Raw genomic sequence first — 72,089 nt, 5'->3', positions numbered from 1 at the left:
TCCAAGGGAAATACTTCCCCGGGACCTGCTTGGTGAAATGGATGCTGTGTTTTGGAACACAAGTTTGTGGAACTTAGTGGGTTTCAAAACAAATCCTTCAGCCTTAGGAAAAGCAGCATTTCAGACCCACCTGGCTTTGGGCGTCTTGCTGCAAGTTCTCTGTGAGAGCAAGGGGTGCTGTGCTGCGTCCTCTGAGAAGTCTTCACCTCTCTGCTGAGACTTGCTTTCACTTGCCACCAACTGGCTTTCATCATGGAGAGGTAATTGCAGGTAATTTATAAGGAATTCTGTATAGATGAATGATAATGAACCTGGTTACTCTATCCAAATGACAATAATGGACATTTTTGTTGCAGCATATTGTAGAAAACAATGGACAAAGCTGGAACTGCAGTGAACTGTCACTGACAGAACTGGTTTATAATGGTAGCTGGGTATAACTGAAAACTGGAACTTTCTTTAACTGCTCCCTTTCAAAGAACATTATATTTTTTCTTTATCAGAAGTGTGCTAGTGTGCCGTAAAGTTGAATGCAAGAATTACTGGAACAGTTATGGCAAATGTAGTTTACCTGATAATAACCCTGATGGTTAAGAGACACAAAAGGCATCATTGGCTTAGAAAACTGGCATTATAAGATTATTAATCCTTCACTTGCAGACAGTGCAGTCCAACAGAAAACACACTTGAGAAACCTGGCCTTCTTTTCAGCCCTGCCCATTACCTGCTGGTTATCTGTCTCATTTCTGCTTCCTTATCTGAAATAAGCCCCCAGGCTCAGCTTGCTGCGGAGTGGCAGGATGCTTATATTGCAGAGTATTTTGGGCACTATTAGCAACCAGATGGCCTCATCTTCATGGGATACGAATTCGGTGACTCTGGGGAAGGAAAAGAAGCAGCCCCTGATGTGTTCCAGTTCAGCAGGGTAGTGGCATTGCCAGCTCGTGGTGCTGACACTGCCCTGAGCTGGCCAGCCAGCAATCTTCCTAGGAGCCATGTGTCTCCTCATCTCATCTCATTTCATCTCCATCTTCCAAAAGTGGCAGGCAAGGTAAGGAATACACAAGCTGTGAGCTATTTGGAGCCCAACTGCAGCAGTTACAGGACTGTTGATGAAGAAATTGGTAATCTCAGCTGTTTCAGCCAAATTTGAGGTGCTGCAGTTAAGGGTCAGATCAGATCAGATTTCAGAGGTTGTGTTAGCAGCTCATGCATGTCTGACTGAGCTAGAATCTCCTGCATCTTTTCTCATTACATTTCTTTCAATTTCTAATAAATTTACTCTTTCATTTCATCTCAGCTTGTGTGCAAGGCTGTCCTTGAAATAACTGTTATCCAATGATTGTGGCTTCTGCAGCATTTGCCTGCAGCACAGATTGCCTGATGGCTGTCACCCGTTGTTAGTAGCACACCATGAGCGAAGAGGTGCATTTTGTAGGTCCGTTTTACAAAAGCTAGGGAAATGACAGGAACTCCCAAGAAAGCTAACTGAGAAAAGGAGAATGAAAATAAAAAGTAAAACTCCTAGTGCACCCTTTATCTATTAACTGTCTTGATAGGATTGTATCACAAATTACAGCAGTTCTGTTCTCTCCATTACATTTATGACTGTGTCAGCATTTAGGCAGTAAACCCATATTTTCTGGGCTTCCTAGAAAAATTCACTCAGAGGTGGGATTTACTGCATATGTTCTAAATTGTGGTGTACTAGAACTCCTATTAAAACTGAAAAAAAAAAGTTCTATTAATCTCTTCTAAAGTTATTAGAGAAGAATGAAGATTTTATGGGTTGTGTGTTGTCATGCTTGCTGTCAGCCAAAAGCAGCTGAGTTATCCGCTGCAGACTCACCTTTGCTCACTAGTTCAGCACCACTGCTTACCCACATGCTTGTTGTGAGCTGTGCATCAGAGCATCTGTGTGCTAGCCTGCCTCACTGCAGTCTCCATGAAAGGAAATGATGAAAAGCACAGTGCATTTTTGGGGAGAAAATCTGATTGATATCACTCCCTTCTATAAGTGGAATGGGGTTTGTTTTTTCCTGTCTGTTTGCAAGAATGTCATTTATTACCTATGCTACGTGTAGGCAGGCAGTAAAAGCCTGATGCAGAGCTCCTGGGTGTGCTCAGCATCTGTGTTGGCTGTCATGACCTCGGTTCTGGGCCCAGGACTTGGCCACTTACTGGAGGTGAGGCATTTTAGGGAAGAGGGTTTAAGTGTGCAGGTATTTGTTGTCATCCTGGCCCCAGAATAAGCTGACAGAAAGTACAGGAAACTGAAGTTCTTAAGAATTTGTTAAACCAGCCGTCATGTCAATAGTTTGTACAGATTTGAGTTTCTTGTGCTCGAAGTGTTTGGAAAATGGAGGAAAAAAATTTTTTTTAACAATTCAGTATACATTTACAGATAAGTGCTTTGGCAGATTCTGGATTGCAACAAGTAAGAATAGCAAAATTAAAAGCAGCAGATTAATATGTTGGATCAAGTGTGTACTGATGGCTGTGGATGGAGGTGATAACTATGCTTTATTTTGTAATTCAGACAATTGGTAGCAAAATCCAGAGCTGTGCAACACCTGGCATTTCTATTTTGTAGAAAAATGAGATATTTCAGCATTTTTCCTTCCTAAATCATATCAATTAGTTAAAATATTTAAAAAACCCAATTTGGGAGAAGTGAAAGTGTTGGCTTCTTTGTCTGTGCTTCTGGCTAAGTTCGAGCTCCTTCAGCCAAGCTGCCAGCTGTGGTAGCAGCAGAGTGGGTGAACTCGGTCACTGCTTGTTGACTGATCCCATCTCCCATGACACAGAGTGATGGCTAGGCAAGGGAAGAAATACTGTGGGAAGTCTTTGGTGAACTCTAGGAGCTGATCCTGTGTGTGTGATAGGAGGATGTGGATGTTCCCATGTGCAGCTTGTAAGAAGCAGCAGTCCACAGTTGAATTCAAAGCAGAATTTCTTCCTGGCATCCCACTCAGCTGACACAATTTGATTTGATTCAAACTACTTGAAACAAGATAATTTTATCTTGGTTTCCCATAAAAATACATATTATTGACACCAATATTTTCCTAAAGCTATATTTTTCATGTAGAAGTGGATTTGGTAGTTGGAAAAACATGAAATAATAGTGTCTTGGTAGAGGCTTGCTATTCTCCTGCCTTCTCCTCCTGTGTGTTTGTTCTCCAAATGTTTTATTTTTACCTCCAAAGGTTTAAAGATAATTTAATTAGCAGCAAGGGCTTCTCCTATCTAGGAAAATCCCATGCAGTTTTATTAAGGGGGAAAATGGAAAAGGATAAAGATCAAGACTATAATTTTTAATTCAGTATCGCACTCTCCAGTGTCTCATTATCCTCCTTGTAAATGATTCATAGCCAATAATTGTCTGTGAAGAACAAATGACTCCCCTATTCCCAAATCTCCCACACTTACCCTTCAGATACCTTTGTTTTGGATTAAGACTTTCCCCTACTAAGTCTGCACAAATGTCTCTTTCCCCTTGTTACGAGGCAGAAGAGATGAAGCAGCTGAGAGTGTTATCTCTGCTCCTTTCCTCAGGCTGGGGGAAACCCTCAGGCAGGGTTTGCACTCAACAAAGTCCTCGAGAAGCCACCAAGATCAAGCCGGGAGCAGATGCCAAAGCACTGTAACCATCAGGGCTGGTCTTCTGTTTTAACACTTATGAAAATCAAACTGCAAGGTGAGCTCTTAAACTCAGCCAGGAAGGAGAGGCTGTGCTTGGCACTTCTCTCCCCTGCAGGGACACTGAGGAAAACAGCCCACTGTGCACTTGACATCTTAAAAAAAGCTTTTTTTTGGAGCATGAAGGATCTTTCTTCTGTTTTTTCTGGTCCTCTCCTGGCCCACGGATGGCTAAAATAAATCCCGGTCCTTAATCCTTCAGACATTGTGAGGTAAATTTGCTGTGTCCTGGCTCAGCAAGAGTTGATGAGGATTTGTAGTGCAAGAACAGATGGGAACCCTTCCCTAAATCCAGCTACAAGACTTTTAATGAAGAGCCTTGCAGTCTGTGCCAGGGCTGTTTGTGTCCTGCTTGTTACAAATCACTGTGGGCACGAGCTGCTGCTGCCTGTTGCTCACCTGACACAGCTTTTCTGGCAGGTGGATGCTTAAATGAGGGTGATGTGAGTATGTCTCCAGTTGCTTCAGCAAGACACTGTAGGGAATCTGGTGGCTTGAGGAGCTGTCTGCTCTTAAAATTGCTTTGGAAAGTGTCAGTGTGGGAGCAGAGAGCTGTAGCCACGCTGCAGTGCCACTACCTTAAGGCTCAGAACTTTCTGGTCCTCTCACATGCTCCCCCCTTCTGAGATGGGTTTGCTGTGTGATGAATTGCACATCATAAATACTTCTCCCAGTTTCCCATTTCACTGGAAGCTTTATTTTGCGCTCTCTTTTCCACATGGATGCCAGTTCCTCCTCACCCTAATAGTAATTTCATCCAACTTTTAGTCTCTCCTCCTGAGAAATTGCTTCCTTGCTTGTTAAGGGATCCTGATTGTTACTCTACAGTTTTATCCTCTATATATATACCTACATACATATACATTATGTATAATATTTTCTGTGTATTTCTTAGGATTATTTCTTCTCTGCATTGGGCTTGATGGTCTAACACAGTGACCAGGGGCACTGCTGAGCCCAGAGTGGTCTCATATGACCCTGGGAGAGAAAGAGGTGCTGTGTGGACTCCCACTCTTCTGCCTTTGGAGTGCTGTGGCTGTGGTGATGCTTTGGATGCCCTGCTCTTCCCACTTCTTCAGTGCTGAAATGCACTGTTCAGGCTGGCCTTCGGAGCTCTTATTTACAGACTCCTTTGTTCTGTGCAAATTTGAGGTTGCAGCTGAAGAGCAGCATAGGAAAAGCTATAAATATATTTTCTAGGGTTGACAGGAACCAAGATGTCCATAAAAAGCTTTAAGAACTCCTGCAGGTCTCCTGGAGTAGGCAGGCAAATTACTGCCTCAGACAAATGTCTAGACTGCTCAATAACTCTTTGTTGAACAGGTAAGTCTGAATGGATGGTGCTATCTTAGATACAGAGTGGAGTTTTCCCTTCTTAACACATTGCTATTCTGTTAAACTGTTGGAGTCTCCTTCTTCCTGCTGCTCAAGACCATGTGTTGTTCTTTTCTTACTGGAAGTTGCAATGAACTTAGGTCAAGTATGTTTCCTGATAGGCAGGAAACATACTCAAGTTACCTTAAATCAGAATTTTTTTACTAGAGGGCAAAAAAGGGAGATGTATAAAGGCTCTGTGTGCAGAGGTAGACCGGGAATGGGTTTAACTTGATCTCTGTTGCAACTTGCAAATTAACACTCTGGCATGGGTACCAACCCTTTAGGATCATGTTCCTGCATATTGATTACAGAGATTCTCAGGAAAGGTGTGTGTGAATCAATAAAATTTCCACTGGAAGTTTTCATCTGCAAGTAGGAGTCACATTTAAAATCAAATCTGAGTCTCCAAATGGACACATGGTTGCTTGGTGCATGAGCTGGATTCTGTTGTATGCACTATAACCCAGTCACCCATACAGAGTTAACTCCCTCTCTCTGGACAGTGAATGAAAAAATTTCAATTACAACTCCATTTCTTTCCAAAAGGAATCATAAATGTATTTTAAGTTGGTCTGTGATGTTCATGCTTAGCATACTGAATTGCTCCTCAGTGGATTAGATTATTTTACTTGGAGATCCTCAAAGAATTATATCAATGGCCATGGGGAAATACATTGCAGTGGAAGTTTCACTTGGAAGCTTTATGTGATAGAATAAGGTTGTAGAAGAGAAATTTGTGTACTTAGGTGCATCTCCCATAAATGAGTGTTATCCGTGAGTGCACACCTGACTCCATGGAACCAGGAAACCGCTGTGGTAACAAAGCTGCTTTGGTGTCTCAACAGGCTGTTGGACATCAGAACAAGTATCTTTGGGCTGATCCAAAGACAGCATTGTCTTGGCTGTTTGTAATGCCCCAATTGTAGTGAGTCTGTGCCTGGATCCCCAGTTCCCCCAGACAGCGTTGCCTGGTGACTGATAGCTCGTCAGTACTGCTCACTTAGCTCTGTTAACATGCCAGTCAGAATGTGCAGTGAAGATGAGGTCCAGGGGCAGAATGACCTCAATTAGTGGATGAAAGGTGTATCAGTGCTAAGGCCTTCCTGGCTTTGCAACTGAAATGATCTTAAAAGCAAAAATTTGCATCCTGTAATTACTGACCAAACCCATAATTCTGTAATTAGTGATGCAGCTTGTTCTTCAAGATGATTTGTGCCAACTCCCTGTCTTTGAGCACTCATCCAGGTCACCTCCTACCCTCCTGCACCAGCTTTGGTATTCCAGGAGCTCCTGCAGCATCTCCCTGCAGCTGCAGGACCCTGATTTCAAAAGAAGCTCAGGAAAAGTGGTGTGGCAGTAGCCTGGGGCTTTGCACTCACTGAATCACCTTTTGTTTCTGCCCAGTGCATGGTTTCTAATTTCAAATTTATTGGATGCATTGCAAAATTAATTCATTTTTAAACAGAAATGCTAACTTTACTAGACAACAATAAAAAGCTGGACTAATGGACTAATTAGAGATTATCAAGAATGTTGGATATCAGTTTTTCGTGTCAATATTTCTGTTTTCATTGTAATAAGATTGTGATTATGGAGTTATCACATTTGTCAGATGTGACTTTTAATTGTGCTTCATAAAATAGTATTTGGGTTATTAAAAGAGATGGCCTGAAAATATGAGTTGTAATCTGTAGATGTTTAGAGCTAGATAATGTATTAAAGCAACATCCTAACAATGGATGCTTTAAATATGTAATTGTAAGTGGACCCATCATAAAAAACACGGGCATGAAAAGAATCACTTTTGATGATATGAAGTCAAGCACCTAAAAATCTGAAAAATTTCTAAACCATTTCTGTAAACTACATTTTCCCTTTTTTCAGGCAGATGGAAAGGAACAGGTAAATAGGAAGAAACTAGGACAGTGCTGAAGGCTGTAGTAGTTTTACAGCTGCCAAACAATGTGTGGTTTATTTGGGGTATAGAGCACTGACCTGTTAATGGAGGAAAGAAGAATGTTTATCAAATCATTTAATTTTGAAATAGGGTGTTTGCCTTGTGTCCACAACACCTTGTTTACTGCAAAATGTGAAAGGTGGGTGCTGAGTGAGAAGGTGCAGGACAAGGCAGACGTGCCCTCAGGCAGCTGGATTCTGCACAAGGAAATGGGCTCCTTGCCTGGCCTTCTCCACTGAGCTCCTCAACAATGGTGAGTTCAGGGACTTAACCCAAAATTTCTCATAAGCTTTTTGCTAAACCACTTTTACTTTCTGGACACTTGTAGCCATGGCACAAACCAGGGCTATGTTTGCTTTAAAAATACTGAGTTTCTAATGCTAGATTCTCTAGGGAGAGATGGGGGAATGATTGTAGGGGCCTCAGATTATTCCTGTTCTTGAGACTGCTGTCTTGAAGGTACAGTACATTTGGGGAGCAGTTGGAAAAGAAAGCTCGAGTGCCATTGGCGTGGAATATATTTGTCCAGTCTAGGAACAGCTGCAGTACTTCAGATAATGCTGCCTTTTCCCTCATTTTCTTATCAGCTTCTTATTTTCCATATGCTGAAAGGTGTGTCGTCTCATCCTTGAGGAATAGATCATGCAGTGGTCTTTTCTGCTTCATTGCAAAGTCAGCTAAGTCTAATTAAACAGCCTTTATGTTAAAGAGCCATAAATTAACTCAGGTGACTTTGTACTGAAGCTGGTGAAGAGCAGTTCCATTAAAGAGTGCTTTTTGCCGAAATTATTTTGGATGATTGTCTTCAATCCTACTGTGAAAAGCACACAGAAGAAACTAAGACTTGTAGAGCAGGATTTAAAATGTACTGAACTTGTAAGCAAAACAAACCAGGAAATTGACTAGGTGCTCATCAGTTGAACCCAGTTTAATCTCTGTAAAGGATGAAGTAGACTCTGATGAGAATCAGGATGGCCCAGTTGTGTCGATCAAGATCAAGACTGTACCGTAAATCACCTGCGTTAGGGGCTGAACTGGTGTTGTGTTTGTAATCCCGATCCTGGTCTTTTGTGAATGGTTTAGGCTGCACCTTTATGATATTTTAAAACAGCTGATAACCTGCATTACAAAGTTGCTGTTCTTTATGAAAGGGACATTAAAATTTCAGGCATTCAGTCTTCAAGAAGTGTCATCTGTCCCTTACCTCCTTGGCTAACACAGTTTGCAAATGCATCTGGTACCAAGAAGAGGTGTGATTCTAGGCTTGGGTGTATCCAAGGTTGGATAATTGTTAAAGCTCCGTTTCATGTGGGACTCTGAGGTGAAAGCCTCTTCTCTTCCAATGAGGCATTTGACAGGTGCATTTGGAAAATCTCTCTTGTTGCTTAAACTGGACAAACCAGTGGGGTTCACAAACATCCATAAAAGCAGTGAGGCAGCAGTCAACTCGCCTGTTAGCAAATTTGCCAGGAGGATCAAAGCTTAAACCAGTACAGGCATTCCCTGCTTCCACAGAGCACTGGTGTCTAGACTGGGTTTGAACTGTGTAGGAAGTTTGCAAAGCTGCTGGAAACCGTGTACATAACGGGAGACTTTAATTCTGGTATTCTCTGTTTCAAGCTGCTTTTTCTTACATTGCACCACAGGAAAGAGACCTCTATGCAAGAATATTTCAATTACACAGGGAAACAGATCAAACCATGTTCCTGTTGCAATGAAAAATCAACCCACACATTTCACATTTTTGTTGGACAGCACTGTTTGTGATGAGTACAATATTAGACACTTCTGTGTACAGTTCCTAAACAGGGGTTTGGCAGGGCACGTGTGGGTGTTTCAAGCTGATGCTTCAGTGGCAAGTTTCTCATCATGTTCTGCTGCACAAAGCTAATTTCTTTTCCTTGTCCTCCTCTTTTTTTTCAGTTCCTGCCTCTTGCCCCCACACCATCAATTTTTGTTTATTTTAAGATTTAAATCTGAGCTGCCCTGTGGGTGTTAATATTCTGTTCATGTGTTTAGCAAGTACAGCCCTCCCAAACTCACCTAAATTTAGTCGAGGTTCAAGTACAAATAGATATAATGCACAGATTTAAATCATCTTGCAGTAAGTGCATAAAGGCATGGCACAATGCTGGTAATTTATGGGAAATGCTCAAGAACTGTCTTGGAGCATGGCAGCCCTAACAGCTCTCCTTGGGGGCTGGTGGCTTGGTTCATTTTTACTTGCTGTCACACGGGGAATTAGGAATTCACTCAGAAAATGCTTTTACTCCCTTGTTAAACAGTAGTAATGTGCTCAAGTATGAAAATCACTTTTGAGCCTGAAACAAGAAAACACTTCTATCCTTTCAGATGCTTTTTCATTTGAAAAATAGTTATTCTGATACAGCGATAGAAAGCTGTGTTTTGGAGGGGTTTTTGTAGGCTTTTCAAATAGTATGAAATGAAAAAAAAATAGGATGTAGTGTTTCTTGTCTGTTGCAATTTTCAGTCATTTACCTCTTTCATTACCAGGATGTTGCATGTGAAGCATGTGGCCATTTTATATTTTGAATTTGGAAAGGTTTTATTGTAAAGATGAGTTTCCTGCTGTGGTCACTGCTATATGCACAAAGACGTGAATTTATAGTTAACTCCCATTCCTGTGGCTACAATAAATCGAAGTGGAAGGGAGAACTCTCACTGTGCCAGTCAAGCAATAGAAAGAAAGATGGGAAAATTAACTTTAAGCAAGTTGGAGAGCCCAAGGCAAAAGATGTTCCCTCTGCTTTTGGAAGGGAGAAGGAGCTTTTGTTGGTCCTCTGGTTAACCACAATGATCTTGTGCAGTAGTGCTGTGCTAATCCTGATTAGATGGCCTTCACACATATCCCCTGTCACTGTGCATTTTTATAGACTGTCTGATCAAAGCAACTCTTCTGAATGTTACATTTGTTAGAAATCTGTTTACATCCTCTTGGTTCAGGTAAGTTCAGTGTGCTGGAAAAACTAAAAACCTACTTTATATTTTTCAGACACTGGGCTTTTAAAATGTATTTTATTTCCACCTCAGCTGTGAATGGTATTTAGTTTATCTTAAGGACTGTGTAACCTGACAGGGTTTGTGCTGAAGTAACCCCCCTAGAGTCAAAGCTCCCCATAGTTAGCTGGAGGTGGGTCCTGTATGGGCAGAGCTGTGGAGCCTGACTCTGTGGATTGTCGATGTCCTGGTGTGTGTTTGCCTGTGGGGTTGAAGTACAACAGCCCAGGAGCCTGTGCCCCATCCAAATGTAGCATCCCCCAGTAGAGATGCAATGCCTACTCACTTTCTTCCTTGAGATCAATATCTTTAGTGATACAACAGGTAAGCCAGCCAACATCAAAGCCTTGTTCCAGTTAAGCTCTGATGTATATTTCTCATTAACCACCTCTTAGGAATATTACACCTGCTACAAAGGCTCCTTTTATGTATGAAATAATTGGGTCAGGGTTTTTAATGGGTTTTTTTCTCTTCCAGATAGATAAATGAAATGGAAGCTAGTTAATTGAACTTGAAGCTTTTCTTAGCTGTTCTGTTCAAAGAAATAACCCCAGCCAACATCAGCATAGCCCAGCAGCCAAGTGTACAGGGTGACCTGTGGGGAGGTGAGGTACCAGTGTGGGTAATAATCCTGCTGTTCTTAGAGTGCAGACTTGACTCTGCTTTCCTCTGCTTCAAAAACAGACCCAGCCTTCAGGCTACCCTTCTCTTTGTCTGCAGAGGATATGTGTATAAACAAATATGTGGGTGTTTATACATAATGGAACAGTTCCAGTGGGAAAGGTGGATGAATCAGAACATCTGAATTTTACAAATAAATGTCCTGACAGATACTGGAGGCAGTTACCCTGCCTGTTAAAACCAGCCTCTGTGACACATACCTTCTCCTTTGAAGTTGGAAGATGGTGTGTTCTTCCCCTGGCCCCTCAGATTAGGACTCAGAAAGACCTGCCTTCCACACTTCATGGTTCCTGTATCCAGGAAAAGGGCAGTTTGCTCATTTGTAGCCAGAAGAGAATTTTTCCAAACTTTTCTTGTGATGCAAAATTTTCAATATATTAAAAAAAAAACAAACCAAAAGACTGACTAGTTGTGTTGTGCTAAGTGTCATGGGGCAGTGCAGTATCCATGAAGGACCAGGCATAGCCCGTGTTCCTTAGGCTCTGATGTTCTGTGTGTGTGACATCAAATACTACTTTCCAGAAGAAGAGTAGTTTGGGGTGTATGTGCCACTCTAACTTCAGTTCATGCCTGGGTGGTACTAGGAAGGCTTCAGGGCAGTGTATTTAATGAGGATTGGTGAAATGTTCAGCACCACCTCAGCTCCTAAGCTGGGGTGATGGGGAGTGGTTTGTTTTTTCAATTGTTCACTTGTTTTCTACCTGGCTGTGAAGTGACCAAGGCAGATGCTTGTGCTGACCTCAAAGACCAGTGTGGGAAGGGACAACATGACAGGCCTGGGTAAAGGACGGGGGTGGCGAGTGTTTTTTTGGTCAGAATTGTGACAACAGATCTCTAGAGAGACTGTGGAAAGCTTTGCTTCTGGCACCCAGCGGTGACCTACCTCAGCAGGCAGTGATTTCTGGGTTGAGGGGTTAATTCAGCCTGGGCTTAGCTCTGGAGCTGGCAGAGGATGGACTTCCAAAATTCATGTTTACCTCCCCTTTTCTCTTGGCTGGTTGCAAAGAAAAGCTCCTCAAGCTTGGGTTCTCCTCCTAAACCACTCCTAGGCAGCACCTTTATTAGCTACCTTTATTAGCCTCATTTAAATAACAAAAAGATTATTCCTGGCAGTGAACACAGCTTATAGTAAACAGCTTTTGCTTTAATGCTTTGTTGAACAAGAAACAACGTAATTATTTGCTTATAGAGAAACATGCATATGTGCTGTATTGAATCACTCCTTGTGCTGGTGATGGGTGCAGGTTCATGCCCTTAGTTCATTCTCTGAATACTGATAAAATAGGCAAGTATGCAACAGAAACAAAATTCCTATGTGGTTTTTGGAAATTTGTTGCATAAAGGGATAACTGAAAAAAAAAAATTGGCAAAACACTTTTAAGAATTACTGCTTTATCCTTTTTATGAAAGGATGGATTAAAGCTTTCAAATTAAAAATCATTAAAGATTAATAAAGAAGAGAGGCAACAGGAATTATTTTAATTTCCTTCGTTACCATAGATAATAATAGCCTTAGGGTAGAATGAGAAAAACATAGAATGTATGAATAGAAATGTATCCATTAGAACCATACTATTTTTGCTTCCCTTGACATGAATACATAGCCAACAAAAATACAGTTACAGTTCAACTGCTCACTCTGTAAATAATTCAACTATTAGCTGTCATAATGTGCAAACCATAAAATGCTTGGAGGGGTTCTCCTTCCTTGACATCCAGAAGAGTTCTAGTTCTAGTCCTCGAGCATCATTTTCATTTGAGTCTTGAGCACCTACCCCAGACTCATCCCTGTAACGGCAGCAGGAATGGATTTGGCTCCCTGACCTGATGCCAGCATAGCCTGGCACTCTTGCATCTGCATAAACCCAGGGGAGGGTGAGTGGGGTGGTTCTGCAGCAGAGAAGCCCCTGTTCCAGGGCAGGGTCCGAGCACTCTTTGCGATGCTTTGCTACTGCTACATTTTACTGCACAGAGACAAGCACAGGTAAGACCTGTGGGTGGAAGGAGAGGCAGAGCCAAATGAGTGGTACCTTTGTCTTTAATGAAATACACTGTGCAAGGGAAAAGTGATGCATAGTTACAATGCTGCACCCTCTCTTCATTGACTGCTCTCTTTTGGTAGGCTAAAGTCCTTTATGTATATTCACAGTGAAAACTCATTTTTTTTTCCTCGACGTAGGTCTTGCACTCTGTTTGCTCTGAAGGTGCTTACTTGCAGCCGGCTAATTGCATGATTCAGTCATTAGTGTTTGTGACACTGAGTAGCTGTAATGCTCTCAGGGCCCTGCTCATGACTGTTTGTACATGTATTTTCTAGCCTGTGTCATAATATATCTGGGTTTACGACAGCTAATGAACACAGAAGGCCAATTTGCAAAGCAGAGCAGATGGACACATAATCAGTGTCACAAATAATGTCACAAATGAAATGACCTTGCAGTTACCTGTTTTTCATTTCTGCCAAGACTGTTTCTGAAACCTTAATACAGACTCTAAAGGCTGCTGCTTCTCTCCTTGCAGCAAATGCTGCAGCCCTACCACCCCAGTCACAGGGCTGCATGCTGGATCTGTACCTGTACCTCCTGCTGCATTATGCCACCCTACTGTTTTTTATTATCAGTATGCCATACTGATGATACAGGTGATCACGTTTTTCCTTGGAAATTTAAAACCTTTCCTGAACACCTTGCTATCATGTAGTCTCTTTGTGTGTGTCATGTGTTCCTGCATTTGCTTTTGAATTTAGCACCTATACTCCTCCTCAAACATTCTTATTCACAAAAATCATCTCTGCCTTTTCCCTTTGCCCTTTAGACCTGTGACTGAATCTTCATTAAGTCAGTAGGACTTGGAGACATGCTTAATTTTTATGTTGTGCTGTATTAATTTGAAAAGGTAGGGGCTCAGAAACTACCATGACATTGCTCATTCCTTCTGAGCTACCAATTTTTAATTTTTTTTTTCTCCCTCTAAGTATCTTATTATTAAAATACTTAATTTTGGATAACTTTTCAAAAAAGCATACTCAGATGTGCCTATTGATGTGCAGTGAGAAGGCAGGTCTCAGTTCCTGTGGTGCTTTCCAATGGACTTGTGAGAATGCACTGAAGGGCCTCAGTCATTCTGGCCTGAGGAGAGTTTGTTGCTCTTTGTAAAAGAGAATAGGTTTTCAACTGATAATCTCACACCTGTGGACTTCTACCATTTCTGTTTCTGTCTCTGTCCGGCTCTGCGCTCGCACGCGTGTGCACACAAATGCACGGCTAGCTTCAGTATAAAGGCGGTGGCAAAAGAGGCAGGAAGGGTTTTTGCGTGGGTTCCAACACGGGCATTTATTGCTTCTACACTGTCAAAAGTTCCAGAGGCAAAGACCAAAACAATGGCAAACTCAGGGGTTTTTATCCGGGGGCGGGGAAAAGGCGGGACTAGGGAACAGGGACCAATGGGGAACTCCGGGGGAGTGACGAGGGGTAGAGGCTGACAGCCAACCGGGGAATCCAAACTGGGATAGATTCACAGAACAAGCATCCCGGGAGAAGCCTTTTGGTCACCCTAACATAAAGAGATTCTTGTGGTACTAGGCACTTGTCTTACTGAGAACTCTCTGGCCCTTGGAACGTAGGTTCACTGGCCACCACACATTTCTGTATGGCAATTTTTTTCCTATTTTCCCTGTTGAAAAGAACCAATCATCAGAAGACCTAATTGCTCATTAGTGCAGAGGGGAGTGGGGTAATCATGTGGCATCAATTACTTAATGATCTGCTGGTCTATTAATGTTGTCCTTAGAAGGTGCAGTAGTGAAAGAAAAGGCATGAGGCACTTAAACTCCTTTCTAGTCTCTATTTTGTCTTTGCAGTTTTTCACAAAGTTATAAATTAGGTTGTTAACTAACTGATTTATGGGATATGCTTATTATGCCAGTAATTTGCTGCATCAGTTGTAAATTACTTCTTTTATTTTGCCATCTGCATAATTATATTTTACCCTTTTGCCTGTGTGCATAATTTGTTACCCTGACAACCTTCATCATTTCAAAATTTTTGTGGCTTTGTCAATTTTTCTCATATGAATGGGATACTGAAAAAATAGATATATACCCCAGTGAAACAAAATTTCAAGTGACGGCACTGTCTAAGGCTAAAATTAATTTACATTCCTGATTGAAATAAATAGAAAAAATGCTTTGTAACTGCACAAAACTACATGTAAAGTAACCTTTTTATAAACTGGAGTTAATATGTAAAAATTGGCACTAGCTGATTATATAATTTTTAAAAATATATTTTCCCAGTTGAATTAGTTTCAGTCATGGAAAAGTGGGCAGCTGTAGTCATTGCAGCAGTAGGTAGTTGAGTAATAATATTCCCATTGATCATCTCCTCTTAAAACAATGTCTTTATAAAAATATCCATGGGAATCTCTGGTACAGGGTGGCTTTTCAAAACAAGTTTCAGGATATTAAGTCACATTTGCTGTAAGAAGCTATTTTCTGCACAGCTACTGTATAGTGGAGGTGGAAGGATAGAAATTTGTCTGTTTGGTATATCCACAGATACCCCTCACTCTCTCTTTACATACCTCTGTACATAGTGAGATGATAAAACAAAACAAAAGCAAAACCAAAAGTGTGTATGTATTCAAGAGCAGATGATAGAGCTTTACTGGTATTAAGCTTAACTTACATGTAAGGGGCTTTATTTGTAATTCTGCCTTATGAATGGTGTTCCACATCAGGCATTGCCACATAGAACCTCCATTGATATGATGTAATGAAATAGGCAGTGATAATGTCCTAGGGCAAAAATGAGAAGATGCTATCTAAAACCCAATGTGTTATGTAGAATTACTTTTTTAGCATGAAGTTACACCACCAGAGAAAGAAGATAGCCTGTATAAGAGAACTCACCAATCTGTGATGAGAATGTGTAAAGCATATTTAACTCCAAGGTTGTGGTTTATTCATTGGGTAATAACTCATTTTCCAAATATCTGGATGTTTTCACAGTAAAGGTTAAATTCGTTGAATTTTTAAAATTGGGATGTGTAACTAAACACTGCAATTTCAACATATTGATGCTTGTGAATTCAGAAGATTAGTGGTTTTGTTCTGTTAAGTGCTTTAATTGATTTTGAGGGCCAGCTTTACAGTTAGACTTTTAGATTTCACTTAGATGTTGCTTTGGTTCAGCTTGTGAACAGCTCTCTTTTGTTAAGCAGTGGTTTATGGTTAAGAGCTCACCTCTCTTTTGGTGCTTGTTTGGGTTTGGTTTTGTTGGTGTAATAACTGCAGTAACAGGTCACCTTACAGCAGCTTGTCTCTGTTAGCCACCAACATGGATCCCAAATAGAATCCCTGGATGGAAGCCAGCTGGTCTGTCCATGACCCTGGCCAGTTACCTGTAATTATCTTCCCAGCAAGTTTTCTTTTATTCCCCTAAACCTTCCTTGGCCTTAGACTATTTAACACATCAAAATACTAAAACTGTTGTTGTTTCACACTCTGTTTCACAATCTGAATGTGACTGATTTGACGTGTTTAAATGTTGCAGAATTCCAACCTAATATAATTTCAGCAACCTCTAACAGTGTTTTTTGCAATCAATGCATTAGTGATTTGGAAGGTTGGCAAGAAGTCTTGTATTTGGAGATGCACAGGTTGAGGGTGTTAATTTAGCTGGAAGGAAGGGCAGGATGAAATTTCCCAGTGTTCCATAAACTACATATATATATATATATATATATAAGATTTTTTTTCTTTCAGAGCAGAACTCCATGAGCCTGGATTTTATAATCTGTTAATTGGATGTCAGAAAAAAAAAAAAGAGCTCTTCATATTGATTTAATAATGAAATAGAAACCTATAATTTAAAGAGACTGTGTATAGTACTAGTTATTTAAGTCTTGCTCAGTAAAGCTTCCGAGGTGGGATAGGATATGAAGAAGTAAAGTTTATTAAAGAAAATAACTTTTGGCAGACAGAACCCTAGAAATCTTGTCTACTGGTGATTTTGGAAGGTAGTTGCATCAATATTGCCAGGGTAGGAGAATTCACTTGCTAGAGCTGAAGTTGAAACAATTGTGAAATATCAAGGAAAATACCAGCAAGCACAATGAACATGTAATGGCCTCATGCATTTCTGTCACTCGCTGAAAGGTTACTGTGAGCTGCCTTTTTTTCCATTTATCTGCTTGGGGTTTATAACAATAATTTCCCTGATCTGTGATCTGAGCGTTGGTCTGCAGTGTTTAAGTATAATCCTGATAATGTGTGACAAGATCCTTTGAAATACACAGTTTAACGTTTCCATTTAATGCCACAGATTGTAGATTTTACTATCAGCAAATTACTTTAAAAGAATACGTGTTGCTTTACACACGAGATAATAACTAATGACGATAGATAATAGATTAAAGAACCAGACCTTCATTAAAAAGTACTTACATGGGGGTATTTCAGAAGCTGGTAAAGTGCTGATGCCGATGGGCACCTCTAGGACAAACGTGCTTGTTTGCTTGTACATAACATGGAAAGGCCTCTTGGAGTCAGAAACTGATGCAGAAACAGAGACCACAATACTGGGGAAAAACCAGTAACTGCAAACAGCTTGGTGAATTTGAGGCTCTTGTGGCTTTCTGAAGAGTAGCTAGCTGTTCCCTATCAGCAACATGCAGTTAAAAGTTTATTTGTGGGGGAAAACAACAACAACAACTTTCAAGTCTTTAAACCCTGATGTAAAAGAATTTGAAAAAATCCTTACATTAAAAAAAAAAAAGCCCATGTATTATATAAAGTGGTTACAAGAGCTTGATGTAGCTATACAAATAAAAAAGACTTTTCTCATAAAACTGGGGTGATAGTGAAGAAACCTTTATATATAAAAATTTCTTGTTTCCTCAGAGGTTGAGGCAGATCGTGCTTTTTCACGAATTTCAGAGTTCTAAATACCAAATTTGAATAAAAATCCCCAGATTTAAGGTAACACTTGAACTGCAGTGAACTAGTAGTGAAGATGCTTAATTTTACTTTTTATATTTAGTAATTTTTTTGGATAAATAAATAGAGTTGAGCCAAGTGATAATGCACTGTGTTTTCAGTGACTCTTCTGCCCCAGTGAAGGTGGAAGCAGCTCTGAGAACTTCTCAGATTTATGTGCGGTAGCAGAGTCAATGTCCAGGATGTCCAGGTGGAATATATAGTTTCTCCTGAGCATTTATTAAAATGTGTGAGTGTTTTCCTGCAGATAGTTGTCTTTTCTCTTCCATGTGGTGTCTCCTTCCATTTTTCCCTCTGCAGTTACACTGTGAAGTTTAATCAATAGCAGAAGCCAGAGAGGAATCTGACTGATTTGCAAACAGAAGTGCAGGCAATGTATTCTTCAGATCTAAGTTATTTTTTATGTCCTTTCTCATATTTTTTTTCAATCTTAGCCTTAAAACAAGTACATCTCAAAAAAGATTAATCTTATCCATTACCTCGATGGATAATCTTGCATTCTGAGCATGAATAACAAAGGCTGTAGCACAGAGAAAATTAGAGGGGAACTCGTTTTTCTTTATTCTTGATTATAGAGTTCAGTGCTTGCATTGCTCCCTTCGCAGAAAGAGCCCTGTAATCACCCTCTGCACTTCCTTTTTATGCTCTCCCACTACTCAATTAAGAACTCATTAAACTGCACACCTGCAGTGCCTTTACCCTGAACTGTAGTTTTTAACCCCCTACTTCTACATAATTATAATGCAGCCTGTGGATTGCCTGACTTGAACTGAGTAAAAATGACAGTAAAACTTATTTGTGACAATAAAGCTTCTGTATTGTTTAAAGCCAGCCCATAAACAAGAACTGAAAGGATTTTTGTGAGTACTGAGGACTAGAAATGTTACATACCATGACTTTGTGAGTAGACAGGACAAAGCAGAGTGCTAACTGATGCATGGCTCTGGTACACAGTGAGTAACTGTAGTGGGGTGATGCTCCCCTGGACTGGGGATGATGGAGTGGAGGCTTGGGGATGGGATGGCATGTTTTTGTTGGATGTAACTTGTGAGATGACAGTGTGTCCTGACGTTTTTTGTGTCCCTTCATGGCATATGAGCTTTGTTAAGTCTTGGAGGAAATGGTTTCATTCAGGTTCATTCTGGAGGATCTGTTGCAAGTAGCAGGAGTTCAAGGCTTTTCCATGGTGTTTGACAGAGGTTCCCTAAAGTAGCACTGCCTGTGTGCCATTAGTGCTCGGCCATGTTCAAGGAGTGGTGTAAATATATAGGATTCACTGGGAAAGCATCAGTACTTCATGTTCCCATCGTTTTCCTCCAGCCATAAGATTCCATAATTTACTAATGATCACTGAGGATTTGCTAGTACGGCAGGAGAGGCAGCAAGAAAAGTGAACTTACAGGTTTGAACAATGCAACCCTAAGTGCTGAGTGATGTTTGCATATGGGCTCTGGGTTCTGAGGTATTTTTTTCTAACATGCATTCTTACCTTTATTCCTTTCCAAGTCTAGCATTTAACACAAGCAAAGAAGGTTTTATAATGCTCCTTTTTTAAAACTCTTTATTTACTATCACCATAAGATCCCAATGGTAAAGGAGCTTCAAGAATATGTGCTTTGCTTGAATAATGGTTTAGCATCCTAGGAATGATTTTTACCATGTGCATCTCTACAGTGTATTTCATGCGCTTTTTCAGCCTATACTGGATAAACTCTGTGTGGCACTGCCACAGTCATTTGAGTGCTTCCTCTGTCAAAGTGTTAAATGAGAGTAAAATGAGGGATGGCAGGAGGGCAAAAAGAAAGAGGAGGTGATTGCAAGTTCTTATTATTTAGCAAGACACAGCAATGACAGCTCAGAAGCAGGGGACAGCCACAGGAGGAGTCCCAGGAAGGAAGATGCAGGTGCTTCAGAAACTCAGGGAAAGGGAAGGAGAAAGGAAGATGGTAGCAGCAGCACTTGCCCATATTATTGCACACATTCGTAACTATCCACCCTTGAAGCAGATCTCTTGGTGACGTTCTTAAACAATCGTTTAACCTTAAACAAGACCTGAACCATATTCAGCAACATGCTGGGTCCCAGCTAAAGGACCAGGCTGGTTTCTAGGGTATACAAAGGATATTCAAAATGTTTAAAATAAGTGCTATTGTAATCAGCCTGGAGGAGAATAAGGATTCTGGAAGGCAGACAGGCAGGCAGGATGGTGCAGGAAGATGTCTCCCCCATAGGTTGGCTCTCTGGGGAGAAAAGGCCCAAAGTGTAATTGTTGCAAGTTCCCAGTAGATGGCTTCCGAAATACAGAGGGGATGGCAGTGCTGAGGGCAGGCACCAGGTTCATGTCATGAGCAGCGGCTCTACCGGATCAAAGACAATGCTGCAATGTACCTCAAAAAGAGAACCTTAGCCCAGGCCCCAAGGGTGATACACATCACCCCAGGGAACAGCGACTGCAAGCGAGGTGTGACAGAACACAACCCTGACAACGTGCACAGCAACACAGAGAGCAAATAAATCAGTGCTAGCACCAGTGACTATTAAACCAATGCAGTGGATGCTTATACCAACTCGGGTTTAACATGCTCTGCTCACATGTGTCGTTACACTGAACCTCCGAGCCCTACACCGGCTGCTGAAAAGGACCATTGTGATTTCACATGGGCGGGCAGCTAAGTACCATGCAGCTACTCACTCACATCCCTGCTGCTGCAGGACTGGGAGGAGAGTCAGGGAAGGGTAAAAAACTTGTGGGTTGAGAAAAGAGCAGTTTAGTAATTGAAACAAAGTAAAATATAATACTAATGATAATTATAATAATAAGAACATATAATGCTGCTATTAATAGTAATAAAAATTAATAAAACTCAGGGGAAAAAACTGCCAAAACCAAAAAAGCGATGCACAATACACTGCTTGCTGACCATTGCCCAGCCCATCCCTGAACAGCAATCAGGCCCTTCCAGATAGGTCCCCCTCAGTTTATACACTGAGCATATGCTAAGGAAATTAATTCTATCCTAGCCAAAACCTGGACAATCTGTGAGCCCTGCGAAACATCCACCAAATGTCCAGTAACATCCAACTGTAACAATTCTTACACTAGTAAGGTCTCTGTTCAAAAAAGCACAGGCACATCTCTCCTGGTCAGTTCTGGCAGGGAGCTGTGCTGCATCTGACAGGACCAGCATGAGGGAGAAGCTGTGGGAAGTGTGCTGGAGCTGTGCCTTGCCCAGGGTTAGCAGCTGTCTCTGGGCAGGCTGCGTGGCCAGGCACCAGCAGCAGGCTGGTCAGGGCACATGTGCTGCCATCGCTGGGGCTGCTCATAGGTAAATAGTGCTGGCTGGTTAAGGGCACTGGTGCCTGGGTCTGTGCCTTAGGTGGTTCCCCTGCAGGGGATATCTGTGCTGCAGATACATGCAGTGTAGAATAATAATCACCTCTCCCACTACAAAACCCTGTCTGGGCTTTGTAACCTTCACTGGGTGTAGCGGATAACAAGTAGATCCCTCTGCCAACTGTTATTTTTACAAATCTATCAAACTTGCCAAGTGCTCTGAAACCTGATTATTGCATGAATTTTGTTGGGGAGGAAGTGAAAGACTTAATGTGTAACTTAAAATTATATGTAAGAAGGTGGCATGAAAAAACATCAGCCTAATGTTGTGGCTGAATGAGCTTTTATCAAGGACATGAGCAAACACGTAATTGTCAGTTTGATTGCAGTTCACAGCCAGGAAAAACTGTGTGCTTGCTGGGCTTCATCAAGAACACCTGTTAGCGGGAGGGATTCCTCTCTGATGAAGCCAAGAACTCCTTCCCAAAAGGGAGATTTTTTTTTCAGATGCTGGTAAGTGTTTCTCAAGGCTGTTGCTGGAGCTTGCAAATCCAGAGCACCACAGGGGATCCTAACAAGTGGGAGCAGAGATGCCAAGCGTAGCAGAACTGAGGCGCAGCACTGAGCAGCGAGGGAATGCAGGCACACAGCAGGAGGCCATCCAGCCCTACACACGGGGTGGGAGAAGGGAGAGTGGGCTAAACCACAGCAGGAACACAGATCTGCTTCTCTGCATTGCATATCCCAGGTGTAGTGACTTGGGGCCTTGATCACAGAGTGTAAAAGTAGATGTAGCTGGTGTGTATTCCCTAGAAATGATTGCACATATATTATTACACACATTGCAGAGTAGGCATTAAAGCATTGTTAGTGGCTTAATAATAATAATAATAATAATTAGTAGTAGTAGTAGTAGTAGTAATAGTAGTAGTGGAAGGGTCACAGGGCATGAGGCTGTAAAGGAATTATGCTGATTCTATAAAGGAAGAGGTGTAAATCTTGTGGAATTTTCCAGCCATGTAAAATTTACTAACAATTGGTACAACTGCTTGAATATTACTTTTCTGTTGTTAAGAATTTATGTGAAATGGTTTTCTCTTGTCCCTTTGGTGATTCATTCCACTGGCTCAGTCAAGTAGTTGTAGAAATAAAGGTCTCTTGGGGTGGCACAGTCGTTTGCAGCACGGGCAGCATGGAGCAGAATGTATGTGACTTACACAAATAACAAGAGTTCATGGCCTTTAAAAGACAAGTGACTTGCAGAGAAATTTGAAAGAACTCAAGGAGTGGCCTGAAACAGTTTTCTCAGCCTCCTCAAAATTCCAAAGCTTTTAAAGTTGTTGTCCTTTGCTAAATGTGTATTCCCAGTTTCTTTGGAAATACACTTTTAGCAATTCTTTGTGGAGAAGTTACTAGTGCGATGCCTTTTCCTGGTCTTAAAATCAAGAGGCATACACGGTTAGAAGGGGAAAAGGGATTTTACCTTGGTATTTATTTTTAAGGATCCTTAGGTGCACACATCCAGGTCATATGCATCGAGATGTACCCCACCGAGTCCTTCCCTGTGTCTCTGTGTCTCTCTTTTTTCCCCTCCCAACATTGGGTATAACATTATAGGTTTTACTAATTAGCATGTCTATCAAAGATTCCCCAATGAGAGGCTCAAGTGAGCCCCCCTCCCCAAGGAACCTTCCCCTGGATGGTTCTATCTTAGTTTACAGCGTGTGTTCTGGAGAGGACCTTGGGATCTGGGGCACACTGATCTCTAGCTATGAAGCTTCTAAAATGTTTAGTCTCTTAGCTTGACAAACAAGTCTAAGAATGTAGGCAAAAAGCACTAGGAATACAGAAGTTGTAAAAGGTATAACAGGGGTATAAAAGAAAAGGCAAAAATCTTCATGGCATCAGTGTTATTTCAGGGTTGGAACCCAAAGTGCAGGGAGTGTTTCTCTGCCTGTTCTGAAGGACCCATTCCCCAACGAAAACACTGTTTTTAACCTTCGTCCATGGAGAAAGCTGCCAAAGCTTTGGGATGAATTAGAATCTACAAGGGTGTGAGTTAGGTGGTAGTATAATATATACTTTGTTACAGAGTGGAAAATTTAGAGTTTTTAGGTTTATTAGAATGGTAAGTATATGAAGGCAAGATGGAGGTTCCCTGTGGTTTTTCAGGTCTCTTCCTTCTTCACCTACTCCATTTCCTGCAGTGTTGGTAGTACAGAATGATTGGTTAGAAAATGCCACAGTACAGGCTACATGAATGGATAGTTCATTAGGCATTGGTAGAAAAGTAAAAGTAATATACTTACTTAGCAACTATTGGGTAATTTACCTTTAAAAGGCCTTGAGTTTTCCTGCATTTTGTCTTTTGGTATTTGCTCTGCTTCATGCTATGTTGCCAGCATGTGAATTCCTGATAAGATACAGCAAACAATCCAAAGACCGAGAAAATCCAAAAGTCTCGTTCGTCTCTTATTCCTGGCAAGGACTTTCTCCCCCATCTGGGGAGGACATGTGGGGGTCGAAAACCTGCACAGTTCAGACTCTGAGATGTAGAGTAAAAGGGGAGGAAAACGAAGAACTTAAGGTGGCAGGACCAAACCATGTGATAACACAATAACTTACTAGAAAGAAGTTTATGGAGACTTACTCTTGTAGTGTTTTTTTTCTTTGCAAATCTGTCCCACTAAGAAATTATATAAATTTATAGAAGATCTTGTTGAGAATATGTTCTTATTTCTTTTTCTTTGACAATCAATAGTAAAGACACCATCCTCTCTGGGAAAGCTTATTATTGAGTAGACTTTTATAGCAATATTAAAGATGTTCTTATTTGTAAAAACAGCTGTGATACTATAAACCTGGGTTCACTTGGAACACAGAGTGGCATCAGAAGCTCTAAGCCAGGTGAGTGAGGTTCTGGCATCAGACAGGAATTCTTATTGTGCAACAAAAGTACCATTTGAGATAGATATTCTTAATGGTGACGGAGTTACGGTTTAATCATATCTATGTCTTTATGCAAGTATTTTGGTCAAATGGAGCAATATTTGCTCTGTGGTACAAAGGCTGTATTTATTGGTTTGCCTTGCCTGGAAGCTTTGGCAAATGTGATTTTTCTTTGCTTAGCTTTCTTCCTAGTGGATGGTGCTATTTGTCCACATACTAAAAATTCAAGTTAGCTTTGCGTCGCTCAGTGTGACATTTTGATATTTTCTTCTGAGTTGACTAGCAATGAGATAATTCAGGAAAAGCAAAATCTAGGCTGTTGCTTGGTAAACAGGATGTACTTGGAAATGCAAAATGAGGAGTGCCCATGATTTCTTTATTGTGCCCCTCTGTTGGACAGTCCTGCACCTTGTTCTGTACAACTACTGCCCTCTTCACTGCTTGTACTGCAGCAGGTACAGCCTTTCCTCAGGATTTGTATTCACTTGGAAAGGAGCTCTTGCCCTATCCACATTACACCTGTGCTCAGAAATGAAACAGGTGTTGTCTTCCATAAATAATTGCCGACTTTCATTGGCTGTTTGTTTGATGACAGTGAAATTCAACAGTTGCAGGTGTTTACACTGGTCTCAGCTGAACCTGTTCAGATTTGGTTCATAGTAAAAATCTATAATTATTGCAAAAAAAGGGAACTTCTGTGAAGACTGAATGCATATTGAATTTATGCAGAATTCCAATTATATAATTCTTACATTGTAAAAAAGAAATAACAATGTTACAGTTCTAAATTCAGTTTTGGAAGTACTTTGTCTTTGAAAAGCCTGCCAAGGGCTGCCTCCCACAGAGACTGAGTAATATCCAGCTTTAAAAAAGGATTAGCACATGTGGTGTTTCATGGAATGGGGCCTAATCCTGGCTATGACTTTTAGGTTCCACCAAAGTGCAAATGCTAAATAAGATGGGAAGTGAATTGGAAATCTCCTGAGGTAACATCAAAATTGTTGTAGTAAGAGGAATATTATGCAAAGATAAAGCTGGCAGACACTGAAATAAGCTTTTCATTGTAACTCAACGTAACTTTTTAATTTGGCTCCTAAAAGGTGCAGCATAACAAGTGAGTTGTTGAGGTCCCAGAAGCAGCTCCTGTCTGTGAACAATGTGTGTTAGTTATGGTGGTGTTTTCAGGACTGGCTTGTGGCTTTTCCAACCCTCAGCAGTATAAAACCTCTTGAGAGTCTCTGCCGAGCTGTGTGCTCGGGTTCAGTTCCTGTACGCAGTGGCTCCGCGGGAGATGTGCCTTCTTGGCTTACCTTCAGAGAGACCCCAGAACTTGTGAGCTCCCCTCAGCCAGGATGAGCTGCAGATGAGCTCTGGCTGCAGGACAGGCGCCCCTGCCATGGGGACCCCTGAGCTCTGTGCACCGTCACCCATGCAGCTGTGGCTCCTGCCCTGCCTGTGCTGCTGCCTTGTGCTGCCGTGGGAGGTAGTTGTTTGTGCTGACCAGGCTGGCTCTAAGGTCACTAAGCCCACGTGCTCACTGCTCAGCACCACACTGTGCTTTTTAGGTTTTCCAGTTTGGTGGGGCAAACACCCATCTTCTTCTATACTTCCTATTTTGGAAGGCAGGATTTATGGTTATAATTGTTTGTGCTGACACAGGATTTACAGGACCAGTGTGTACAGTCTTCGACCATCGAAGTCATTGATTTTGTTTCTCCCTTTTAACTGCATGTGTATTGAATGCAGAGTGCATCACATGCATTCCACCATTAGTTTTTGAATTTCAAAATCTCGCAGAAATACTACCTGAAAAATGAGATCAAAGCTAAAAATTAACTGATTTACATCTTTGTGGCCTTCAGTAAGGCTGCATGTGTATAGTCAAGGATTATAAGTCAGTTTTAGCCCCCCATAGCACTTTAGTCTTACATCTATATTGAAAACATATTTGTGGTAATGTAAGAGATTTTTATTGCATTTCAACCCAAAAATTATCATAACACTGCTAAACTGATTGACACTTTTCAGTTTAAGCTCTAGTTTATGAAAAGCTTTGGCATCTTATATAAGTGAAAGTTCAAATGCTACTTTGATTTGAATGTCTATTTTTGGATTTGTATAAACACAAGCTAACAGAGAACCTGTTTCCTTAAATCAAATGATGTTTTTTCCCTTTCCTATCAGAGAACATTCTTCTTTCAAGGAAGCCTTTAGGAAAATTGCATCCAGATTCTTGATTGTTGGTATTCCATTCTTTGAACAAGCTGGGGAGCAGCCCCTCTGAAGCTGGCAGTTGAGGTGGGAGTTGCAGAGCTGCTTGTGCATCAGTATGGCCAGTCTCAGGGTGTGAGTTTAGCACGCTGTGCTAACGACTGAGGAGGGTGCTGAGCAAATGTGAGGCAGATGGGCAGCACCACAGGAGCAGAAGGTGCTCTTCAGCTGCTCCAGTCCTTGCATGAGGAACAGTCCAGCGGTTATGGGATTGCTGGCCGTGGGTCCCAGCCTGGTTTGTCTCGTCAGCAGTTCTGGGCAGGCAGACAGGTGCCTCTGACATGCCTTGTGAATGCTTAGGGAAAATCAGTCTCTCTCCTGTGTCCAGGATGCTGCAAGCTGGGAGCAGGACAGGAGGGCCACACCTCTCCATCCAGCAGGAAGGGAGCAGCTCCTTTGTATACAAGCTCAAATGCCCCGGCAGAGCTTGTGGGGCCAGGATGGCTGATTTTTAAAAAAAATGAGGTGTACAGTGACACAGACAATAAAGTGCAACTACATCCCTCACTTCACACTGAAAATTAAGAGGGTAGCTAATAAATACATTGAAAGTTTTATTTGATTGCTATCACAGGTATGTCTTATGGTATATTTCCATATGTGTGTGCTACCTGACTATGACCTAAATTGACTCTTCCACCTTCTACGTAATTAATGAAGTTGAAATGACTTAAGTACAAAGTCAAGTCATATTGCTGAAATGGAATGTGTTGTTATTAACATGTTATCTAATTTGCATAATGAAATCAGATGGCTTTAGAAGGTTTAAGCTTTTTTATTTTAGATCTAATTGTCATTGTGTCTTTCATTATTAACTAAAAAAAAGTTACAAGAATAATGTGTATGAACTTTTGGATTGATTGATTTAAAACTGAAAGCCAGAGCAAATTTAAGTGCCCTGTACTGATGTGATCTGGCACCAATGAAGGACAGTAATAGTTTTAAGACTAATTTATTTAACCTTAAGCTTATTTCTTCATCTGATGTTAAAGTAGGACTGAAAGCTTAAGCTAGAAAACAGACATGCCTTATGTAAGTCTCACAAAAGTTCCCTGCATACAAACAACTGAGTCACCTTGTAAACAATGTAGAAAGCAGATAAGTTTTACTTAATCTTGCCTTAACATTGCAGCTGGGGGTAAGAATTGGACTTTTTCTGAAAATTCGGATGTTCAAAAAGTGACTGTTTAAGTGGAAATCAATGAGTGCTGAGCTGTTTGTGTAAATGTGGTAATTGGAGAAGCAGGAGGTTGACAATGTGTAGCTATTTGTAGGTCAGTCTCCAGATGAGCTGCATGTGTATTTTTGCACATGTAGCTCCTGTATCCTGCTTTATAGTGTCACCTTCTGAGTTTAATGCCTTTCAGAAATGTCTTCTGGTCCTAAATGGGCTGCAGTAGATCTGTGCTTCTCCCTCAGTATTTGCTAACAGGTTACAGGTGAAATTCTCCTGTCTCTTTCTGGAGCATTTCCTAAAAGGCACTGAAAGAACACAGTTAAAAAACCTGCTGGCCCTAATGGAGGTGACAAAAAACCTTTTATTACTCAGCCTTCTGTAGGATCAGCTCCTCAGGCTGCACTGGCTTAAATGAACTAAGAAGTTTATGACCAAGCTTCATACAATACTGTGAAAACTGCTTTGAGCAAATCTATAAGACAGGGACTTCCCAGGAAATAGTTTGGAGCAAATAGCATTGATTAGAGGGGAACAGAGCACCAAAACCTGGGCAGAAAAATTCCTTGAAGAAGTCCAGTGAATTGGCTGTAGTTGTAATTTTGCAACGTGTGCATCTTGGATTGCTGTGGGCCTGCCATAGCATGGTAACTAAATCCAGTAAAAGTGTAGAATAAAAGAGGATGTGCAAAGAGCTGAGGTGCAGACTGCCTGCAGACAGGACACGGCTTTGTGGGGCCGAAGTGGAGTGTCAGAGCCTCTCTACTCACTCACTAATCAAAAGGCTGAAGGGTGCTATAAGTAGATAATGATTAGCACCTGAGTTCTGTTTTTCTCAGAATAAATTGACATCTTGTAAGGAAATTATTGTGTTAGTGTTTAGCCCCTGATTTGCTTTTAGCAGCCTACATGTCTACTGCCCTCTCACAACAAAGTTACACAATTAGTGCCAAAGTTTGCAAGTTACAGTTGAAGGAAATGGCTTACTTATCTCTAGTATAGTCCATGGGCTGAAGAAAGCAGCAATGCTATTCAATCAGGAGAATTCTTTAAAATTAGCTTATATGGAAAAGATGTTTCCAAGAAATTCAACCTAAAATGTTTAAATGTACCTTATTTTTGATGGACAAGTGTTAAATTTCATAAGAATTATTCAGAGCTCAGTTGAGGTATTGTAATTCAATTTTCAAGAGCAGATAAGGTTTGAAGTTAGAATGAAAGGTGTTTAAACAGGTATTACTATTATGAAGATAAAGAAAATATCTACAGTATCTGACAGGAGTAAGTTTTCTACTGTCCGTAATTTTTATATAGTTCTGAAAAGTTGCACAAGTATTTTGACTTGCTAATCAAAAATCCCAGCTCCACAAACTCTCCATGACTTTGAAGATCAGACAGTGATCCAAAATACCAATTGTAGCATTAAAGAGGAAAACTTAAGGTTGTGGGCAATTCCTGATCCCTAGAAGATAGTAAATCTAGAGTGAAAGTTCCTTGGCAAAGTAGTTATCCCAGCAACTCTGCACTGGTTCTGTCCAGGTGCTCGGTAGCCAGGACTGTGTGACTGCTGATGTGAAGCTGATTTGGCCCATGGCAGCACTTTGATCTGGGCTGTTCTGGCTCAGGGTGTCTCTGGTGGCTGTGTCAGCGCTTGCAGGGACAGGGTGTGACTTGGGGTGTCCTGCACATGGCTGGGAGCTGGGCTCGAGGATCCTGGTGGGTCCCTCCCACCTCAGCAGGACCTGTGATACCAGCCAGTGTGTGGGGTTTGCTGCCAGATTTCATTTCCCTTGCTTTGCAGGGTGGTTCTGCAGTACTCACATGCTCCAGTGCTTAAAATTACATAGAACCATGTATTGCTCTTTTCCTTCAAGCAAACCTTGGGCTGCCCCTAGAGATGTTTTAGGATGCAGCCTGTGCAAGGGGAGGGAAGCTTTCTGTGTGCTTTGAGCAATAGGCAGACGGGGTTCAAGAAGGAAAGGCTTGTAGCAACCTTCTGAGAATTTGCAGCTCATGCAGAGAAGCTGAGAAGCTGCTCAGGTGAGCAGAGAGTGGACCCGGCCAAACCTCTGAGGTGCTGAAGAGAAAAAATTGCTAAGGCCCACAGGAGAAAAATGTGTGTTTTGCTGGAAGCCAGAACGCCAGAGCTGACTAAACCTCTGCCTGGAAGCATGAGCCTCCTGCAAACACTAAAACATCTGTTCCTGTCAGGTCCCCATCACAGCTGGCATGAGGTGTAGCTCTCGCTTCCCTGGTCTAGTTACAGCACGGAGAGTCAATGTGTGCTCTGAATGGGTGCACACAGATTTTTTATCTGGTTTGGACTGAAAACTCAATTTGGAGCTGAGAAATCTTTGTTAGTGAAAGGGTTTTTTTAATTAAAATCGGTAACTTTCCTGAAAGGTCAGGCCTCAGTAGGAAAGTGCTTAAATACATTGGTGTATTTGCAAAGAAAAATCTTTGAAGAGATCTTCTCATTCAGTACAAAGAGCTGTACTTTCGTTTTCCACATAGTATAGGAATATGTTTTTTTAAAAAATAGCTGTTTGTATATTCCAAGCTGGTGAAATTAATAGTCCTTAAGGTTTGTTCTGGTTTTACAGGTAACTATTTTGAAAGCTTACAATCCACTGAATATGGAAGGAACAGCTGCTATAGCAAATCTACCCCTTGATGCAAGTGGCATAAAACATGAGGAGGTCTGGAAACTGAGAAATTACTTGACTTTGAGGTAGGAAAACCCCAAACAGGTCTCATTAACAACCTGTTCAGAAAAAAGCAGGCCATAAAGAGAATGGTTTTGAGAAGGCTCAGGCATATGTTTTTCAATAAATTTGAAAGTGACGTTGAATGTAACATTTGCTTTAGGTGGAGAAGAGGAAGAAAAGCTATGATTGGCAAAAGTCTGGGCTGGAATTGGAGCTTAATGCTCTCAGTTGCGTTTTCCTACTCAGCTGAGGTTCGGAAGCCACTTGTCACAGTGTGTGAAATGCACAGTGCCAGGGACAGTCCCTTTCTCCACTCCACATCTGTTACCAGAATTGAAGTTGATTGAGTGTAAACAATGTACGGAAACAGTTGGGATGCAAACTGCCTGTCTTTATTTTTTATTTATGTGAACCAGAACATTAAATCTAATAGCGCTTGCAATGAAGTCTACCTGAAGTTTTGTTTGTTATCTATTGGCCTCAGAAAATGATGCACCTCTGAACTTCAACTGTGTTTTGCTTAGAGGAGAAACAACCCCTTGTCCATCTGGATTAATTTATAAGGTACACCAGCTCCTAAACAGACTTTCTTTGACTTCAGTGGCAGTCTCATGTGGGGGAAAGGTGTATTTTCATGTCTTCTGGAAACACCTGCACAGAACCTGACATGGTTCTTGTTTTAAATGAGCTACTCCATTATTTTGATGCACTTCTGGCAGTGACAGCACAGACACATGTAAGCATAGATGCATCTATCAATAGAGTAATTTCTAGTGCATGAAATAAAATATACTGGGAGCAAGAACAAGGAAAGGGAAGAAATGGATGGCAATAATAGCGTAAAGGGACACAGCTGGTGGCTTTAGTCTCTGTTTTCCTTTGCAATAGTATCTTCTACAACCTGGATGAGGGTGAGCAGTCTTTACATGGATTACCATCAACATTTTCAACTATGATGGCTCAGTGTTTTCCCCCTAGGTGCAAACTGGGTTGCGGTAATGACTGGAAACTTGCTCTATTTAGTGTTTATTCAAAAATTTTTAATTAAATGGGTTCCGTCCTTCAGTCCTGTTGACTGGTGTTCCCAAATGAAGTATTTAAAAAGAGTCCAGAGAAGATTCCTGCCCCACTTGGGACTGTAAAAAGCTTGTGATGGTTGTGGAACTAGTGAAATGACAGGCTGATGATACTACTGCTGATTTAAATGAAATTTTACTGAATCATCTAATTACTGCAAGAATGATGGAGGTGACCGTTGTAGTGGAATCCTTGTTTTGTTTTAAGACATAAATAAAAAATATCTCTGCATTTGTTAAAACATAAAGAACAAAATAAAACTCTAAAGTCATGGTTTCCTTATAGAATTAGAAGAAAACAGGGAAAAAAAACTTAATGAGTCATGGAAATGTTGCTGTGGAAACAAGGAAAGGAACAATGAAAAACATCTTTGAGGGGATAGGTCAGGAAGGTTAGGTTAAAAATCAGCCACATTTAGTTATAGCCAAAAAATTCTTAGGGCAGAGTTTTCATTTTCTGTAGAAAAGTTCAAGAACAAAAAAAGTTTATTTGCTGTATTGAATGTCTTTAAAACTGTAGGTGAGTTAATACCAAGGAAGCAAAATTGATAAACAGAATAATTCTATAATTGAGAAAAAATAATGAAATTAATTTCAAGTTTCAGTGATATGCTGGATAAGAAAATGCTCTGTTTTCTTACGGCTCACAGTGTGTGCTCTGTGAAGAGATATCGATTTGCATGGTCAAGTACAGCAGCGAATGTGTGAGGAGTACCCCATGACAAAATACCTCCTGTGCCAGTAAATCTGCTCTCTGCAGTTCATTGCAGAAACCAGCACTGTGGCTTCCACAGATGAGATTCTGTGCAGCCAAGTTATGTGTTAGCAAAACCGAAATCCATAGCAGGATTTTCATCAGGATATATCATGTGCTCATTTTTTTTATACCCTGGTTGATGTGCCATAACAGGAACACCAATAAGAATGGTAAGAGAAGAAAGCCAGGCTATTCATAATGCTGCTGCTCAGGCGGTGCCATCTGAGAGCTGCAAGCATGAGCGCTGCCGTGCCAGGATTGATGGCTCCTACGCACCCTGTTATTGTTTTGTGCCTTTTTTTGCAAAGCACAGTGACCATAAATTGGCTCAAAGCTTCCAAAGCTTATTGCTGCGTCTGCTGTCAAGTTTTAATTTTGGTTCTTGGTCATGCTGTATTCTCCAGTGTTTTCAAAGACTTGTTGGAGGAGTTAGGGATGTAATAGAAATGTTCTGGGTGAAGAGGGGTCCCAGTAAAGGGCAGCATGGTGGCATAAAGGAAGGAGGTCACTTTTTTTTTCTGAAACACTGAATATCCTGGCTTGGAAGGAACCCACAAGGGCACTTGGGTGTGAAGTAATTGGGCGTGACATTATTGAGTGCTCATATGTGCTATAATTGCCCATGTTGAACTTCATGAAGTCGGTGATTGCCCAGCCCCCTGATTTGTCAAGGTCTCTCGGCAGGACCTCTCTGCCTTTGAGAGAGTCAGCAGCTCCTCCCAGTTTGGTGTTGTTGGTAAACTTACTTTGAAGATCTCCTAGTCCTACATTGTTGAGAAAGATGCCGAAGAGCACAGGGCCGAGGGTGGAGCCCTGCAGATCCCCACTAGTGACAGGTCACCAGCCTGGCGTGATGCTCTCACTGTAACCCTTGGGGCCTTGTTGCTCCCCCATCACATGACAGGTTGAAGTCGTGGTGGCACTTTCCCTCCTGCAGCCAGGGAGTTTAAACTCAATTGCTTTGTGGTCACTGTGGCCAAGATGGCCACTAATGGCCACGTCAGTCATGAGAGCCTCTCTGTTAACAAGGAACATGGAGGGCACCTTGCCTGGTCAGCTCCCTCTGTACCTGCACCTTGTCCTTCTCATCCAGGCGCTTGAGGGATCTTCTGGACCTGTTTGTACCAGATGTGCGGTATTCCCAGTTAACACACCCAGTCAGGGAGCTTTCCTCAAATTCTGTGGGCTACGGACAAGCAAAACTGGGAAGACTTTCACTTTATTTCACAATATTTCACTTTCTATTTTACAATTAGGAAGAATTATGTTTAGAAGGAAGTGTTAAATGGCATTCAGTGTTCTGAGGTGGACTTTTTCCAGGCAGTTGTTGAATGTCTGCAGACAAAATCCTCTCCCAGCCATTCTTTGCACAAGGCTCTGTTGCAGCACAGACGTTTTGGTAATGAGATGAGACTTATTATGAGACTGAAATTAATTTCTTTGTTAAATTTATCTGTATAGAGCAGTTATAAAATTGCTTACAGCAATCAAGATCCTGGTAGCTTGCCAGCTTTTTTTTAACAGATAAGCAGTTTGGAAATAATTATTTTCCAATAGTGTCACTGAAGTTGAGAACATTTTTGTTCCTCCTACTCTTTCAGCTTTCTTTTTAATTAAGGATGGGGGGGGGAACATTTCTAGAAATGTGTAATGAACAGGCTGTGAATACCAAGTGTGAATATTGTACTTCTTTCTCCTCTCAAGCATTCCCTTGAGATGTTACAACACTTAAGCAGAACAACTTCTGTACTGCTGTGTTCTATTTTTAGTGATATTTGAGGTATGTTAGAACCCATATCCGCAGTTCTATTAAGTAAATGTGCCCATGTGTTATATGCACCTTTTTATTTAGCTGGGAAAGAACATCCATGCTCTAAAATGATACAAAACCTGAAATTATGCAAAAATAGTTCACAGACATATTAAAATGCATTTCACACCTCTAATCAAGGTTGTACCTAAATGCAAATGAGAGCAGGGATTGTAAAGAGCACATTACCTCTACATGGGGTTATCATGTGGTTTTGAAACCAACATCTTACCCCAGTTGCTGTGCAAGGCACACAGTCACTTTGAGAGGCTGAAGGGGCTGCTGGCCTGGCTCTGCTACGGGAAAAGAAAGAAAAGAAAAAAAATAAAAGAAGACTGAGTAGGATATTGAAATATGCAGGATATTATGTCTTGAGTTCAGTTACACACCTACTGGGGTTTTTTTCTATTTTTTCCCCCTCTGTGTTAACAAAAGAGAATTATTGGTAAGTTAAGAAATTACATGGGCAGCCAGTCAGTTTCTAAACTTAGTAACTTCTCAAAATATATCCCCAAAGTCATGAATAAAATGTTTTTATGAAAGCAACAGAGTTACAGGTAATATATAGTAATGATTGATGAACTGGGTGAGAAACAAAGCAAACAAAATGACTTTACTGTCTTTGTTCTCATTTAGTTAAGAATGCATTGGGTTGTTTGCAATGCAGTAGCTTTCAGAAGCAGTGTCAAAGTGTGGCAGTTAACAAGATACTGATAGAAAGAAAAATAATTTAGAAGCATTATTAATACAAATGTATGGAGGCACCTGTTCTTTGGATTTTGTATTTCATTGATAGAGACAGCAAGGACAGGCTTCTTTACCCAATAGCCCTAGGATTGTTTTGGGCTTGCTTCAAAAGAAATTTTCCAGAAGAAAGATTTGTGTGTGAATCTTTTGCCAATTGAAAATCAGCCTTACTTTTCAAATTACATATCTGTGTAGACACAGATGAGCCAAAAATGTGAAATGGACCAGAGAAGAAGTCAGAGCAGGCTCCAGCCAACATAAAGAGGTTTTTGACCACCTTGAATAGGTTGGTAAATTTCTTGTTATTTTCCTTTTTGGATTAAATCCTGGAGCACCCACAAGTCTCTAAGACACATGAACGAGCATCTTCTGTTCTCAGTGTTCCCTGAGCTAAGGAATCAGACCTACACAATGTCCTTCTAAAAGCATCCTAAATTCAAGTTCAAAACTCCAGAGCACTGGATTAGAAACTTCAAAGTGGTGCCTGTTTTTTTTCTGCATTGCAGTCTGCCTTTGGGATTTAACTGTCGTTTCCCCTTTGCATATCTGCCATTCCAAAAGCAGCATGTAACCCTTCTTTCCAGAAGGATCAGCTGGGCGAAAGTGATCCTGCCAGCTCCGAACAGCTCTGGGGGCAGGGCGCACACACCTTTCCCACTGGCACACTTCAGTCACTCTGGTGCATGTCCCAGCCTGTATTTATTCTAGTGGAACAGCTGTAAAGAATTAACTACACTGACTCTTAAAGCATTTCGTTTATAGAGATGCATTTTGTTCGCGGGACATAAAATTGTGGCCTCCTTTATATGGCAGGAGATAAGAGAGGAGGGAGGAGATGTGGGAAGTGAACTGTTCAAAGAGCAGGCACTGGCTTTGCCTTCTGCTGTCTCAGTGACACCAAGGGTGCAGTGCTGGCACCTGGCAGGATGCCCTTCTCCTGGGAGGGAAATGGGAAAGGGAAGCATCACTGGGAAGGTGCAGAGCCTGAAGGGCAGGCAGAGGGTCAAAATGGAGCTGTGGGGGGAAGCAGGCAGATATTAGGGGCATTTGTGAGAGTTGGGTGCTGGTGCAGAGGGTGCTGTGTGCTCAGGAGGCTTGGGGCTTCATGGAAAACATGGCATGGAAAAGGGCAGCGCAGGAAAACACATTGACCACAGGTAGACCTGAGCAGGGAGCTGCAGTGATGATCCTTGCCACAGTATGTGTGTAAGTTGGGCTGCAGAATTTGGCTCTGGAAAAGCAGATTTCCGTGCATGTGAGAGGGTTAGGGTAAAAAGCACAGCAGAGAAAGGCTACAGCTGAGAACTCCTTTTGGCTCCAGTTTGTGAACAAGTGACATACAGTGCTGTGATGTCCAGGATGAGAGACACTGCACAGGGGTCACCCTGGTGGCTTGTAAATGCTTCTGGTCCCTGTGTGTTTTCCTGGCTGCCTTGGCTTGGGAAGTCAGCAGAAGTTCTAAGACTACAAGCTATCCTGTTTCCGGCCGGCTACATCTCCTTGCTGATGGCTTCCTTAGCCAGAGCAATAAACACAAGCAGGAATGCAGTTGTAGGCAGTCAGGCTTTGGCCTGACCATGACACTTTCTCAGCTGTAAGAATAATTTCAGAAGAGCAGACTAAGGGAAATATTTTTTGCTTAATAGGTTACAGCATCTCATCAGTCACATACCATACAACACACAATTTTATAAACTGTTGCACTTTGCCTGGATATAAATGGATTGTAACTGATAACCCATAAAAAATTAATAGTTAGTTGTAAGTTTTTTTAAGGGAGTAAAAAATACTGCAGTAATGAAAAAGCTGACATTTTAAGGACTGCTAAAGCAACAGATTCATCAGAAGAATGTGTTAGCAGAACAGCTGTGTATACTTTTGGCAATATATGACAAAAGAAGATGACAATGTTTACAGGATAAGGATAACCAAAAATTGGGGGTAACCAAAAGTCCGAGAAATTGAAACTGGGGCTGTGTGAGTTTGTAAGAGATTGAGATTGAAAAAAGGTGTTACCTAACAAAGTGCTTGAAAGCCAGTACTTTGACAGAGTTGCATCCCTGGATGCTCTTGATCTGGTCATTAGCTGATGTGGTAGAGACTGTGCAAAATCATCTCACCTTCTTCTGGAAAGAAGGTTGCATGGTCATAGCAAAGATCTGGGCCTGTGCTGTTTTACTGTTTTGCTCTTTAAGTATTTCATTGGCCATTTTCCATTCAAGTTAGATGGGATTTTTATAAACCTCAAAGTAATTTCATTTTCATGAATCCCATTTCCCTCTGCCCTTCAGGAGGGGTGAAACTGTTTCCTCATGACGGAATCACAGGGGAAGTCAAACAATGCATGGCCTAATCAATATTGGTAAGTGAATGCCATTGAGTAATTGATCTGTATCTTCCAGGGAATTTTTCAGTGCAGCCTGTTGCCATAATGAGTGGTCTGCACAGCAGAAGCGCTCTAGACAGAAGATAAAGGGCTCTGTGAAAATGGGCCTTTTCCAGATGTAAATACACAAAATACTGGAATGAAGGACTAGTTGGCTTTTATTAGATGCAGCTTTCTTTGTAAATCAGCACCAATACTTCCTTACATTAAGAAATGCAGTAAACACTGGCATTATTATTGACATTGTTTAACTGTACAATGGGTAGTTATCTCTGTCCCCCTTTCTTACTTTTAAGGACCTGTTTGCTGAATTGGACAATAAAATGCCATTAATAATTAAACACTTAATTTTCTTTGGACAGAAAAAGTAAGATAAACACTCTATTTTCTTAGGTAATTCATGGTTATGAATTGAATGACTTGCCTAAAATCAATGTTTATAAATAATGTACAGGATTCTTTTCCAGCCACCCCATAAATACTAAGCTGATTTAAAGAAACAAAGAACACAGTAATGGAGATCTATCTTTAGGCAGTAGTAAGATTTTGTATGTATGTTCCAATTTATATGAAATTGATTTCACACGTTCAATGGTGAATGAAGCCTTGAATCGATCAAGTGAACACACACATGGGCAGGTATTCACACAGCTTCCCTCTTGCCCAGGTGCTGCCCAAGGCACCGTTGTAAGGGCCTGTGGGATGCTCCTGTGCCGTACAAACAATCCCACGTTTGTGCAGGATTGGGAGCCACACTGTGCAATTGTGAGTTCAGGCATTCCTCCTGCACTGTGTATATCCCAGCCAGCACCTGTGTAGTGCTGAACCTGCTCTGTGTGTGTGCCCTGCCTCAGGGTGGCACCTGGCCTGCTGCGGCAGAGAAGGCACTGCCCTGGTACTGCGGGCAGGCAGTGGCTGTGTTGGAAGCAGCTTACAAAAGAAGGAGAAAGAATGAAATTATTTATGTCATAGAGGTGACAAATTTTGCCCTTTGGTGGCCCAAGTAACTTTTGTTTATTACATATGCATAAGAACCTGTGTGAATCTGGTCAGGAGGTTCTTTGGTCTTCTCTTTTCTGTGTCCTTGTTCCCACATCTTAAAAAGAAAAAAAAGGATTAGTATTATATAAGGAACAAACTGAATAGAAAATTGGATATGTAGGTTCTTTTCAGCCATATATGCACGAATTTTGCCAATGTGTCTGATTCTGTTACTTGAGTCAATGTAAAACTAAATGCAAGGAAAATGATTCCTGACTGGCACTGATGAGCAGTGTAATGTGTGGAACAGCCTGTGCTGTCAAAGAAGGGGAGAGTCCCATGTGGCAGCGTTCGAAGCCAAGTATAGTTCATCTTCTGGAACATGCAGAGCTTTCCTCAGAGCCAGCCAAACAAACTCTGTTTTCTGAGGTACTTTATCTTTACAGTTGAAGGTGGATAATACTGCCAGGAAACATGGGGAAATCTGGCCAGGGGCTGCTGCTCAGGGGCTGGTGGTGAGTGATTGCTTTTTCCCCAGTTCTCTCCCATCCTGTCGTGCTGGGGAGTGAGCAAGCAGCTGCATGATGTTGAGCTGCCTGTTGGGTAAACCACTACAAAGGTGAAGGGCTTGTCTTCTTTTTCTTTGAAGATGGAATTAAAAGCTAGAGAGAAAGTGAATCTCTTGGGATGGGAACCGTGGTGCTCAGCACTGGGGGCCTGTTTCCAGCCATGGAAGTAGATGGTTGGTTAGGAGAGAGTGTCATCTCTGAAACAGTGAAGATGACCAAAGTGTGGGGCAGTGCATCACAGATGAAGAGGGAGTTTCTGTGTTTTGGCTGCAGTGACCCTGAAGCTCTGAGAAGGAGGTAAAGTGTTAAGAAGAGATCTGAAACCAGCAATAGTACCAAAAAGCTGCTAAACAACGCAGTATTCAAGGAAGGCAATAAATTGTATAAGGTAATGAACAGATTTACAGACTTGGAAAATGGTGAAGAAGAAAAATGCATTTAGGTTAAAAGCAAGCAATGAGTTTCTGGACAGGTATGAACATACATCCTGAATAAGGGAGAATGAGGTTGGGAACACTGCGTGAGTGCCTGCTGTAAAACTAATCTCTCTGACTTGGAAACCTTCTGGAAGTGACATTAGGCTTAATTACGTGAATGCTCTGGCTGTTTTATTAAAAAGTTTCAGCACAGTTTGTGAAACACTCACTCCAGAAATCACTTCAGACATGAAGTGCTCCAAACTCTCCTTGGTCTGTGAATTTTGAATGTGCCAGGCAGTGCCGAGCCTGTCCCTTGGCCAAGCACGTGGGCCTTGGCCTGCAGGGTGCATTAACTGAAGAGAGTACTAATAAAAAAATCTGTGGAGAAAATTCAGCAAAACCCAGTGATCTCTTGATAGTGTTTTCACAATATGCTTGTAAAATGAAATAGGGTGGATTCACACCCCTAGCAGTGCTAATGATGGATTCCGTTCCTGCACTGCTGTGATTTTTGCCTTACAGTTTTATATGAAAAGACATCTTGAGAGAGTGGCCATGTGAAGAGGGACAGCCTTGTGCCTTTATTAGTTGTTCATAAGATATTTAGTTTTCTAAGGAGCAGTAGCGTATGGTATAAAACAATTAAAGAGGAGTTTCAGAAAGGCTTGGGAGTCACCACAAGTAAATAAAGTGGGCAGAGTGGAGACACAGAGAAGTTGCAGATAGGAGTCAGTGAGAAACTTTAAGAAATCAGTATAAGGACCAGAGGAGAGAGATGGAGATCTCTGTTGGAGACTGGGATCGGTGAGTATTCACTTTGGTGAGCCAGAGTTGTAGCAGTGCTTGCTAGCACAAGAGTCAAGTCAGTGAGTGACGCTGTTGGGTATGAGATCACCTGGACACAGTATCCTAGGAATGTGGTATGGCCTCTCTGGGGCAACCTTGCAGTGGCAAAGAAGTTTTGTTAGAATTAACAGTTCATTATATTATGTTTCCAAATGCTATACAGATATTTTCTCCTTAGAAGTTTGTGTATCAGTCAATACCTGCTTATTTATTTCTTGGCCTGGAGTATTCTTGAGTTGTGCTCTCTATCTTTTGCTCTTGTCTTTTCCAACACTGGAACTGCAGTTAGAACCTAGGACATGCCTGCCTTTCCATAGGTAAAAGCAGATCCCATTTCTGTTCCAAGGTATCATATTACTGATTTGGATCATTTTTGCTCTAATCTCTTTCTCGTCATTAACTGAAAGCTCTCAAGAACAAATGTTTTTCTTAAGTACTAATTATTGTATGATTCTTAATCACTGTTGCTAATTCCATGCTTTTCAAGCATGGAATTTCTTATCACCTCCTTGCAGAGGTCAGTAGGAGGGTTATAGCATGATTGCTTTCTAAAGTGCAGCATTTCTGTGGTTTCTATTCTCAAAGCATAAATTGAAGCTAAAACAGAAGTTATGTCTTTATTTTCTGTCATTGCACATCCTTTCACTTCAGTGTTCTCCTTTGCATGTGGAAGCCATGGACTGTTAGCACATGTCTTGTGTTAGTGACTCAGCCTTTTTATTTTATTCATTTGCTTCTCTTATGTCATTTTAATAACTTATATTTCTTTCAAGGGATAAAATACCCAAACCCTACATTGTCACCAAACTTAGCAGAGATGGAATATCACAAAGGAATACCAGGTGAAATTTTCAGAGAAGTGCAAGCATCCCCATCCTTTAGATCACAGAAAGATCAATTTTGTTACTTTATAAAGGCTAATATCATCAGCTGCCAGATATTCCAGTGAGATGTCATGCTCTGAGCCAGCCACCTCCTCTGTAGAGGAGAAATAGGGAGGAAGATCATTTTCTCTTCATCTTTCCGATAGGTAAACCAGAAAAAGTCAGCTGTCATGAAATCTGTCTCATGTAGAAATAGGAGGTAGGATCTATATATACACACTACATCACGATGTGGCTTACTGCAGAACAGTATTTTTGTGTCCGGGGCAGTGCAATTCTGCAGGACTTGTTGAGTCTAATTAAATCACTGAGGGTGCTAACGAAGAAAGCCATTTTTCTCCCATTTTTCCAGGGAAAACGAGGCTTAAGCCTTTTATCTCTTTGTGCTTTTCATAAACATGATTCTTGTTTCCCTCTGGCCTCAGACAAACAAGGTTTTATGTGCCCACATGGGGGAACCATCATGGTGGGAGATGAGACCCCCCAGTCTCTCCTTAAGCACACCCTACGCTGTATTTTCCAAATGCTGCTCTGCAGTGGCTGGTGTCACCGCAGGGGGAAGGATGGGTACAGTTGTCACCTGGCAGCAGTCAAGGTACCTCAGACTTTGCCGTTGTGGATGGCACAAGAGGTTTTGTGGCCATTTCAACCCAGCAGCTGCTGGCTTTGTTCTGCCTGCAGTCAGCTCTGCAGCATCCACCCTTATGGGAGGGATTGCAGAACTGACTGAACAGCCATGATTTCCCCTCTCTCCTAAGGCAGACCATGACAGAGGTTTACTGAAACTGAAGAATTCCAGGCAGATTGCCTCCAATGCCTTCACTGCTCAATTGTTCAAAATTCAGCTTATTTCACTGGCAGTGCCAGAATCACTGTCCTCCCCCATGCCATCAGCAAAATCAGTCTGTCTAAATGTGAATGAATGAAGGTGGGTGAAAAGGAAAGGCTGTTAAATCTTCGTTTTACAGGAACATAGACACAAAAGCCTACAAGCATATTCTTCACCTTAAAAAGTTACCTTTAAAATAAAATTATTTTATTTGTTAATTTTTTTCTTTTTTAATCTGGGAATCTGTTTTACAGTGTAAGGTTTTGTTTGGTTTTGAGTGGTGTGCAGTCCTGAGAAGGATTTGCAGTGCAGCGGCTGAAAACACCAACCAGTCTAAGGGTGTGTCACAGAACTTATTTAGATATTGAGACAGATGATATGGGCATTGTTAGAGGCAACTTAGAAAATTACAGCCTGGTAAAGGTAAACCCCTCCTTAGCTGAGGATTAGTTACAGTTGGACGTTTCTCACAGCAAAGCTGGGGAGGGGACAATGTTACACGTGCTGGTGTGTCTGGGATCGGTGTCCTGTTGAGAGCTTCCATGAGAGCATGGCTGAGTTTTGAGGAGACACCTTGCTGCACTCAGCTGAGGGGAGCACACTTGGGAGCCCCATCCCTCCGTGGAATAACACAGGAGCTGTGCCTCGTGGGGCCAGGGAGGTGCCTGAAGCTGATAGATTCAGCTACCTGGAGATCACTACAGTCCTATTAATCTTACTAGCTAAGAATATTTCTTTATGTTGTTGACAAAGATCTGTCGATTTCTTTTTTTAAAAAAGTGACAAAATTTGAAAAAATGGTAATTTATACAGATACTTATGAAAAAGAAAATACTTTGTGATATCAAGTGCTTCATTATTTGCAGGATTCTCATTTGAAATTTCAGATTAAGCTCTTCATCTTTCTATTTTTATTTGTATATGATGCAAGTTGACATTTCAACTTAGGCTGAATTAAGTGACCCATCCTCCTCCCCTGCAGATGTACTATCCTTTCTGATGTGAAAGCTTGACAAATTGTAAAACACAGAATTTTCTGAAGCGAAGAAGAAACCAATTCAGACTGAATTTTGGTGGTGTTTCAGAGTAGGTCTTGGTTGTTTTCCTGTGTAGACATAAACTAGGCAATAACACAAAGGGATATAACAACTTGCCTGGGAATTACAGATAGTTTCAGTGGTTTCATATAGCTCAGAAGCTGGCAGCTGCATCTTTGGGTGCCTGTACTCTATTTCCTATATGCTGATTCAAGTTTGGATCAGTAATTAAGGGGTGATACCACTCCTCCATGCAGAGCCAGAATGTCGCTGTTTAAACCAAGAGTGTGCTACCACAGAAAGTTTTAAAAACCCTGCAAAACTGAAGTCACTGACTTCAGTGCATCTCTGAGACCTTCCAAAGAGCAGGTGTTCAAAGCAGGCTGGCACTTGGTCTGTTCCTGTCAACTACTCCCACACCATTAGACAGGCTAATGCTACGTTGCTTGAAGGCAAGGGAAGGTAAAATTAGAAATAACTTGAAATGACCCTTCAGCTGACTCAGACAGTTTCCTCTGAGTGCTGAGCCTGCATTTTGCCATCCTGTTTTCCTTATCTAGAGTGCACAGAGTTGAACATAGTGAACATAGTTGAAATGTCTTATATCATAACCAAACCTCACTTGTTTCATGGAATGGCCAAGCTTTTTGTGTGACCAAGAGAAATTAGGAAAAAATTTGGCAGAGAGGTGTGAAAAATATACCCTATTAAAGTCTTAGTTTCTTTGAGGCAAAACTGTTCAGTGTGAACTGTAGAGTCCGTACCTACATCTTCAAAGCCTGTAATAGGAAACAAAACTAAGTTCACATTTGATAGTGAAACCTTCTAAGAGGTGTTGTCTTCTGAAGTCTGATCCCAAGAACTAAATTAAGATCTCACTTGAAATAGCAGAACTGTGCAGCAGGAAGGAATGTTAATGGCAATTTGAAAATAATTAAAAAGAATCCTGGAAGGAATGGCAGATACACTTTTAGGGGGAAATCTATTAGCACACAGTGCTAGCTAACGTGTAAGATCTATGAGTAGCTTAATAAAACCACTGGCAGGGGAAAGGGAAGTGCTGGATGTCCATTTTTATGAAGTTCCCATGTTGTGCCCACTTGAAAGTGATTGAGGGCAACAATGAAAATTGAGCAACAGTTCTGCCAGTTACAGTTTGAGACATAGCAGGAGCAATGCAGTGTTCAGTAACATTGCTGAAACCATTCACTCTCTGATACACTGTGGAATTTAAATCCTCTCATCCTCCTGTTCCTTTAGTACTGCCTGATTTCTCCTTGTTCATAATAAAATATGGATTCAAAAGGTTACAGACGCCAACTAGCTGGTTACCAGTGTGTTTTGTGATACTGATTTTACTGTAAAAAGCACTAAGACATTAGTGTGACCTGAGCAACATGGTCAACCCCATATCTGACCCAAGGTGTGACCAGGGTCCTCCTGAGTTATCCTGAAATGCTGAGGATACTTGTCGTTAGGATACTTTCATGCTAGGCTATGACAGCTGTGTGGAAATACTCAGGAGATGCTGAGCAAGGAAAGCACAGTGCTCACAGCCTCCTGGCCAGGCGTGCTGTAGCACCATTTTCTTTTCTGGGTTTTATTTTTTGCCTATTGTTGTCAGACCTAACAAATGTACTCATTTGAAACAAAGGTAACATAACAGATAATGCATTAAGATACATTTCCTTTTATAGCATCTCCTATTACATGACATTAAAAGCCCACAGGAAATAACCGTATCTGAAAATTTTAGTAAAACTTGTTCCTTAGTTTCAGTTAATATGGCACTGCTGTGTCATTCTTCTGAACTGGAAAAACAACACAGGTTATTGGTATTCAAGTGACTGCACCAAGTGTGCCATCCTTACTTTAAATTCATATCTGATAAATTCCTGAGAAGTGATTTCAGAATTGGACTTGCCTTGTGTATTAATTGGGATTTGCTCTCAACTGTTCTCATAACACTTGTGATGAAACAAATCGTTCCTCTGGGCCAGATGGTGTCTTTTGTCAGGTTAACTAAAATACCGTGCCTGCTCTATGGGAACAGTTATGCAAATAATTAATTTGTCACTTCTTTGACCAAGCTAAGAAAACCAACCAAAAAAAAACAACCTACAAAAGCTCTGCCCAAAACTTTGAAAATGGTTTGTGGAGCTGTTGGATTAGATTCAAATCCTTTTGCTCCTGTGGATTTGTACCTTACTGTCGACAGTTCCCTGGCTCCAGTGGCATCATCTGGGAAGCAGAATGACATTCCAAAGCTCAGGAAGAATGAGAGTAAAAATGTAATCACAGGTGGAACACTGGCATTGGCCAGCAGTGGCTTTAGTTTTGTTTGTTTGTTTGGAGAGCAATATAATATCAGGAATGTAATTCCTTTTCCCTTGCTAGTGGAGAGCTCAGCAGTTCACAGCTGAGAGCCTTCAACTGGAAATGTTTTTAAAAACAGATGCAAGGAGCTGAACTCATTCTCTGCTAGTGACAAGCACTGTGCTGGGCCAGAGCAGCAGGGACTTCCACGTGGTGGGACTCTTACCAAAGTCAGCCTGATCCTGCAGATGCATCACTGTGTCTCTGGAAGATGATGCTTCAAAAAGGCAAATGATGCATTACAATTTACTTTCCCTCTCATCCTTCTGGAACCATTAAGTACTGTAATTTATTATCTATCAGCATTGCAAGGGAGAAGCTGGAGGCTAATACAGAAAAGTATGATGGAGCTTTGAAATTCTCTTTTCTCATTAAAGATTAAAAAAAAACCCTAGCCCTTGTTCCACCAGAGCAATTACCTTGTGCCTCTTCAAGTTGTTGTTTTAACCTTTGAAATGTTGAGGAATGTTCTATTAATCAAATGTCTTTCAGGGCAACTGGATGTATCTTTTGTAGCTGATCAAGAAATAGGTTAATTTTTATAATCCTAGGTTTCTGTCATAAAAGTGGTGGCATTAAAGCATGGACCAGACTAGTCTGGAGATGACTGTTGTAGCACATTTGCCTCACATCTGTGTTCACACCACCTCCTGCGCTTTCTCTCAGTTGCCGTGTGAACACTGTATCATAGTGCTAAAGGTGACCAGAGGAAGTGTTTCATCTCACTGCTGCAATAGAAAACTTTTGAAGGAGTTTGAGGTGCATTGAACTTTCAAGGGACTCACTCTCTTCATTAAACTGCAGGTTGATTGTGTATCCCAGTGTTTTCTTAGCGGTATTTTCTGTTTCCTACACATTATTTCTAGTAATTCTTCTGAGAGAGCTACCTCCCCCCTAATTTCTACTCCTGAAGGTTTAGAATAAGATCTTAAATGCTGTGTGGACCCAGAGTACACAGGCCAAAAGCAGTGCTTTTGGCTAACACCTGCATAACAAAGTTGTGAGTCGTATTAGCTCTCCCAATTTCCACGTAGCCCCAAGATTAAGAAGAAAGTAGCATAAACCAGTTAAGTGACGAATTTGAAGAAGGTTGAAATACTGCTTATGGAAACTAGGGCCCTCATTCAGAGTGTTGGTGTGCACTCAGGAATGACATTTGTTACTTGAAGGTCTGATATACAACCATCTGTTAGCAGAAAAACCTGCTCAGCTGCGAGTAGCTTGAAAGCTCCCTGCACCAGAGAATAGCACAAGGTGGAATTTCCTGAGCTCCACTCCCCTTCTTGCATCTAATGAATAATGTAGGCAGTGTTTTTCATTGCTACATACTGTCCAATGAATGGCAGAATGATGTGTGACCTGAATAAGTGTACTAGTGTCTGTGAGATTTTCTTTTTGCTATAGCGTGCATTTAAGAATACGCTAGGCAATTCAGAAAGGTTAAAGCAGTGAACTGGAATTGTCCCAAGGCACAGGATGGAAAATATTTGTAGTTTATTCAGCCTCTTCTTTAATGTAAAAGCTAAACAGGTTTCTGATGAATAATGACATCTTCATGCATTTTAAATTGCAGCTGACTTTGGTAAGTGTCAGCGAGGCCCTATAAAACAATGGGAAAGCAGTAAAATAGCGTGGGCAGGTACGTGTGCTGAGCTGCACGCACAGGATTAAAGAAAGCTGCAGTGGGAATAGGTTTAACGTGGCATATCAGAACGTCTTTCAATTAATGCCAAGAGAAGGATGGAGAATGGGCACTTTTCAGAACAGGAAATGGGATAAAACTATCTCATCTAACTGTGGAGGTGCAGTAAGGACAGCTGTCTTACCTGTTGGAACACTTAACTAAGAATTTTGTTCAGGATGGGATATTTCTGACAGTGATTCACTCCCTGCTAAGCCTAAAGCTGCTTTTACTTTGGACTCTGTAAGCTTTGCTGTTGGTATTTCTTTGGCTTTGATGCTTTTGCCTCAAGAAATGTTTGCCTTTGTGGTTTATAGGTGGTGCAAGATGCTCCTGATAAACAGACCAAAGGTCTGTCGCTGTGGGTCCTTATCTGCTGGTGGTTGATGCATCATCTCCCACAGCCATCTTTCCCCATGCTCATACTTTGTACAGGAAGGCAGAAAGTGAAAGATAACTATACTAAACATTTTCTATATATTGCTTTGCTTGATTGTTTTTTCCAGTGCATCATATTTAGTTTGTTAAAACCTATGATTTGCTCAATACTTCTCAAAATAGTAGAACTTCTTTCCTCTAAAAGGATTTTTTGCCTCCTGCAATTCTTAGTGTTGTTTTTACTTGTCTTAATGCCCATTTTTGGATGGATTTTATGCATTTGAGATGCACAGTGAAAGCACAGCTGCTAATTCGTTCTGGCAAATTGACTGGAAATTGCCAGGTACTGAGCACTCCCAGATGTTTCAATGGAAAGTTTTGGCTGGACTGTCTCAGGGGTGTGCTTATTTTGTTTAAACTGGTTCAGTAATTTCTCATCATTTGAGAAGCTCTTGGCCTGTTTCCTTTTCAAATGTAGATTCAATCCCATGCCTGTCTCTTGTTAGTGTTTTTTATTAACAAATACTAAGTACATTCACCAATTCTAAGGTACAGTAAGAGTATTTGCAATGGATGGTATTTTTAAGAAGCAGGAAAATAAAGATTTGCAGTTTTTTCTGTATTTTGTTTCTCTTAAAAGCATATGTATGAAGATATGTATGCGAAGGTATTCACATTTGGGTGCATTTTGGTATTTATGGAAGAAGGCATGCAGCTTTTGAGTAGGATCTGGAACAGTGTGTATGAGTGCCGTAGACTGCATGGGGGAAATGATGCCTTAGGTTTTAACTTTTATCTGCCAAGGGGTTTCAGAACAGCAGCACTGAGAACAGAGTAATCTGAGTAATGGGCAGACTAGACAGTGTATCAGTCCAGTTCCATATCCATGGAAAGTGTCTTTCCATGGGAGATGTTCAATTCAGACCCTGTCTGGAAAGCAGATAAAGATGGACTTGAGCATGGCATAAGTGATCAGACAACAAGGGCATCTGTCTCGATGAGCAGAACCTGAAGAACAGCCCCCTGGCAGGGTATTACTGCCTTGAGTGGTTCGTGTGTCTGTAGAAGATGCTGCCCCACTGTTACAAACCTGTGGTCCAAGTCAGCCAGGGTTTGAGTGAATTCTTGGTGCCATTGAAATCAAGAGCAAAACTTGCACTGACTTTCACTCGGAGCAAGATTTCTTCTCTCATTTTTCCTAAGTACAGAGAAACAGTAACTACAAAGGCCAAGGTTTTCAAAGTTACCAGAAGGATTTAAAGTGCCCTGAGAACATAAATTGTGGCTGTTTATTTCCCTCGGGCAGCTCTTGCAGTCTGAATTCTATGTTAATGTGAAACTGATGAAATATTAAGGACTCTCAGAGTGAGGACATGCCACAGTCGCTCTACATGGATTGCTGAACCGGCCATTGAGCAGGGCCAGCCCTCATCTGTCAGTGCACAGAGGTACAAATCCAGGGCAAGAGATTTGTAGCTTGTCTGCAAGTAGTGTTTCCCTTGCAAAAGAGTATTTGAGTTGAAGAATTAGCAGGCATACAAAACTTGTAAAGGACGAGTACACACAGGTACCCCTGGGGTTGCTGACATGGAGCTGCCAAAGAGCACAGCTGAGTGAGAGCACAAATAAACTGGGTATAATGATAAAGTTCTTTATTCAGACATGAAGGCTTTTTGAGCTTTCCAGCAGAAAACCAGGTAACATCCTCAGTTAATGAAGTGTCAGATTGGAACCCTGGCACAACCTAATTAAGCACTGGTCACGTGGACATGCTGGTGATAACTTCTGAAAACAGCTTCTCTCCTCCTACCTTTGTTCTAATCCAAGTATTGGTTTATAAGGCAACGCTTGGTCTTCGAAGCAACACAACTTTTGTTTAGGAATTTGGTGGGTACGTAGGATAGGACAGAGTTCACCTATGACCTCTAAGAAGTATATCCATCTGCTTATCAAGTACCCAAATGACACCTATGTTCTTTAGAGCAGGTCTTAATTTCACCAGTTCACAAAAAATGCTCATATCTTAACAGAAAGCAGCAAGGAACCCGAAGAGAGGAATGTGGCATCTGTGTTGGCTCCCTCATTCCAGGGTTCATAAAAATGTTCTTGTCTTACTACAAGAGAAAGAGAAAAGCCAACACTTGAAAGTTTTGTAAAGCATCTGAATCAGTCTTTGTTCTGTGCTACTCTCGGGGCTGTAGACATTGTTGGTAAGTTTTATTCACACAGAGACTTGTTTGTTGAGAGGAGTGGAAGATTCCCTAGAGTCCCTCCGTGAGTGAGCCAAACAAATGTTTGTGCTTGGCTGTTTGAAGCAGGTGCTATTCAAACTCTAAAATAGCTCCAACGTCTCTATTTTGAACAGGAGTAAACATCACAATCAGTATGGTCACTATCACTCTTTGTCCTGGACTTGAGCAACACCTTCCAGGCTGAGTCTGACTGGGACGTTGTTCTCCCGTCGTGGCCCAGTTGCCTCATCTCTCAAGGGTATGGCATTCTGTTAGTAATTCATTCGCTGAATCACAGAGTGACTTGGTGTTTCTTCCTCTGCCCTCTCCAGTCCCAGTTTCAAACTCTGAACAAAGCTAATAGTTTCTGCTGCCAAACTTGCTAGAGAATAAAAAGAAGAGAGTCCTGGAACTGGGAAAATGTATGAAAAAGCCATTTCCATTCTATTCTCTCACTTGTGCCAGAGGTTCTGTGTGGCCTTTGAGTGTCAGACCTAAGGTGTGCATTCAGAAAGACAGCCTGTAACAATATGCATTTGCATACTGTTCTGTACCACAGAACACTAATGGTAAATGGACAGTTTCACTTCCCTCAGCCTGTTCATGGAGACCATGAAGTTAAGCAATATGTGTGTGAAAATCCCATCCATGTCTTTGTAAAAGGGGAGATATTTGCTATTTTTTACTTTAGTTCATAGAGAAGAATTGAAAAATAATCCTATCTGAAGTACCTAAATGATAGGAAATTGGTTTTATTTTTTTTGTGCTTGAATTATATTTTTATTTATTATATTGTTTTTATACATTTATTGTTCTAACAATACAGCTTTCTTAATTAATATATATTATCAAGAAACTGGAACTGTCTTAGAGGTTACTAAGACAGGCTAATTGAAGTAAAAATTCCTGCCCACACTAAGCAACCCTAAATGAAAATATTTGTGTCGAAAGTCCCATTATAGCAAATCTATAGGTCAAGTGAAAGTAGGCATGAGTTAGGCATTCAAATATTGATGGTTCTGTATTTCCAAAATAAAAAATGTAACAGTCTGAACAAATAAATCTCGTAAAAGATTTTGATTGGAAACTGCACATTAATTAAATGGAACTAGTTAGAATTACAAAAAGTGATAAAACTTTGAAATGTTGCTGCTTCCAGGCCTTGTACTTGCTGACTTTAAATGTTGCCAGCCTGGAAGAGTGTGGTAGATGAGCTTTAATCTCTGGAATGGCCCACAGCTTGGATCCTTTCAATCTGTAATACAGAGAGAATAATTTCTGTGTGTCTTGAAGTTAGGTTTTAAAAAATACAATTAACATGGATGCCAACTACTGAGCAAGGATGTTTTATCCCTCCAAAGAAGGGAGGATTAAGGGGAAGTACACAGAAGCATTGCCAATGCCTTCTTTCATTTTTTGGGCTTGTTATTGTTTTTCTCTTTGTTTTCAGATATGGGTAACCTAAGACCTGTAATTAAAAGAGCAAAGAGGAAAAGAGAATAAATTAACGAGAGCAGAGGTTAAATTAACATAACCAGTGTCACTGAATGGAGCCACCTGAAAATTTCCAACTGCTAGAAAGCTTGCTGCTGCCAGAGGGAGATAGTAATTTTGACAGCCAGTTTCTGGCTGATGTTCTCAGTTGTGGGTATGTGCATATTTTATTGAATTTATTGAGATAATATTTTATTGCGAGGTGGCATCACTTGACTTGGTGAAAGCTATGTGCTGTGTGCAGGTGGGAGAATTCAACAGAGAAATGCTTGTATTCAATTAGCAAAGGATCAAAGGTTTTAAAATATCAGGGCCTGTCCCCACTTTGGCAATTCATAACACTAGTCAACTTCTTTTAGTAGCAAAATGATGATGTGATCAAGAGAAGGAGATTTCTTTTATGCAGACTGTCCTAATAGTGAGGAGGGCCAATATCTAGAACTTTTACTGGAAGACTAACATCACATTTGAGGTGTGATACTGGGTTTGGACATTGTTAATATGTAATTTATATGTTTTTATGTTAACTTGCCAAATTAGAAAATCTGTCATGTGGAGAACTGTATAATGCAGAATAAGAGGGCACTTTCTCAGGAGAGGCACAGGAGCAATGATTTGGTTTGACAGTTTGATTTTTGTTTTCTAAAATACATCTAACATACTGGATGGCATTTTATTTTTCTGCCAGATTAATTAAGCAGCTTCTCATTTCACCCTGCCATCACTAGTGTTATTTTATCCAGGGATGAGCCTCCAGCTGGGCTGGCTGTGCCCAGATGAGCTGTGCCAGGGTGTCGGGCTGTGCCTGCGTGTTCTTCCTGCTCCACACCATGGTTCCAGCACTTCTGTTTCCTGGGGTGTGTGGCATGTCCATTCAACTTACATAGCAGACATAGAGGTGGTAGAGCAGTCTTCTGCTTGGGGAAGACTTGGGGAAAGACCATTTACTTTTACAGCCCAGAGTGTCACCAGAGCCGCAGCTGTGCTTTGTTTGGTATCCAGCACGTGCTCTCGGGAAGTACCAAGGCAGCGTCCCAAAGCTGAGGGAACAACGCTCCGTGCCAGTTCCTTGTGCCGTGTTGGAGGGTTTGTTCTTCTTTGATCTAGAAGCAGATTGTAGGTAAAATACTCTGCTCACAGTATCCCAGAATGGGACTGGGTTGGAAGGGACCCTAAAGCTTATCTCATTCCAACCCCCTGCCATAAGCAGAGACACCTTCCATGAGACCCAGTTGCTCAGAGCCCCATCCATTTCTGTCCTTTCATGGAGACCTACCTGTGATTCTCTGTGTGTGATGATAATCACAGCTGGTGTCATTTTTCTAATGTGCTTACACAGTTCTAGGGAATTTTATTATTATTTTGTTCTTATGAGGGTTTTTTCCTGCGTAACTTCCTATGCAATACTGTTTAACTTGTCGCTAGATTGTCAAAGAGACATTCTCAAGGGAAGATTTTTTCTGAGCTATATCCTAGAAGAAAAAAAAAAGTCTGTATTAATTTTTAAATTGATTTAGAGATCTATTGGGAAGAAATTTTTATTTAAATTTCTTTTGTAAGCATTACAAACTTCTACTGAGTGCATGTTCCCATGATTTTCTTCAACAGCATTTACTGTGGTACAAGAATTGAGAGAGATAATTTAGCTAGATCTTCGTGTAGCAAGGTTTTGTTGACAGTTAAATTGTCTCAGCAATACCTCTAACACATCAAAGCAGTCCAAGGTTCAGTCTCTTTCTGTTAGTTGGGTCTTGGTGATGTTTGTAATGGAGGTAAGTGTACAAGAAAATAGCTCAGTGATGCTCCCAGGGAAACCCTTTTCCTGCATAGTGAATTACAATTATCTGGACTGAAATACTACTTTTATAGTTTATTGTGTTTTTTAAATTACAAGTGACTCTTTAAAATATTTTCAATGTTTAGAAGAAATCATGCTGTGAAAATTACTTATAACTTTGCAGAGCAGCTTCACTAGAAAACAGACAGGTTGTTTTGTTTGAGCACCCAGCAAGGCTTTGGGTGACTTAATTGTCATCAGATTTATTCAGCTGGGTTTTACCCAGAGGAGAAGCTGCTGCTGCCAGGGGTGTCAGGCACAGCACAGTGAAGAGTTCACTGCCCACACAGGAGCACTTGTAGCAAATGTTCCCTCCTGTTGCCAGGACTGCAGGTAGCAACAACACAGCAAATGATTCCCACCATCTTGCTGCGACATCATTTTTGGGAGGACTTCTTAAGTAATGAGTAATAGACTTCAAAATGTACTGACTGGGTGGGCATCCAGGCTGTGTCTTCTGCTCTGTGTTTGCCAGATGGTCTTAGAAGATAAAATGTTCTCAAAACCTGTACCAGTAAGATCTTTCTAGCAAGGCTGAATTTTTGTATTAATTACAGTAGTAAGTGATGTCAAAAAATGCAAACTTAAATTATTTGTAAACTTGTAAAACAACTTTAGCATTGTTTTCAAAATAACATTTAAACTAATGCTGTTTCTAGACATTTACTTTGCATATCTATAAGAAATAATATTAAAAAACAATATAGGGAGAATTTCTGTGTAAGAGAAACATGGTTTGCTTCTTGGATATAGAATTAATGGAGAACTAAATCAGGGATTCTTTTTAAAAATATATCTGAGTTTTGGAGCAGGTTTCAGAAACACTGTGTTTCTTCATACACTATTCACTTTATCAATGTCATAATGACACTATATTCACTGTTCTAGAGTATGCCAAGGTGTGCTAACAAGATTTATTAAATTTATTCATAAGTTTATTAAATTTATTCATCAGGATCAGAAAATAGTGCAAACCAGAATATTTTGCTGAGCTGGATCTTTTGGTGAGATTTCAGTATCTCTGATTTTTGAATTTATTTTTAAGGGGTTTTTTGTTTGTTTGTTTGTTTGTTTTGAAAGCAGAAACAAGGAGTTCCTTAATATCCTGCCTAGTGAGTTTGGACAGCAGCTACAGGAACAGCAGGCATATGAACAGGGCCAGTCCACCAGAGTCTATAGGCAGATACAGAGCAGAAAACATTATTTTCATCATTTCTGCTGTCTCTCTTCTCAGCTTTTTACTCCCTCTACTTAATGGGAGATAGATCTGAAACACACAAGGGAAATAAAAAGGACAGTGATAGAAATAACAGACAATTCTTGATAATAATTGGGCTCTGAAGGTACAGCTTGTGTTTGATTTATTGTGGTGTCTTGTAGTAAATATGGAAAGAAAATACTGCTCTTGAAGGTATTTAAATCTTTCTTAATTTAAAATCTGAATGAAAGCTAATGGAAAACCAAAAATTCTGCTATCTGCAATGTTACCCCCATATTTTAACATCCTAGATGATGGAATCGGGAAGCTCTTTACATCATTCTTTACTTGTGGTACCACTTTGGCCTTTATAAATCTTTTCGTATCTTTTAATTTCATTTTGTAAAGAAACTGTTCCCTGTTTTTTTCTGTGGTAAGTGTTCCTCCTTACTTCTTTTTATCTTTCTTTCTTTTTTAATTTTTTTAAGACAGTAAAATGTTCCTACTTGTGCTATTAAATCTCTTAGTAACAACTAGGGTTTAGTACATGGGAGGACTTCAGGCAGAGCCCAACTGACACGCCCATGGCAGCTCCTGGGCTTGCTGGGAGCGACCACACCTCATCCACCTGCAAGTGGGAAGTGTTGGTGTCCACAGGATCCTGCTTATAGATATGGAGGCAGGAAAAGGGGAAAGAGGAAAGATGACCAATAGGTTAATAGTCAACAAGTAATTTACTGACTGGTTTTATTTGCCTGTTATCCACTTTTGCCACCTTTATTATTAAGTGTTGCCTTTTAACACAGTTTTTTTCCTACCTTCAGTTGAGCATCTTGTTAAGTTTGCCTTTATTTCTCATTATTGGCCAGTTAAGAAAACATCTGTCTTCTGGAGCATGAGGCAGTACACAATCAAAGCAACATTCAGTACATTTGAAGTTTTTTATCTTTTAAGATTTCCACTAGAAATTCATCCAGAAATGAAGTTCTGCTACCTCTAAACTCTTTTCATCTGTCCTTGCTTCTGAAATCAATGTTTACATGCATTGGCTCTCTACTGAACCACTCCACCAGTTTCCTCATTTGTTTTGGGATAGATTGTACTGCTTACTTCATTATGTGTTCACTTGTGACTCTTCTAAACTATATAAGGGATTAATTTTATAAGATGCTCCAAATGGTGCTATGGCACAATGACACATGCCTGAATCAGTAATTTAACCTATACCTGTGGGGTTTTCTGGGCTTCTTTCCAAACTTGCATGTTCTTGTGGAGGTAACCTGACCAGAGCCACTCTGTGGATGCGTGTTTATGTGATATGGAATTGGTGTGCTTAGAATTTTGTGGTTAGACACAGCACAAGAGTGTTATCATTATTGAAAAACCAATGATCTTTGCAACCAGTATTTTCAGAGTTGATTACTATTATCTGTAACTATTCAGAGTAATTCAAAAATGTGAATGAGCATAGTTTGGGCACTCAGACTGCATTAACAATACCCTGCAGTGACTCCATGCACTGGCCATATGGCTCTAATTAAGGCAGCTAGTATTTGTGTTTGCACACTAGAGAAAAAGAAACAGATCTGTCTTGGATGATAATTTAATCCTCCTCTCCACTGTGCCACTTCATGCTGTAATTAAGGATATATGCACATCCTAATTGTGCATTTCCACTTTTACTATCTATGGGTTTCTTTTCATTCCAAGCTCAAATCCGGCATCTAACATTTGAGTTGGGTATAATTGTAAGGGTAGGTGAGGCACTTTATGGCACACTGGCAGCACAATTCCAAACCAGACCCCAGTTATCAGCCAGCTTCTGCCAGGAAACTCCCAGGATCTGGCTTTGTTAGTGTCAGATAAGAAATTTTAGTGAAAACTAAACAAGGGTTGACACATAATATTATCAAATAATGGTTGGGTTTTTTCCTTCTGACTTTTTTTGATCGGATTCATCAGTGTACTCTGACTGTATTCTGTATCAAAAGCAATTGTCTTTTTTCTGTCTTCTCATGTTTCCCTATTCTTTCATCCTCTGTGTTTGCCTCACACTAATACCACTGCATGTCTTCCCCACAGCTCATTCCTTTCATCCACAGCTCTGCCGTTTTCACTGCCAGCCTCATTTTCCCAGCCCTACTTTTTATTTCCCATCTTCTCTACTGAGATGTAAAGGAACAAGCAACTTCTGGAAAGAAATCCTTTGGACTAATGTATATGTTTTTTCCTTGTACTGTAAGATTGCAGTGCAGTCTGTGTGCAGGGGTCAGTAGAGATTGCTGCACACAACTCTGACATGAAGGTGCTTCTTTAGCAAATGTAGTAATTGTTAGTGCATACTTGAAAATAATATTTCAAGGAAACAGTATCCCCTGAAACTTTGGGGGGAACCTCCAAAAGAAAAAACAAGTAATAATTTGCAGTAAATATTCAAATTGAATTTTTTCTAGGACTGAAATATGAAGCCATATGCTAAAACCATAGTAGACTCCTGTTTAAGTTAGTCACTAAACTGTATTTGCCACAACATGGACTTTTTCTCAAGTGCTTTTGGCTAGAGTAAGTTCTGAGTTTAGCTTTGTACAGAGAGGAAAGGTCAGGATCCAAGTCCCAGGACAGGGAAATACCCCTGCATGCTCCCAGCCAGGTCACACCATGGCTCAGGTACAGTTGGAGTATTGCTCCAGCTGCACATATAGAAATTAGGCAGAGCCAGTGAAATTTGCAGGGTGTTTGCAGTGTTCTTCTGCATTTTAACATGAGCTGAGTCCAGACTTGAACTCCAGCCCTGAGTCTGCCTCATGCTTGAGGCTGTGCTAGATCAAACCTTTTTTTTCATAAACCATCTCTTCTTGGCAATGGTTTTTGCAGAAGCAAGCTGTGTTGCACAGAAACCCACACCAGCTGTGTTCTCACTTGAGCCACAGCCTCATATTCAATTAGAAGTTTGCCTTCCTTTTCACATCTTTCCTCACTCTTGTTCAAATTGTGGCTTTCTTTGTTCTGCACCTGGCAGAGGAACTTCTGAGTCAAAGTGCCAGTGTAATATTCTTAGAACTAAAGCTGTATTAGAGAAATTTAGTCTAATTAGTCTAATTTGTCTTCTCTTTAAGCAGATAAATGTATGACTGTTCTTCTGTCTTTTTTCATTGCAAAATGTCCTCAAATGTTGAAATACCATTATGAAAGCAGCTTTCAAAGCATTGCTACTGCTGCTACTGGTAGTGAATTCTTACCACTAAGAAAATCAATACTGGCATATGATTTTCTAGAATGCAGGTGTCTGGCTGATCCACTGCTTAAATAAAGACATAGGTCTAAACTAAAGTCCATAGTAACAAGAAATGTCAGCTGATGTATTTCAGGACCACAAAAGAAAATTAGATTCCTTTGAAACATGGGGGCAACATGCCACTTATGTAACTACTTATGAGGATTAAGGGGTTTTCCTTCCTTTTCTCCTAATCCCCAAAATGTTGCTGTGAGTAAACAAATGCCTTTCTCATGTTTGAACATTATATAATGCTTTACCTCCTGTTGCACTCACAAAAAAACCCCCAAACCCTAACTGATTAGTGGGGATCTCTAAGTAAGGGAATCAGTAATGGAGGTGGAGGTGAAGGTCTTTGGTCTGGGGTCAAAATTCAGGTCCATGTGTTTATGTTACAAGGGACAATAGATATTTGGAGGAAGGACCCAGTGCTCATTGTTTCATCCTTCCTTGCTCTCCTGGTACCATCTCTGCAGAAGAAGGACTTGGCTCCTTCTCCTGGATCCCTGCCTCTCCTTTTAAAGGCTGAAATGGGTGAGCAAGCTGGGAGTTTGTCCAAAGCCCTTCAGTTGTAGTCCACTTCAGGACCTTATGTAAATGAGCCTCTGGAGCAGGAAAGGTGTCAGGGGACAGAGCTCCATCTGACTGTAAAATGGCTGGAGCTGGCAGGGGAGGCTGGAGAAGGAAGGGGACTGCAGGAAGAGGGAACAATCTGGACTGAAATGGAACCCGCCCTCAAGCCTAGCATTGAGATGAGCAGCAGGGAGGCCACTACTGGCACCTTGTTAGGCAGGGACTGTTTCCAGCCTTCTGGGGTTGGGGATATTTTGTAGCAGTGGGACTCAGGTGAAGGCGCAGGCACCTTTTCTGTCTGCTCACTCTTTCTGATGCAAAAGTATTGCTATGGAGATAGGCAGGGGAGTACTACACAGCAGCAGGGATAGGAACTCCTCTTTCTATAGCCCAAAAAGAATAAAAAGGGCTTTGTGAAGGGGCAAGAGTCTATTCAGTGTCATCTTCTTCATGACAGGAGTAATCCACAATGAAAATCGAAATTATCAAAGGTTTTAAAGGTAGCTATGTATTGAGGGTGGTGATGCATCCTGCTCAAAACTGTAAATAATGCTGGTAACAGGGTTTTTGTTACAACATTTAGTAACGGTTTCCTCTTAACATGCTGGGTGAAAAGAGGAGAGCACTGCAATGCAGTCTTGAAACTGATCTTTTTTTCCCCTTCAGATTATTCCACATGAAAAGAATTCTTTTTTTTGTAAAATTATGATGATAAGAATATTAATTGGAGGTTGATTAAGCTATGGCACTTGATAGCTCCTAATTGCATATACTGCCTCAGTCAGAAACTGAAAACCTAAAAGAACTTTTACACAGCAAAAAATTATTATCATTCAACCAACTGTAACCAGCAAAACCTCACCAACAAAGGAAAATAGATTACTTCTCACTTTAAAGGATTCCAAATGTTTCAAGCAAGGTAGAAAAGATAAATACGCTAGCAGAAATCCAGTTACTTCCTAAGGAAGCGGTGCAACTGGGCACTTTCTGCAAGTAAATGCTAATGGTGCTGGCTATATGTACCATTAAGTGGCCTGCAGACTATGAAAAATATTGAGTTCCTAATTCAAGTTATTATAATTTTGTTCACTGTGAGCTAAATTTGATCTCCATAAGGCTCCTGGTGATAGACCTCCTTGCTATCCAGTGTCTCTTGAACAGCTGTTAAGATACGTATTTCAGTATACTTGCAGAGTGCAGATACAAAGTTTGCAATCACGACTGTTTCACCTGGGGAATTGGAACAAGTTAGAAAAACAACCGCCAGAAACTGTCAGGAGAATAGTTCTGAATAACAAATTAATTTTTGAATATATTAAAAAATAGAACAGGATGTGGAATTTGTCATAGAAAATGAATTACCGCTGGCTACTCTAGCCTTTGGGAGTTGCCTTTGGCACTATCAACCATGGTTGGTATTCCAGTGCCACACTTCCAGCGGGAGGAACTGATGCTGGCTGGAAAGAAAACCCTGGAAGCTCCTGCTGGGCCCTGATTGAGGTTCATTGCCCCGAGCAGCAGCCCCATGGCCTGTACTTGCCCCAGCCCCCGACTGAGGTTCATTGCCCCGAGCAGCAGCCCCTGGGCCCGCCTCGCCTGCCAGCTCAATTTCAGTGTCGGCAGTAACCTCTTACTTGCCCGCAGTGCGGCCCGGCCTGGCAGCCGGCTGAGCGCCGTGTGCTTCCCGGGATAGAAGGTAAGGGAAAGCTAACAAGGAGAGTTTGGGTTTTCATCAGGGAATAACTTGGGTCTGTTTAAGCGAGCTGTGTAAATCCGGAGGTCGCTGGGCTTTGTGGGGGTCGCAGGGTTTATTTGTTCTGCTCCGTGGCCCAGCACAGCTCTGTAGGGCTCTTCTGGCGCTTTGCACCCAGTGGGTGGGGTTGTTAGGGTTTTTTTTCACTTTTCCAGGCGTGCTAGGCCACATGCGCCATCCGTCTAATGCCTCAGTAGCCTTGTAGCTGTCTGCTGAGGTAAGTCGCAGCCCTTGGCAGGTGTGGGAGCCGAGCTCTGCTCGTGGCCGTGCCGTGAGGCGCCGCTGCCCTCAGGGGCTGGGCCGAGGCTCCGGCTGGTCCCTGCAGGGTCCCTGGCAGGGTGTGCTGGGGGAGGGAGGGCTTGGGGGTGTCCTGTGAGACCCCACATCGGCGGCTTCCTTCAGTGCCACAGTCTCCTGACTCCAGTTGCTTCTCTGCAAAGCCTTTTTTGTGACTTTTGCCTGCTGCTTTGTCTATCGGCTTCCCGTCCCCCCACCTTGAGACTGGTTAAAGAATACTGAACTATTCTTTGTTGTGTGACTGAGATTTAGCTTGTGTTAGAGCTGGCTCTTTCTATGGCAACTTGTCAATGAAATTATGCCATGAGCATTCTTGGGTTTCTGAAACGCCTTTGTCCTAAACAGTCCTTTATTTAAGATGCGAAATGTCAGCCTTGTTAATTTAAAAACTATTTTACTGTAAATAATAAGAAGTAAATTTGGTTGTTCTTATGCAGAGAATAAATACTAAAGGAATAGTAACAGCAGGATGGGGAAGAGCCAAGGTCTGAATATAGAGATTACTTTAATTAAAACCAGTGAGAGCCTCTGATTCCTCTGACATTTAAAATTACATTGAGCAGCAATGTACTTTAATTTTCAAGGCACTTAAGTAGTCTGTTCTTGAGTATTGACTGATTATCTTTTGCCCCATATGCAGAATTGGAATAACTATTTACCTTATTGCTGGAAAAGTGAGTACTGCAGCACAGCTTCTGCTTTTTAAAAATGTTTTCAGTCAGTGATCAAGCCAACATCGTTTACTGTAAATTAATGGAATAAAGCTCTAATGGCTGCAGTAGGTTAATAGAAATGCAGTTAAACCTTGCACCAAAATCAACTGTCTTGTGTGAACTCTTAAAGCGTGTCAGGAAGATGTTCAAGAGTCCCAATTTAACTCATAATTTTGCAATTTTATGTACACACATATCCATAAGGGAGCAAACCACCTCCGTACAAACACAAGAGTAGAGCAGGAGCTTTTGAGGAAATGCATGATTTCAGCATGGCTAATTTGTCATCTTTACAACTGAAATTTGGCACTCTGAAACACATATCTTTATGTAGAAAGTAATGGCAGTTCTTTCACTTCCAAGACATATCTGTCAGAATTAGTAATTGTCCTGGGAAGTTCTCTGTTTCTGGAGTAGAAAAAGGTTGTAAAAGCAAGCTTGTTTTCAGGCTGCTCCTCACAGGGATCAGGTGCTGAAGCATTACAACAGTTCTCATTATTTGTGGGTCAGCTGTGTGGCTTTTTGGTCTAAATTGGACTCACCTGTGGTTTCAAAGTTAATCACCATATCTTAAATAAAATTGGTTACAGCAGGTGATGTTGCTCTATAAATATAGTTGGCTTGTGTTTTTTCATGAAATACCAGATGAATTCAATCTATGATCTAACCTCTCAAATATTTTAAATTATTATTGTGCTACATCATAGGAAATTTCCTGTTTATTTGAGCTAATTAGGTACTTGAATTTAATTGCAAGTGTGACTTTTGGCATGTTCAGAATATTTTTGTATAATCTAGAAATGAAAATGCCAGAAAAGCACTTAGTATTTTGAACATATTCATCTTAATGGCTGATTCCCAATCTATAAAAATGTAAAAGGAAATTGGTTTAAGCCTTGAAAAAGCCATGCAGTATCTAGCTGTGGAAATAATTTCAGAAGCTTTCAACATTGATCATTTTAGTATACACAACAGCTTGAGCTGATGCAAAGTATGTTTAGTGTCATGAGACTACTGTGCTTGCAAAATTGAGAAATTTTTCGTCCTTCTTGGAAGAAAAATAGATCCAATGCATAAATTTTCTCCGAAGCTGTGGGTTTTTTTACAAGATTCAATGGCAAAAAATATTCCTGAAGGTGCTCATAGAAGAATAGCTGAGATAATCTGCACTGTAGCAGTTCTGTGAGAACTGAAACACCTTAATTTTCATGTCATTTTCTTTTTGATGGAAACAGCGGCTGTATGTTGTGGTTTTGAAAGGACTATCTGTAGTGTTACTCCATCAGGCATCTCATGTATTCTGACCTTTGCTTTATGAGGTGATTGTTGGAGTGCAGTGCTCACAGTGAAAAACATCCTGGGAAGATCCTTTAAACTATTCCTAGCTTTCAGATTAATTCCTTCATTGAACTAGGGTAAAACCAAATGGCAGTGATTGCTTGGGGGTCGTGGTTCATGCAGCTGCACCGCTTGTTGCTCCAAAGCAGCTGGGCCGAGGGACTTTGGTGTAAAGGGGAGGGGCCCTGGGAGTACCTGCTGCAGGTGAGCAGCTCCAGTGAGAGGAGATGGTCTTTTCCAGTAGCTGTAGTTGATGATGACTAGAGCTTGTATTCTAAAGCAGAGCTAATTACTGTGCTGTCATGCGAGTTAGGGGAAGATAAACATGGTAGGAAAATGAATCCATGGGCACTCTAGTCTTGGAAGGAAGTTTGGAGGTTTTTGACATAGGTATGCACCAGGAGAGAGGAGGGATGAGTGAGAAGCCTCGTGCAAGGCAAAGGTGACAATCTGGGCAGTGGTTGCCACATGCCTGATGCGGGTCAGGAGTGCAGGTGACTTTGCAAGGTGCAGCAGGGCTGGGCCCTCTGTGCCCAGGAGGGATATGGATATGGGCAGGCTAGTGACCACTGTCAGTTGGGCATAGGAGCAGGCCTGTCACCACCTTTTGGGAGCCTTAGTTTGTACTTTGGTTTCCAGAACTGCAGTGGCTTGTGCCACACTTCAACACTTCTCACAAGTTTGGTTTCAAACGTGATAATGGTGCTTGTTCAGGTGATACCCTGCTGCACTGCTGTCAGTCACTGTCTTAGTACCTTGTAGTGATGATCTATCCATCCAGACTGTGTTTCCTCTGTGATTCCACTGTACTTTCTGTTTCTAGGATAAAATCTCCCTCTTGGAAGAAAGAACCAATAATTCCCCTGCCTTTGTGATCCTGCCATGGTTTCCCCTCAGCTGTCCCTTTGCAGCTCTTCTCTGCCAGCAGCAGAAACCGTAGGTGGTCAAGGCTGTGTTGGTTGTTTCTCCTGCCCTTCCCTGCCCTGAAGTGTTGCCCATCTGCCCTTCCAAATGGTGGGTGAGAACATCCTTCATGCTCTTTCTGCTGGTGTTTTTGTTATTCTCAGTGTTCAGGGCATCTGGTTTCCTCTTGAACAGTCTCCCCCAGCAGTGGTGTGTTACAGCTCTGTACTGATACTTCCAGGGGCAGCATCCTAGCACTGGCAGCTCTGCTGCTTGCCAAGCTTTTGAGCTGCCCAGACAGATTCTGTGTGGAGTCCTCTCAGGCTTTGCCCCTGGTGCTTGACCTTGTGACCTGCCTGCTCCTTTATTCTGAAGTTATTATTAAAATGTGGTGTGGTCACAATTTTCAACTGAAGTTTTCCAGGTAAATGGAGGTTTTTTATTACTTCTGTGCATTCAGAAATTGTGAGTCTCTTGTGCTTTCAGTTCTCTTGTTACATTTGTTGCTCTTGATAGGTTCATGCTTTTATCATGCCTTTTTTTCCCCTCTCCTTTACTTTAACATAGAATTTATGACATTGTGTCTAAATAAAAAAAAGATTGAATCCAAATTGATTTGATTCCAAGTCAAGGGGTTTTATGTTTCAGAAAAGCTTGTCCATTTTTATTTTTTAAATCTCTATTTAAAGTTTTGCCTAAGGCAGAGAGAGGTATTTGGGCTGTTGGAAACGTTGAGATTTTTGCGTGGTTCCAGTTCTACCACGTTAAAATTGTTTTTCATCAGCCTAATACTTTCTTGTTCAGAGGTGCTTTGATAAACACTAGGGTCTTTAAAAGGAGCCTTTAATCGGAGGAGCCGATTAACCTGCTTAAGGAGCCTTTAACCTTTTTTCTTTAGTTGTGCCTCTTCCGTAAGAACATATGCTTGTATTCTAGATGCTTTTAAATTCAGCAGTTTTCCTTTTATCAGAATGGCTTCAACTTTATTTGTGTATTTTCCTGTTTTCCTTTTATGAATCGCAGTATCCAATTTACTAAAGCATTATCTAGGTCTCTTATCTCTCTGTAAACTGCTAGGTGATACCTTGTATGCGGGACGTTTTATTAAATTGAATTTGTTTGCTTTGTGTTACACCACATATCCTTTGGTCTCTGTAAATCTTATCCTAGGCAGGCCTGTCCCTCCTTCCCATCCCCCGCTCCCCTCTCTTTTAATCCAGATGTGTCTCTGCTGAGAGGGTTTGCTCTTGCCCAGCTCTTGTGAGCGATGTCAGACATCCATGGCTTTGTGGTATTTCCCCAGTGAACACACTTGTGCTCTTCTGTAGCTTCCATCAGAGTGGAAAATTCTTGAGCTTAGGTTACAGATAGTGGTGGAGGCAGCAGCAGCTCAGAGCAACATTGTATAGGTGAGAAGAAATGAGATCTTCTTGAGAAGAATGGAGGGGTCAGGAAAGATCAGCAATTGTAAGCCCATGGCAGGCAGAATCAGCAGGCAGGAGGTTTATTTACCAATAAAGCATTTTCTTCAAAAAGTTAACGTTGCTTTTTTCCCTATTATTCTAGCAGAACAGAAGAAAATAGGCCAAATCTTCCTTCACTTTTCCATTTTTAAAGCCTTTTCATTCTCAGCAGCATTGGATTAAAATTTCTTGAGTATTTTTAGGAACTACTTGAGCTTGAAAAGAAAAGAAACCCAGTTTGATGCTTGTGCTTAGTTCGGGAACAGAGCAGTTGTGCTATGGAGTTTATGGAAGTGTAAATAGATTTATACAAGTAAAAACTGTTCAAAGGGAGACTGCCTTTCATAATGACAATGGCTTTTGAAGCCAACAAGTGTCTTCCTCTTAATTTCAGAGTAACAGTATTTCTTGGTCTCTTGGTCATTACAATATGTCCTACTAAGCAGTTACAACATTTCTTAGGATATTTATTTCACAACTTACAATTTTTTCTTGTATCTTTAGAAAGAATACAGCTCTAGGTTATAAAATAAGTATCACACCTAGATAAAGTAGCAGAAAGTCAAACTCCACCGATCAGTATGTGCTCATATAGCAGAGTTGTTAAAATGTCCACCCTACTGTCCTCTTAAATCAGGTGGACAATAACACAATGAAAAACATTTTCATATGTGTAACACTTCTGCTGTATAAATATCAACTTCCTGACCAAACAGTTTGCATTCTTATCTTTTGTGTCCCTATTTGAAAACAGCATCTATATTTCACTTGTTAAATTTCAAAAACACTTTTGAAATGGAAATCAATTCCTAACTTAATTTAAATCTAAAATTGCTCGCATATCAGAACAGCCTGGTCCCCTTCAGGCATTTTATTGTGAAGTACCAATTAGGGGCATAATTTAACTTGTGAAATATACAAATCACGTGGAATTCACATGTGCTATATAAAGAAAAACATGTGCAAGTACCAGATTTATGCGTTTCAGAAGCTAAATTGCCTGACATGGTAGTCCGGGCCCCCCATGCACTTGCCTCATTTTCATTGGCTTGTCAAGAATATGGAAAGGAATTTATAAAGTAAACATCATTTGTATTAGAAAGGGCAAGTGAATCTTCTGTGCATTTGTTAGTCTTATGCTGCAAAGATGTTCACATAATTGTACTTAAATAAATAGGTGCAGATTTTGAAGTAAAACGTGGCCTATTGGGTTCCAGGTCAAACTTAAGCTGTTAAAACCTGATGTCCCAAACACAAGGCACAGGAAATTTTAGGTTGCAGTAATTTTATTGAGATTTCATTCTTCCTTCCCTGAACCTGTCTTTTTTGTTTACTAAGCTTGTGTGTCACAGCAAAGTAAAAAGAGGCTAAAGGATTGTCTCTGCCTTAGGCAGCACCTCGGCCATCATCTTGGGGATTTTGGCTGGGAGGTGAGTGCTCAAAACTTCAGTTTGGGTTGAAAGGCTGACATTTCCAATTGCATCTTTATTATAGACTTGTATTTCTGTAGAGGCTTTTGTAATATATTTAAACACCATGTAGTATTTCAATAGGTTCTAAAACCTGAATAGCAAAACTTTTTTGGGTAACAGCTAATCTGTCATGGTGTGGTGCTCAGACAAGTGAGTTATTATTCTATCTATATAATGCCATGCAAGCTGTTACGTATTACTTTGGCTCTACCCTCTAATTTATATTACCTTTAAAAACACAGATTTAATTATAACAATTTTACTCTCAAAAGCAAATATGTACTTGCCCAGAGAACAAGAGATAATAGAATAAGAATCAGCTAATCAAAATTTAAATTATATTCCAGTTATATTGAAACGATGCAGCTCAAATAATGATCACAAAGAAAAGAGGGCTAGTCCTTTTCTTATTGGGTTGGAGGAGAAAAAAATACAAGCAGTGACAGTGAAACAGCTTTTGTATGTATTGTAAGATTTTGGCTAGATTAACATTTTAAATATTCTCTGGAGAAGGAAACCTCTCAGAGTCACCTGCCTGAAGCAGCCCGAGCGTTATCGTGCAGAGCGGCAGACGGGGGTTCTGGCAGCTCCAGCCCCAGTGCAGGGAAGAGCTGCAGGTGGCTCTGCCAGGCCTGGCCTGGGAGCGACCAAGCATGGCAACATCACAGAGGTGACACTTGTGCACTAGCGAGGTCCTGAAGCCGAGCAGGAGGGAAGCAAGAGCACAGTGAAGGCTTTGCCTGAGGGGGAGAGGGGTGTTCACCACAGTTACGTGACAGGCATTGCATGACTGCTCAAAGGAAAAAGAAAAACCCAACTTGGTTAATCAAATCAATTAATATGTTAAATTAGAAGGGGAAGGTTCCTGTTCCCTTTCTTAAGTGAAGGTTATTAAGGATTAAGGTGAAAGTTGCTGCTTTTCTTCTAGTGAAATAGGACGTAACTTTGATGCAGTCTTTTCCCAGGGGTGTAAAGGATGGATTTTCGGTGTCAAGATGCATTTTATTTAGCAGTGTCTGCAGCACTCAAATAGTGTTGTCCCCTGTGCAGGGTAGGAGTGCTCCTTGTCCTGCCTCTGTGCCGAGCCTGGCAGCTGGACTTCCTTGGCATCTCTTCTATGGAATTGGCTGACTCAGTTGAAGCTGCTTGTGAGGTGGCTGTGGTTTGCCTTGCTACCCCAGGGTGGTGCGGGGCAGCTGCCACTGAGCCATCCCACCTCGCTGTGACCTTTTCCTAGGGAAAGACATACCCAGATCCTCACACCTTGGGGTGTAACCTAAACTAAACTGCTCTGCTGCAAATGAAAAACATTTTTGTATGTCAAGGCTTTAAGGATAAGGGAGGTCTTGGCACTGCGGAAAGAAAAAAAAAAAATCGTAATTTTTGCATGAAAAGGCAGCACCCTAACACAAAGAAGGAATCTGTCTTGTGTGTGGATTACAAGGCTTCTGGGCATCAGTGCTATTGCATCAGCACTCACTTCAGGTTTGATTACATTCTATTTTAAGGTATAGACTATTTTAACACCTGTCCCAAGATGTAAGAGTGGCTCTGTCTGGCAGTGGCTGGTAGCAGGTGCCTGAGGAAGCAGAGAAAATTAGTAGGAATGATGCTTCAGAAAACTCTCAGTCTCCTGAAATTGAGCAGAGGTACCTTCAGAGAGAGGTGATGGCACCTTTGCACTTAGGGCCAAATGAATTTTATAAAAATCTATTCATGCAACTGAATAGAATGCTTACTGACTCCATTTAAATGTTCTCATTGCAGCCACCAGGGCAACAAGTTCCCCAGTCCAGTCACTTCTGTGAAGTCTTTGATTTGACTCTGTATCAGATAACTTCATTTGATGTCCCCTGTTTCTTATAGCTAATGTGAGATGGTTAATGGTCATTCCTCATTTATCTTCCTGTCTCACTGCTGAGTTGGCAGAACCTGGTTAAAGTGCTGCATAGTCCCGAGTTTTTCAAGGAAGAGCCTTAACCTGTGTAATTGTTCCTTCCACAGAAGGAGCTCTGTTCATCCACTCTACCTTTCTGCTTTCCTAAATCCACAGTATGCTTAATCTCAGAGAGGCTGGACCTGTACACATGACTCAGGAGTAGGCTGAGCTGAGTGCTGACATGCTCATTTTCTTGGTTTTCTCTTCAAACTCACAAGCTTTATTTGTTTTGTTCTTTTGACCAAAAGTGAGAGTTGAACTGATGTATGCAGCCTTTTGAGTATGCACAGTAGTGCTCATTGGATCATGTACCCAGCTAGGGTGACTCTTTTGGCCTTAAATTGGAGTGTGACATGTGGGATAAGCTATTGCAGATGTGTGCTACTTCCATAACAGAAACAAGGCTAATGGAATTGTATTTGGTTTTGTGATGAACACAAAAATTGCTGAAGGTCACCATAGCTCTTAAAAATCACAGGATGAGGGGTCACAGCTCGAACTCCTTTCCTTCAGGATAAGGACTCGGTGGTGATCTGGAAAGCTGGTACCTCCAAAAAGGGTTGAAAGAAGTCCTTCTGAAACTGTTCCAATTACTCTCCAGAGTGTGGCTGGGGTTTCACAGCTGTCAGTTGATTGCTGGGGCTGTGTGGGAGTGGGTGATTAGGGTAGATGTTGGTCTGTGCAGGAAAGCTAATGAGTTGCTTGGAAATAAACATGCTAAGGTGTGGAGAAGGATAAAGTTTTCCTGCAGACAAGGAAATTCCCTCCTTTTTATTGGAGGGAACCTTCCTTTCCAACTCGGATTTCAGCTGTCTGTCACATGGGTGACTGGAGACAACACAATGCAAAAAGCTCTCAGTGCCAAGGATGAGTCAGGAAGAGTTTTACCTAAAGTGGAAGCTGCTTTTTCTATTTAATTATCAGCTTATGAACCTGCTAAGCCAGTCTTCATACAGATATTTTTCTTCAGGTTATTGCAAGGTGTGATACTCAAAATAGTCTAGTTCAAATCTGCCAGAAGTAGTCACTGAAACCAGGGAGCAATTATGTGACAAGATTGGTTTTTTTTTTCCCTTTCTTTTCATTACCATTTTCATGTGATCATTATTCTTTGGATATAATTGATAGGTACAAATGCAGTTTGATTTGTATTGCTGCACTGTGTTTTAAAAAAAAAGATTTGTGTTTTATACCACCTAACCTGGAGTGCAATGAAACCTATTTCATTAACTGAAAACAAAAAACCCTAAAAAACTTTCTGCCTTCTAATAGTAATTTCCTGCTGTCAATTTTCCCACTTTGCCAAGATACCTGTGAGAACGATTCACGCAGTTAATTCAGTCCTGCCCATCTGCTGGCTGCTGTTTTGGCTAATGCATTAAAAATTTACTTTTGTATGATTCCTTCTCGGCTGCTATTTATTAATGGATTAGGAATGGTCTTTTGAAGTGAACAGCATGTATGCAGCAAACTATTTTGTTCAATTTAAATAAAAAAGAATGGAAGAAGTGCTCTTAGCCTTGCTCTTTGAAGATGTTTGGATTCAAACGTTTGGTTTGAGGTATTGCTGGAATTTTTTTTTTTTTTTTTTTTTAAATAGCGTGCCCTGGAAGCAAAACAAATTTTGAAGGTTTTCTTTTACCTACTTATATGAAAGCTCTATTCTTCAAAGGGAAAACTAGCTGAGGGACAGGCAGTGCTTGTGCACAGCTCACAGTTGTGCTACATGAGCACAATCTCTGCAGCTGTGCTGTAGCAGCCACAGTGCCACGGAGCCCACTTGGCTCCTGTGTGCAGGGAGCGGGGGTGGCTCTGGCTCCATCCACACTGTGTCTGTGGGATGCATGTGTAGCTGCCTCTCTAGTCCATGCTGGAAAAGGGGCTGGGCCAGTTTTGAGAGGAGTGATCCTGGAAGCAAACGCGGTGGTTTTCTGGTGCTGGAAACCCTCTGAAGACACTTGCCCGTAGCAGAGATGCATCCTAGGCTGTCTTCTGCCCCTGCGGTGGCAAGGGAAGGTGGTGCTAGAGCTTGCCTGGAAGTGTTGTTATGGGCCTCGGAGGTCTCTGTCCCTGCAGCCTCTGAAAGGTGGCAGCATCTGTAGGTTTTGGGTAGGTGGATTTGTAGGTAATTGTTACCTTCACCATAGCATGGCTATTTTCACTGCTCATGGTAAGGGCACAAGTAATGTGTCAGAGCACAAGTAGTGTCCAGGCTTAGTAGCCTGGCGGATTTCTTGTTTAAATTGAGAAGACCCAAATAAATAGTTAAAGTGGAAGTAGACCAAGGATTGCCATCTGGCCTTCTGTGAGGATCACTATTCTCAAATGGCATTGAATATTCCTCTGAGTTCCTACTAGGTGATTGTGGTGACTGGAAACATGCCCAAAGAAACTGGAACAGAAGCAGCAACAGTGTGAGGAAAAGTTTAGCAGAGCTTGATTTATCCTCAAGTTTTCCATTAGCAAGCTGTATTGCATACTGGGCAGAGGCACTCATAATGCAAGGAAAAGCACCAAAAGACCCACTCAGTAGAACAATAAAAATAAATTTCAGATGAGTGGAAGCTTCCTTTTAATAATGAAATACTACTTGTGGGATTTTTGTGCACTGGCTTGAAGAAAGCTATATAGAAAACCTATGGGAAGGACTGAGGGGAGGCTGTCCTTCCCCCTAGGTCTGTGTTTTCCTCAGTGCCTAGATCAGTCCTGTTGGAAGAGTAGAAGGAGAACACGGGTTCTGTAGAGTGGTTTACTTTCTGGCTGTATCTCCTGGCTACACAGCATAGTGATTGCTTGAAAGCAAAGCTCTTATTACAGCTATGCATTATTCACAAAGAGAAACAAGTGTTAATTATTTCTCATTCAGTGATAGCCTGCTGTTGTAATTTATTTTTTCCCCCCACATGGATTTCTGGAAGTTTTTTATTTCTTTTTGTATTTCTGGTGATGAAGTTGCAGCTCCTCAGTGCTTTGCTTTTTAAAAAAGGTGGGTCCAAATGCTATAGCTAATACAGTTTTTTGGCAAAGAGCTGTTAATTTTTTTTAGCTGTATAGAATTGGGTGAATACACTATGTTTAGCCTGCCATGTAAAGAAAGAATTGATTGATTAGATTTAATCACTAAAGAAAAAGTCAGTGCTGCAAGTGTAACCCTCCCTGCCCCAACCCTAAGTAGGGTCACTCAGAGTGAAAATACAGGACAATTTGATGGATACTCATTTCACTGCAGTACACCAATATAATTAAACCAAGAACGAAGATTTAAGATGGAAATTTTCATCACTCCTTAGAAATACAAGGTGAAGGGGGTAGAGCCAGCATCTAACAGTTGTGCAGAGGAAAGAATAGAAATTAACTGATTCTGAATGGACAGGCTATTTAAGTTTTTATCTGGATTCCTATTTTGCCTCACTGTACCAGAAAATATTTTCATCTGTGTAGAAAGCTTCATTAAAAATGTTTACTTTTTCTTTACCAGAACTGCTTTCTGTATCATCATCTCCCAAGTGGAAGATTGATTCCGTGTTCATCAAAAGATGGTTATAGATGGAATGGCGTTACTGAGCACAGTTGATTTTGTGGGTGCAGTGTTGGTGACCGAGTGAGGGATGAGCTGTGGGTTGCTGGAGTAGCTGTGGCTTGAGGACACCCCCTGTGCTTGCATCTCCTTGCTTTCTGTGAGCAAGAGAGCTCTGTGTCCATCTTTATGCAGATCTGTGGTCCTGGTTACAACTGCAGCTTTGAGCTCCAAGTAAAGCTACTGCAAATGTTTGCCATTAGCTGTCAGAACAGATAGAAGAGCATTTACACCAGCACTTGAAAGCTGCAGTGAAAGAGCTCTGTTTCCAATTCAGACACAAAGCACATGGGCTTCTTATATTTGCTCAGTATTCCCAATTCACCATTAGGCTGTGGCTGTTCTGTGCAATCTGTTTAGATCTGCCCCCATCTGTTCTAATCTGATGTTTTTTACCTGAAAAATGAAGCTGGCGGAGTGTGATTGTTGCAAAGGCAATCCATTACTGCAGCTGTAAAAGTGTTCTGCCTGGCAGAGTCAGTGTGTGCTCTTACCAGGCTGCTGCACTTCCTCCACCCCTTCCCCCTGCACAGGTAAACTGCACTGCGGGCTGCTGGCACGGGCTGGAGCCAGCAGTGATGGAGGCAGCTCTGGCTGCTACAGGAAGACAAATGGGAGATTCCCTGCTGTAGTTAGGTTTTGTGAGGGGACTTTGTCAGTGAGAACAGCTACTGGTGGTGTGTGAGTGGCTGGAAACTGCATTTGGGGAATAGTTGTAAGTGGCCAGCTGTGAAAGAGGATGGGCGTTCCTCAGCAGGCTGGCCTGGACCTGGTGCCGCTCAGTATGGCTTTTACTTGTGGATGAATTGAAGGAAGGAATGCAGAGTATACTTAACAAATTGGCACAGTACCAAACTTGGAAGGAATAGAATTCCAAATGAACATCCCCCGCCAAAGCATCCAATTGTACTGGTACAGCAGATTCAGCAGTTGGACAGGGACAAGTGTAGGAACAGCAACCACACAGACACAGGATACAGAATACCCCATCAGAAGGGAATGCTGGGAGCTGCTATGCTATGTTCACCTGAATCCCAATGCCAGCAAAGTCAAGCTTTTGTGAAAAATATTAACATTGCTAAG

The sequence above is a fragment of the Coloeus monedula genome (assembly GCF_965178545.1).
Source record: "Coloeus monedula genome assembly, chromosome: 8".
NCBI lineage: Eukaryota > Metazoa > Chordata > Aves > Passeriformes > Corvidae > Coloeus > Coloeus monedula.
Note: the sequence above shows the minus strand (reverse complement) of the source record.